This window comes from Zingiber officinale, chromosome 1B, assembly GCF_018446385.1.
Source record: "Zingiber officinale cultivar Zhangliang chromosome 1B, Zo_v1.1, whole genome shotgun sequence".
NCBI lineage: Eukaryota > Viridiplantae > Streptophyta > Magnoliopsida > Zingiberales > Zingiberaceae > Zingiber > Zingiber officinale.
This window is the reverse complement of record NC_055986.1, coordinates 165,137,398-165,209,486: the sequence shown is the minus strand read 5'-3', so window position 1 is coordinate 165,209,486 and position 72,089 is coordinate 165,137,398.

Below are 72,089 nucleotides of genomic sequence, written 5' to 3'. Positions count from 1 at the left end.
CCAGGACGCGTCATTGGCATCATATGCATGATGCATTTATTGCTTGTGTTTGTGTTTGCTGCATTTATATGCTGCATATTGTTTGGATGCCTATGTTTGACATGCATACAGGATTTCCATATCACTCGGACTGTTTGTCCTTATACCCAGGTCCTGGTTAGTACAGTTTCTCTCCTGTTTACTTCAAATGCATTTTTTTATCATTCTTATATCAGGAGATTGTACGCATGATTAGTGTTAGGTGTTATTTCCTTACTTTGTATATCAGTTGTACCTGCTGAGTGTTGGACTCACCCCGCCTCCATTTTTGTTATTTTCAGGTTGATACTGTTAGGAGAGAGTTCCAGTTGCTAGTCCCCTGCTGACCACGAGGGCTTAGTAGTCTTTTGGTTTTTTTCTTTATTAGTCTATGTTCAGACTTATTCTATTTTTGATATTATGGATTTTTGATACTATGGATCTGGTATGAATTTTCTGTGTCGATGGATTTTATTTCGATATGTTTTACTACATGCCTGCCTGGACGGCAGAAGAGGTGAGTAAATCGGATTTGTGCTTTATGGGTGTAGTGGAGTAGTGTTGATTTCGAGTCAGAGTATTATTTTTCCGTTTACTTGTTATATAAACTGCGTGGAATATCTGTGTATTGTATTTTATTTCTACTATTATTCCAGCCGCATGTGGCTGAGGTATGTGGATATGTAGAAAGTTTCAGATTGTCCACCGTACAGGGGAGATGCTGCCGAAATTTCTTCGGACAGGGACTCCTCCGGGGCGTGACAATTTATTTGGTATTAGAGCCAGGTTTGCGAGTCAAACTGGGCATTTTCGGATTTTCGTTATGGTTATGTTTCGGATTTCCGTTTCTGATTTATATGGATTTCCGGCGATTTTCTCATTCGAAATTTTGAGGTCAAATTGGGGACTGGACAGCGACGGAACATCTCCAGACGGCAAATAGGTATGATGTTATTTTATGATTGTTATACTGGTAGTAATATCTGTAATATAACTTAACAGATATGAGGAGATCTACGCGTATTGCGGCGAGACGTGGTGCTGGACGACCACGTACGTGGACCACGGGATCTCTGGATATACAAGAGATGCCTACTGTTGATGAGCCTGTCAGTCAGGGACAGACTCAGCATATTGCGGGCGCGTCGGGCTCTCAGACCCCGATGGCTCCTATAGAGGTACCTACATCGGTTATGCCGAGTGTACCTGTGCCTACTGTAGTTCCGGTACCATCAGGGGTACCATTCGCGTACCCAACATCAGTGGCATCTGTGCCCCCAGTGCCTACAGTAGCAGCAGCTGCTCCACATCCGGTATCACTACCTACTGTACCTCCAGCTACTACCACTTTTGTTCACCCGGCAGTACCACCGACGGCTTATGCTCCAGTTTATACAGCAGCATCGGGAGTTCTTCCTCCGGTTTATTCCGCGGTACCACCTGTAGTACCAGTTCCAGTGGTTCCGCCAGTTCCTGCAGCCGTCCCGACACAGCTCACTGATATTGTCGCAGCACGAGCTAGGATTTCAGTATTAGCAGAGTCGATGAAGACTCGATTCACAATCTTCCGAGGAGAGCTTGATCCAGGTATGGCCCTGTCATGGATAGAGACTATGGAGCAGACTTTCTTCTGCATGGCTTGCTCTGAGTGGGAGAAAGCAGAGCTGGCCGCTTTCCATTTACGGGATGAGGCTAACGCCTGGTGGATTACTCAGCGTTCTATCATCGGCGAGCGGAACGTCACTTGGACCAGGTTCAGAGAGGCTTTTGAGAGCCGTTTCTTTCCACTATCATATCAGATGGCTCGCCGACAGGATTTCATGAGTCTGCGGCATAACAATCGCTCAGTGACAGAATATAATACTGAATTCAACCAGTTGGCTAAGTTTTGTCCAGAGTTAGTTGCGGAGGACAGATCTCGTATGATGCAGTTTATACAGGGACTGGATGGTTATCTACAAGTACATCTTGCCGGTTTTGGGATCGTATCTTACTTAGATGCACTGGATCGAGCTTTGATGATAGATTTAGCTCAGCAGAGAGCATTTCTAGACAGTAAGAGGAAGCATACGGGTCAGGCATCCGGACAGATCCAGCAGACATCGGCGACAGGACAACAGCAGAGTAGTCGCAGTCGGTCAGGTCAGGGTACTTCTGGGGTATCTCGTAGGCCTCAGAAGTCAGGGCGGTCTTCTTCAGGACATTCCCGATTTTCTCAGCAGAACCGACAACCACCTTCCAGCGATACTCATTGTTTCAGATGTGGGTCCAGAGATCACCTTACCCCAGCTTGCTCTCTGGGACAGCCAGTTTGCTTTTATTGGAAACTGTCTGGGCACCAGAGTCGAGATTGTCAGCTGAAGGCTCAGCACACGGCTTCCGGAGGGTCAGGTCAGAGGGGACAGTCTAGTCAGTCAGGGGCATATCGAGGAGGGCAGAAAGCCCAATCTTCACATCGTCAGCAGGGGATAGCTTCACCTGCAGTAGCGGCATTTGGCATGTTTGGACAGGAGTACTCCAGTGCTTCTATAGCACCCCAGAGTTCTGTTCCAGGACCTTATTATCCGACGCAGGGGCAGTATCAGATGCAGCCTCAGCCTCTTGGCCAGTACCAGACTCAGTCCCAGTCATCGGCACAGTATCAGTCACCGTCCTCTCAGTCTCCTCTGGCACATTATCCAGCACCGCCTCAGTGGCAGGCTTCTGCCTAGCCGCAGCAGCCGCTGGCAGCGTTACCACCTCCTCCTCCGCCAGAGACTGGATGTGTTCATGCAATTACCAGAGAGGATGCGCAGCGAGCCGACGGATCCATTTTCCCCGGTACGATTTCCATTTATGCATTTTTCGCTGATATATTGATTGATACTGGTAGCTCGCACTCTTTTATATCCCGTACCTTTATGCGGGAGATTGGTAGATTACCTACTTTTAGACTGCAGCGATTGACCGTCTCCCTACCGTCCGGTGATACTTTAGACGTCACCCAGGAGGTCAGAGGTTGCCCGTTAGACTTTGGCAACATGATACTTACGGTAGATCTTTTTGTATTAGAGATGGTCGAGTTTAATATCATACTTGCCATGGATTGGCTGTCAGTATATCATGCTACCGTTGATTGCCAGACGAGGGTGGTCACCTTCCGGCCTCCGAACCAACCCTCGTGGAGTTTCACTAGCATCAGAGACGACGACATCTCGATTATTTCGGCGATCCAGGCGCAGAAGCTGCTGTCTCACGGCTGTCATGGTTTCCTATTATCTTTGATTAGTACTGAAGACAGCAGTAGTTCGCAGCTCTCCGAAGTTCCTGTGGTCCATGAGTACCCGGATGTGTTTCCAGAGGAGCTACCTGGTTTGCCTCCCAGAAGGCCAGTGGAGTTCGCTATTGAGTTAATTCCGGGAATCGCGCCGACATCGAAAGCTCCTTATCGTATGGCACCAAAAGAGTTGAACGAGCTGAAGGTTCAACTCCAGGAGCTTTTAAACAGGGGATTCATTCGCCCTAGTGTTTCTCCATGGGGTTCACCGGTATTATTTGTCAAGAAAAAGGACGACACTTTGAGGTTATGTATTGACTACAGACAGCTGAATGCAGTGACCGTCAGAAATAAATATCCTTTACCACGGATCGAGGATTTGTTTGATCAGCTCAGAGGTACATCAGTGTATTCTAAGATTGATCTGCGATCCGGATATCATCAGTTGAGAGTCAGAGATTCTGATATCCAGAAGACAGCTTTCCGTACCAGATACGGTCATTATGAGTTTTTGGTAATGCCATTTGGGCTTACCAATGCTCCAGCGGTGTTTATGGACTTGATGAACCGCATCTTTCTGGAGTATCTGGATCAGTTTGTTATCGTTTTCATTGATGACATATTGGTCTACTCGCATTCCGATGAGGAGTATGCACAGCATCTTCGTATAGTCTTGGAGACTCTTAGACGACATCAGCTGTACGCGAAGTTCAGCAAGTGTGCATTCTGGTTATCCTCAGTCGGTTTTCTGGGACACGTGGTTTCTAGCAGAGGTATTTCAGTTGATCCTCAGAAGATCGAGGCTGTCACCAGTTGGGAGCAGCCGAAGTCAGTTCAGGAGATCCACAGTTTTCTGGGATTGGCCGGATATTACCGACGTTTGTCGAGGGTTTCTCGCGTATTGCTATGCCACTGACATGCCTTACCAGGAAAGGCGTGAAGTTCATGTGGTCCGAGGATTGTGAGACCAGCTTTCAGGAGCTGAAGCGGAGATTAGTGTCGGCTCCAGATTTGGTTTTACCTTCTGGAGAGGACGGATTTGTACTCTACACCGACGCTTCTCTACAGGGTTTGGGTGCTGTTTTGATGCAGCACGACAGAGTAGTCTCTTATGCTTCTCGTCAGCTGAAGGAGCATGAGAAGAACTACCCAGTTCATGACCTGGAGTTAGCCGCCATCATATATGCTTTGAAGATTTGGCGTCATCATTTATACGATATTACATTTGAGATTCTCACTAATCATAAGAGTCTCAAATATATTTTCACTCAGAAGGAGCTTAATCTCCGACAGAGGAGATGGATGGAGTTCCTGAAGGACTACGATTGTGTTGGAGTGTATACTAAAAGCCTAGCTTTTGGTATAAACATTTATCTAGAAATAAGAATCACATTGGTCGAATGTCTACATTTATGATAAATGTAGTTGTTCAATTAATTTATATTGTAGATGACATGGTGTGTGGTGTCACACACAGAAGATCATGTTATCAGTAGCTTATAAATTATAAACAGTAGCTCACGACCATGATGGAAAGGAACAAACCATTGGAAGGTTGTAGTGTAATTAGGTATTAGTTTATCTTGACTATATAATTACACTAGTACACTCAGAGTGTATTGAGTAGGACCATTTGAGGTCGTTTCTTTTATACTGACTTTATAAAGAAACAAAGACCTCGGTTATTATGGAAGTGTGTGCTCTTAATCCTAATGTAATAACAAGCACATATATTTGATATCTATTTCTTTAATTTATCAATGGGTGAGATTTAGTTCGTTGAATCAATAAACCCGATAAGTTGGGAAATGATATCACTTATAGTGTGTGTTGTTGATTATAGAAGGAAACTGTGTCCTAGAGATACTAGGTTGATAATGTCCTCAAGAGGAGCTCATAAAGATTGTCATGTTAAACCCTGCAGGTGGACTTAGTCCGACATGATAATAAGGTTGAGTGGTACTACTCTTGGACTTAGATATCAATTAAATGAGTTGTCAGTAACTCACTTAATTAGTGGACATTTGATATCTTAAACACAGGGAGACTAACACACTCATAATAAGAAGGAGCCCAAAAATGTAATTTGGGATTGGTGCGGTAGTTCAATGATAATTCTCTAGTGGAATGAATTATCATTGATAAAATTAAGTTGTGTGTTCGGGGCGAACACGGGATGCTTAATTTTATCGGGAGACCAAAATTAATTCCTCCTCTCGGTCCCTATCGTAGCCTCTTATTTGTAGAAGTTTTATACCCACCTATACCCACCTTCTATACCCACTAATAAGGGGTCGGCCAAGCTAGCTTGGGAACCAAGCTAGGGCCGGCCTAGGTATATTATTGGGTGGCCGGCCCTAGCTTGAACCCAAGCTAGTGGGGCCGGCCAAATTAAATTAAAAAGGGATTTTAATTTTAGTTTTTATTATGTGGAAGAAATAATTTTTTAAAGAGAATTAAAATTAAAATATCTCTCTTGTAAAAGATCTACAAAAGATTAAAGAAAGAGATTAGATCTCTTTCCTTATTTGTAGATTGATGAGTTATTTTATTTTCTCTTTAAAAATTATCCACATGTTGATAAAATTAAAATTATAGAAATTTCCTTTATCAACCATGAAGAGATTTTTAAAGAGAAATTTTATTTTTAAAATTTCCGGAAACAAATTAGGAAGTTTTAATTTGTTGATTAAAACTTGTCTAATTTATTTCCTCTAGAAGTGGCCGACCATTAGAGATTAAATTGGGAAATTTTATTTAATTTTTCTCAATTAAATCATGTCAAGGAAATTAAGGAAATTTTATTGTAATTAAATTTCCTAATTTGCCTAGGCCAAGGAATATAAAAGAAGGGGTGAGGGTGCCTTCACAAGACACAACATCTATTATTTCTCTCCCTCTTTTGTTCCTTGGTGTGGCCGGCCAACCTCTCCCTCTCTTCCTCTTGTGGTGGCCGAACCCTACCCTTCTATTGGAGCTCTTGTGGTGGCCGGATACTACTCGGAGAAGAAGAAGAAGAAGGAGAGAAAGCTAGCATCTCTTGGAGCTTGGTTAGTATTTTGTTTTTCTTCCTTGGTGAAGCTTCCTAGCTTCTTTGTTGGCCGAACCTAGCTAGGAGGAGAAGAAGGCGATTAGTGGTTTCTCATCTCGGAAGATCGTTGCCCACACAACGTCCGAGGTTAGAAGAGGAATACGGTAGAAGATCAAGAGGTTTTTCTACAAGGTATAACTAGTAAATTTTATTTCCGCATCATGCTAGTTATTTATGGAAATAATACCAAATACAAGAGGCTTACATTCTAGAATTTCGAATATGTTTTTTCGAAGTTGTGTTCTTTTGTTTCTTTCTTTTCCTTGTGATTTGATTGTTCTCTTTGGTTAACCTAAAGTTATTTTAGGAAATTAAATATTAGCTTTCTATTAAAGGTTTTGTCTAGTCGGTGGTGGTTGCTCCCATATCCAAGAAGGCCATGTGCCTCGCCACGTCAGTACTGGGAACCTTTTATGAAAATTAATATTTAATGGAATTAATAACTTAAGGAGACTTGGGTCGAACGTGTTAAGTTCCGCAGGAGATCCAAGTCAAAACCTAAAAGAACAAATAGATTAAGTTTTGGATCAAACGTGTTAAGTTCCGCAGGCGATCTAAAATTTAATTTAAAAGAACACATGGTAGCTAGGAAAAGGTTCAGACCTTTGTACAAAATTTTTGTACAGTGGAACCTATAGGTTTTCCGAGTAGCAACCAACACGATTGTACCATTAGCTACCATCCGGGGAAAGCTAATGTGGTTGCAGATGCACTCAGCAAGAAGTCCAGAGGGACTTTGGCTTGCCACCGAGTTTCAGTTACAGACTTGGTTCAGGGTTTCTCCGAGTTAGACCTTGAGGAGCAGGGACCGACAGAGCAGGGTATTCTGGTTACCATGGTTGCTCAGTCGTCAATCAGGACGAGGATCCGAGAGGCCCAGGCTGGTGATCAACATTTGCAGTTCATTAGCAGTCAGATAGCTTCTGGGCAGCAGACCGAGTTCACACGAGGCGAGGAGGGTATTATATACTTCCGAGGTAGATTATGCGTACCTCAGTCTCATCCGGTCTTATAGGAGCTACTTCAGGAGGCTCACCGCTCTCGATTTGCGATCCATCCAGGCGGGACCCGTATGTATCGAGACTTAAGGTGTTTCTACTGGTGGAACGGCATGAAGAAAGACATCGCGGATTTCGTAGCTAGATGTCTTGTCTGTCAGCAGGTGAAGGCTGAGCACCAGAGACCTGCAGGATTACTTCAGCGGATTCCTATTCCTGAGTGGAAGTGGGATCACATTACCATGGACTTTGTGGTAGGGTTGCCGGGGACACGACGAGGCCATGACGTGATTTGGGTAATCGTTGATCGATTAACCAAATCCGCGCACTTCTTAGTGATCCGGAGGACTGATTCCCTGGATCGATTAGCAGATCTGTATTCCCGAGAGATCATCCGACTACATGGTGTTCCGTTGAATATCATTTGGGATAGAGATCCACGGTTTACGTCTCGTTTCTGGCAGAGTCTGCAGCAGGCCTTGGGCACACAACTCCGTTTTAGTACAGCTTTCCACCACAGACAGATGGACAGTTAGAGCGGACCATTCAGACTTTAGAGGATCTGCTGAGGTCATGTGTTATGGATTTCGGAGGCAGTTGGGAGGACCATCTGCCGTTAGTAGAGTTTGCTTACAACAACAGCTTTCATTCGGCTATCCAGATGGCACCGTTTGAGGCGTTGTATGGTAGACCTTGTCGGACACCCGTCCTCTGGGATGAGGTTGGAGAGGCCCAGTTGTTGGGACCTCATAGAGTTCAGCAGGATGCAGAGTTGGTCCGTACTATCAGACGGAGGATGTCAGAAGCGCAGGACCGCCAGAAGAGTTACGCTGATCGGAGACGCAGACCACTAGAGTTCTCTATTGGCGACCATGTATTTTTGCGAGTTTCACCCATGAAAGGGGTGAAGAGATTTGGCCTTAGAGGTAAGCTGGCACCGCGGTATATTGGCCCTTTTGAGATCTTGGAGAGGATCGGAGCGGTAGCTTACCGACTGGCACTACCACCGTCCCTATCAGGCGTGCACGATGTATTCCACGTATCTATGCTGAGGATATACGTACCTGACCCGACACATGTGCTGGCAGATATCCCAGTTCCAGTTCAGCCTGACGTTACTTATGAGAAGATTCCGGTACGGATTCTAGACCGGAAAGAGCGTCAATTGCGGAACAAGACTATCCGGCTGGTTAAAGTCGGATGGCAGCATCATTCGGACGAGGAGGCTACTTGGGAGCTCGAGGATACGATCCGAGCTCGATATCCCCATCTTTTTACTTGAGGTATGTGATTTAGTTTACTGTTCAGCATTTATACTTTCTGTCTATTGTTAGTACTTGCTGATGGTAGATAACGAAATTTGGGGACCAAATTTTTATTAGTGGGGGAGAATGTAAAATACTAAAAATAGGCGAATATTAATCAGGGAATTTTCCAGAATTTTTTGAAATTTTTCAGAAATTTTTCAGAGCTCGTATGGACAAGTTTACGGGGATTAAACGGGGTCCCGGGAAAGCCTGTTTAGGCTACCCCATTTAACGAGGAAAAGTTTTCTTTTCCTTTTTATTTCTTTTTCTTCTTTTCTTATTTGCTTTTCTCCTTTTCCGTGCGCGTGGCCGACGCCCTCACCCGCGCCTTCTCTTCTTCCTTGCCCTAACCGCCGGCGGTGGTTGCTCCTTTCCGAGTGTACAAAACGGAAGGCCGACTCTTCTCTTCTTCATTTCCTTCATCGCGCCGCCGCCACCTTACTCTCGATTCCGCGGGTTGTGCCCTAGCCGATGCCTTCATCCCTTCACCAACGCGGATCCAGCCGAGCCCTAGCGCCGGCTGCCACCACTGTGCCTTGCCGACCCCGCCATCCTTGTGCTCTAACGCTGGCGACGCTTGGGCGAGAATCGGTCATCGCGACTCCTCCTCCTCTTTGGGCTCGCGACACAGCCGATACCTTGCTTCTGCCCTAGCCTCCAGCCGCGTGCCCTATTTGATCTTGGAGGTAAGTTTGGTCGGAATTAGGTTATTGTTTGACAGTAATCTCTACTCTTGATCTTGATCCTCTCCTTGCTGCTACTCTAGGTCACGGATTGGTGAGGTTTTTATACTTTGTGGGGTGTTTCTGATTTCTGGCAGCAACCCCATCCTGTCGCATTTTGATTCCAGCAGTGATCCCAGCCGTGAGGTGAAGTTTTATGCTGTGGGTTAGCAGTCAAGGCTGTAATTATGATCGTGAGGTGCATTAGAACTTGCTGTGGGGTTGTGCTGTGGTTGGACAGTCACTCCATTCAGGGGCTATTGGTTCTTGTAACGACTGTGAGTTTGAGGTAAGGATTAGGGTTTTGAATTCCGTTGTAGACGATTGCTACTTGTGTTAGGATTAAATGTTAACTCGGATTCATGTGTAAGTTTTAATTGAAATCGAATAGTGGAATGGTTAGGGTTAATGGACCTAATCCTAATTGATTTTGAGTTCAATTTAATTAGGGTTCTTGAAGGAAAATAGTTTGGTTTAACTATTTGAGTTATAATTAAACTTAGCTAAATTGTACGATTTATTGCAGGACATTGACGCGAGACGAGTATCTCGGAGTCAGATTTGGACCCTTTTATCTGAGGCGGGTACTTTTGACTTATGTCATTTGATATTCATAGTAGTGAATATAACAAGTTGCATTAATTATGTTCTTATTTGTTCCGGTTAATCACTACCCGATACTTGTTACATGATTGATTGATTTGCTTATTTTGCATCTCATGTATTCCTTACCTGTTGATACATGCTTATAGGGGTAGGGATATACCATGCTTCACCATGTTCAGGACCTAGGTTTTATACCTTCTGTGTACCTTTGATTTGATTTGATTCGTTGACCTATGATGCACTTGTATATATACATGGTTTAGCTCAGGATATTTTGTGGTTAGTGTCATGCACCATTTGCATGATTGCATACTGTGCGATAGTCCGCTCCATTATTGTTGAGCACATCGTCAGTTACATGGATCTGCACACACCACCACTCATGGTTAGTGGTCGATTCAGGCAGTGTGTTGCTTGTCGGTGCTCCTCTGGTCCGCTCATGGGTAGCGTGATGCAATGTGTTAGCCAGGATTCCTCCCGTCATCGTGTACCGGGAGTTGAGAGCATTGCGCCCCCATTTATGATTTGGGGTAGGAGGATAGGTGTACTCGCAAAGCATCCCGTCCACTCGGTCACTTATCGGGAGTAGTGACGACGAGTGCACGGTTGTCACCCTACCCACTCGGCCTCACTAGTGTGTGAGATGATCGACTGGCGTCAGGGGTGACCAGGACGCGTCATTGGCATCATATGCATGATGCATTTATTGCTTGTGTTTGTGTTTGCTGCATTTATATGCTGCATATTGTTTGGATGCCTATGTTTGACATGCATACAGGATTTCCATATCACTCGGACTGTTTGTCCTTATACCCAGGTCCTGGTTAGTACAGTTTCTCTCCTGTTTACTTCAAATGCATTTTTTTATCATTCTTATATCAGGAGACTGTACGCATGATTCGTGCTAGGTGTTATTTCCTTACTTTGTATATCAGTTGTACCTGCTGAGTTTTGGACTCACCCCGCCTCCATTATTGTTATTTTCAGGTTGATGCTGTTAGGAGAGAGTTCCAGTTGCTAGTCCCCTGCTGACCACGAGGGCTTAGTAGTCTTTTGGTTTTTTTCATTATTAGTCTATGTTCAGACTTATTCTGTTTTTGATACTATGGATTTTTGATACTATGGATCTGGTATGAATTTTCTGTGTCGATGGATTTTATTTCGATATGTTTTACTACATGCCTGCCTAGATGGCAGAAGAGGTGAGTAAATCGGATTTGTGCTTTATGGGTGTAGTGGAGTAGTGTTGATTTCGAGTCAGAGTATTATTTTTCCGTTTACTTGTTATATAAACTGCGTGGAATGTCTGTGTATTGTATTTTATTTCTACTATTATTCCAGCCGCATGTGGCTGAGGTATGTGGATATGTAGAAAGTTTCAGATTGTCCACCGTACAGGGGAGATGCTGCCGAAATTTCTTCGGACAGGGACTCCTCCGGGGCGTGACAATTTATTTGGTATAAGAGCCAGGTTTGCGAGTCAAACTGGGCATTTTCGGATTTTCGTTATGGTTATGTTTCGGATTTCCGTTTCGGATTTATATGGATTTCCGGCGATTTTCTCATTAGAAATTTTGAGGTCAAATTGGGGACTGGACAGCGACGGAACATCTCCAGACGGCAAATAGGTATGATGTTATTTTATGATTGTTATACTGGTAGTAATATCTGTAATATAACTTAACAGATATGAGGAGATCTACGCGTATTGCGGCGAGACGTGGTGCTGGACGACCACGTACGAGGACCACGGGATCTCTGGATATACCAGAGATGCCTACTGTTGATGAGCCTATCAGTCAGGGACAGACTCAGCATATTGCGGGCGCGTCGGGCTCTCAGACCCCGATGGCTCCTATAGAGGTACCTACCTCAGTTATGCCGAGTGTACCTGTGCCTACTGTAGTTCCGGTACCATCAGGGGTACCATTGGCGTACCCGACATCATTGGCATCTGTGCCCCCAATGCCTACAGTAGCAACAGCTGCTCCACAACCGGTATCACTACCTACTGTACCTCCAGCTACTACCACTTTTGTTCACCCGGCAGTACCACCGACGGCTTATGCTCCAGTTTATACAGCAGCACCGGGAGTTCTTCCTCCGGTTTAATTTATTCCGCGGTACCACCTGTAGTACCAGTTCCAGTGGTTCCGCTAGTTCCTGCAGCCGTCCCGACACAGCTCACTGATATTGTCGCAGCACGAGCTAGGATTCCAGTATTAGCAGAGTCGATGAAGACTCGATTCACACTCTTCCGAGGAGAGCTTGATCCAGGTATGGCCCTGTCATGGATAGAGACTATGGAGCAGACTTTCTTCTGCATGGCTTACTCCGAGTGGGAGAAAGCAGAGCTGGCCGCTTTCCATTTACGGGATGAGGCTAACGCCTGGTGGATTACTTAGCGTTCTATCATCGGCGAGCGGAACGTCACTTGGACCAGGTTCAGAGAGGCTTTTGAGAGCCGTTTCTTTCCACTATCATATCAGATGGCTCACCGACAGGATTTCATGAGTTTGCGGCAGAACAATCGCTCAGTGACAGAATATAATACTGAATTCAACCAGTTGGCTAAGTTTTGTCCAGAGTTAGTTGCGGAGGACAGATCTCGTATGATGCAGTTTATACAGGGACTGGATGGTTATCTACAAGTACAACTTGCCGGTTTAGGGATCGTATCTTACTCAGATGCACTGGATCGAGCTTTGATGATAGAGTTAGCTCAGCAGAGAGCATTTCCAGACAGGAAGAGGAAGCAAACGGGTCAGGCATCCGGACAGATCCAGCAGACACCGCAGTGACAACATCGAGTAGTCGCGATCGGTCGTCGATACTGGGTATCTCGAGGCCTCGAGGTCGTGGCGGTCTTCTTGACGCTCCCGATTTTCTCAAGAATCGGCAACCACCTTCCAATGATACTCACTGTTTCAGATGTGGGTCCAGAGATCACCTTACCTTGCTCTGGGATAGCCGTTGCTTTTATTGCAAACCGCCTGGGCACCGAGTTGAGATTGTGTCAAGGCTCAAGACACGGCCTCCGGAGGGTCAGTCGAGGGGACCTTGTCACTGGGCATATCGAGGAGGGCGTAAAGCCCAATCTTCACATCGTCGCGAGGATAGCTTCACCGCAGAGCGATTTGGCATGTTTGGACAGAGTACTCAGGCTTCTATAGCACCCGCAGTTCTGCGTGACCTTATTATCCGACGCAGGGCGACGATGCGCCTCACCACTAGGCCAAGACTGCACTCGGTCCGTCCTGCTCGCGGCCGCCCTGGGCGCCGCCATCGCGTTTCCCGACCGGACCCGCGAGGCCGCCGCGCACCTCGTCGCGGCCGTGACCGGGCTGTTCATGCGATGCGCAGCGAGCCGACGGATCCATTTTCCGCGGTACGATTTCCATTTATGCATTTTCCGCTGATATATTGATTGATACTGGTAGCTCGCACTCTTTTATATCCCGTACCTTTATGCGGGAGATTGGTAGATTACCTACTTTTAGACTGCAGCGATTGACCGTCTCCCTACCGTCCCGTGATACTTTAGACGTCACCCAGGAGGTCAGAGGTTGCCCGTTAGACTTTGGCAACATGATACTTACGGTAGATCTTTCAGTATTAGAGATGGTCGAGTTTGATATCATACTTGACATGGATTGGCTGTCAGTATATCATGCTACCGTTGATTGCCATACGAGGGTGGTCACCTTCCGGCCTCTGAACCAACCCTCGTGGAGTTTCACTGGCATCAGAGACAACGGCATCTCGATTATTTCGGCGATCCAGGCGTAGAAGCTGCTGTCTCACGGCTGTCATGGTTTCCTATTATCTTTGATTAGTACTGAAGACAGCAGTAGTTCGCAGCTCTCCGAAGTTCCTGTGGTCCGTGAGTACCCGGATGTGTTTCCAGAGGAGCTACCTGGTTTGCCTCCCAGAAGGCCAGTGGAGTTCGCTATTGAGTTGATTCCGGGAATCGCGCCGACATCGAAAGCTCCTTATCGTATGGCACCAAAAGAGTTGAACGAGCTGAAGGTTCAACTCCAGGAGCTTTTAAATAGGGGATTCATTCGCCCTAGTGTTTCTCCATGGGGTTCACCGGTATTATTTGTCAAGAAAAAGGACGGCACTATGAGGTTATGTATTGACTACAGATAGCTGAATGCAGTGACCGTCAGAAATAAATATCCTTTACCACGGATCGAGGATTTGTTTGATCAGCTCAGAGGTACATCAGTGTATTCTAAGATTGATCTGCGATCCGGATATCATCAGTTGAGGGTCAGAGATTCAAATATCCAGAAGACAGCTTTCCGTACGAGATACGGTCATTATGAGTTTTTGTTAATGTCATTTGGGCTTACCAATGCTCCAGCGGTGTTTATGGACTTGATGAACCGCATCTTTCTGGAGTATCTGGATCAGTTTGTTATCGTTTTCATTGATGACATATTGGTCTACTCGCATTCCGAGGAGGAGTATGCACAGCATCTTCGTATAGTCTTGGAGACTCTTAGACGACATCAGCTGTACGCGAAGTTCAGCAAGTGTGCATTCTGGTTATCCTCAGTCGGTTTTCTGGGACACGTGGTTTCTAGCAGAGGTATTTCAGTTGATCCTCAGAAGATCGAGGCTGTCACCAGTTGGGAGCAGCCGAAGTCAGTTCAGGAGATCCACAGTTTTCTGGGATTGGCCGGATATTACCGACGTTTGTCGAGGGTTTCTCGCGTATTGCTATGCCGCTGACACGCCTTACCAGGAAAGGCGTGAAGTTCATGTGGTCCGAGGATTGTGAGACCAGCTTTCAGGAGCTGAAGCGGAGATTAGTGTCGGCTCCAGTTTTGGTTTTACCTTCTGGAGAGGACGGATTTGTACTCTACACCGACGCTTCTCTACAGGGTTTGGGTGTTGTTTTGATGCATCACGGCAGAGTAGTCTCTTATGCTTCTCGTCAGCTGAAGGAGCATGAGAAGAACTACCCAGTTCATGACCTGGAGTTAGCCGCCATCATATATGCTTTGAAGATTTGGCGTCATCATTTATACGGTATTACATTTGAGATTCTCACTAATCATAAGAGTCTCAAATATATTTTCACTCAGAAGGAGCTTAATCTCCGACAGAGGAGATGGATGGAGTTCCTGAAGGACTACGATTGTACCATTAGCTACCATCCGGGGAAAGCTAATGTGGTTGCAGATGCACTCAGCAAGAAGTCCAGAGGGACTTTGGCTTGCCACCGAGTTTCAGTTACAGACTTGGTTCAGGATTTCTCCGAGTTAGACCTTGAGGAGCAGGGACCGACAGAGCAGGGTATTCTGGTTACCATGGTTGCTCAGTCGTCGATCAGGACGAGGATCCGAGAGGCCCAGGCTGGTGATCAACATTTGCAGTTCATTAGCAATCAGATAGCTTCTGGGCAGCAGACCGAGTTCACACGAGGCGAGGAGGGTATTATATACTTCCGAGGTAGATTATGCGTACCTCAGTCTCATCCGGCCTTACAGGAGCTACTTCAAGAGGCTCACCGCTCTCGATTTGCGATCCATCCAGGCGGGACCCGTATGTATCGAGACTTAAGGCGTTTCTACTGGTGGAACGGCATGAAAAAAGACATCGTGGATTTCGTAGCTAGATGTCTTGTCTGTCAGCAGGTGAAGGCTGAGCACCAGAGACCTGCAGGATTACTTCAGCGGATTCCTATTCCTGAGTGGAAGTGGGATCACATTACCATGGACTTTGTGGTTGGGTTGCCGAGGACACGACGAGGCCATGACGTGATTTGGGTAATCGTTGATCGATTAACCAAATCCGCGCACTTCTTAGTGATCCGGAGGACTGATTCCCTGGATCGATTAGCAGATCTGTATTCCCGAGAGATCATCCGACTACATGGTGTTCCGTTGAGTATCATTTCGGATAGAGATCCACGGTTTACGTCTCATTTCTGGCAGAGTCTGCAGCAGGCCTTGGGCACACAACTCCATTTTAGTACAGCTTTCCACCATAGACAGATGGACAGTTAGAGCGGACCATTTAGACTTTAGAGGATCTGCTGAGGTCATGTGTTATGGATTTCGGAGGCAGTTGGGAGGACCATCTGCCGTTAGTAGAGTTTGCTTACAACAACAGCTTTCATTCGGCTATCCAGATGGCACCGTTTGAGGCGTTGTATGGTAGACCTTGTCGGACACCCGTCCTCTGGGATGAGGTTGGAGAGGCCCAGTTGTTGGGACCTCATAGAGTTCAGCAGGATGCAGAGTTGGGACCAGGAAGCGCAGGACCGCCAGAAGAGTTACGCTGATCGGAGACGCAGACCACTAGAGTTCTCTGTTGGCGACCATGTATTTTTGCGAGTTTCACCCATGAAAGGGGTGAAGAGATTTAGCCTCAGAGGTAAGCTGGCACCGCGGTATATTGGCCCTTTTGAGATCTTGGAGAGGATCGGAGCGGTAGCTTACCGACTGGCACTACCACCGTCCCTGTCAGGCGTGCACGATGTATTCCATGTATCTATGCTTAGGAGATACGTACCTGACCCGACACATGTGCTGGCAGATATCCCAGTTCCAGTTCAGCCTGACGTTACTTATGAGAAAATTTCGGTACGGATTCTAGACCGGAAAGAGCGTCAATTGCGGAACAAGACTATCCGGCTGGTTAAAGTCGGATGGCAGCATCATTCGGACGAGGAGACTACTTGGGAGCTCGAGGATACGATCCGAGCTCGATATCCCCATCTTTTTACTTGAGGTATGTGATTCAGTTTACTGTTCAGCATTTATACTTTCTGTCTATTGTTAGTACTTGCTGATGGTAGATAACGAAATTTGGGGACCAAATTTTTATTAGTGGGGGAGAATGTAAAATACTAAAAATAGGCGAATATTAATCAGGGAATTTTCCAGAATTTTTGGAAATTTTTCAGAAATTTTTCGGAGCTCGTATGGACGAGTTTACGGGGTTTAAACGGGGTCCCGGGAAAGCCTGTTTAGGCTACCCCATTTAACGAGGAAAAGTTTTCTTTTCCTTTTTATTTCTTTTTCTTCTTTTCTTATTTGCTTTTCTCCTTTTCCGTGCGCGTGGCCGACGCCCTCACCCGCGCCTTCTCTTCTTCCTTGCCCTAACCGCCGGCGGTGGTTGCTCCTTTCCAAGTGTACAAAACGGAAGGCCGACTCTTCTCTTCTTCATTTCCTTCATCGCCCCGCCGCCACCTTACTCTCAATTCCGCGGGTTGTGCCCTAGCCGACGCCTTCTTCCCTTCACCGACGCGGATCCAGCCGAGCCCTAGCATCGGCTGCCACCACTGTGCCTTGCCGACCCCGCCATCCTTGTGCTCTAACGCTGGCGACGCTTGGGCGAGAATCGGTCATCGCGACTCCTCCTCCTCTTTGGGCTCGCGACACAGCCGATTCCTTGCTTCTGCCCTAGCCTCCAGCCGCGTGCCCTATTTGATCTTGGAGGTAAGTTTGGTCGGAATTAGGTTATTGTTTGACAGTAATCTCTACTCTTGATCTTGATCCTCTCCTTGCTGCTACTCTAGGTCACGGATTAGTGAGGTTTTTGTGCTTTGTGGGGTTATTCTGATTTCAGGCAGCAACCCCATCCTGTCGCATTTTGATTCCAGCAGTGATCCCAGTCGTGAGGTGAAGTTTTATGCTGTGGGTTAGCAGTCAAGGCTGTAATTATGATCGTGAGGTGCATTAGAACTTGCTGTGGGGTTGTGCTGTGGTTGGACAGTCACTCCATTCAGGGGCTATTGGTTCTTGTAACGACTGTGAGTTTGAGGTAAGGATTAGGGTTTTGAATTCCATTGTAGGCGATTGCTACTTGTGTTAGGATTAAATGTTAACTCGGATTCATGTGTAAGTTTTAATTGAAATCGAATAGTGGAATGGTTAGGGTTAATGGACCTAATCCTAATTGATTTTGAATTCAATTTAATTAGGGTTCTTGAAGGAAAATAGTTTGGTTTAACTATTTGAATTATAATTAAACTTAGCTAAATTATACGATTTATTGCAGGACATTAACGCGAGACGAGTATCTCGGAGTCAGATTTGGACCCTTTTATCGGAGGCGGGTACTTTTGACTTATGTCATTTGATATTCATAGTAGTGAATATAACAAGTTGCATTAATTATGTTCTTATTTGTTCCGGTTAATCACTACCTGATACTTGTTACATGATTGATTGATTTGCTTATTTTGCATCTCATGTATTCCTTACCTGTTGATACATGCTTATAGGGGTAGTGATATACCATGCTTCACCATGTTCAGGACCTAGGTTTTATACCTTCTGTGTACCTTTGATTTGATTTGATTCGTTGACCTATGATGCACTTGTATATATACATGGTTTAGCTCAGGATATTTTGTGGTTAGTGACATGCACCATTTGCATGATTGCATACTGTGCGATAGTCCACTCCATTATTGTTGAGCACATCATCAGTTACATGGATTTGCACACACCACCACTCATGGGTTAGTGGTCGATTCAGGCAGTGTGTGTTGCAGCAGGGACTTTGCTTGGCTCCGTTGGTCCGCTCATGGGTAGCGTGATGCAATGTGTTAGCCGGCAGGGATTCCTCCCCGTCATCGTGTACCGGGAGTTGAGAGCATTGCGCTCCCCCATTTATGATTTGGGGTAGGAGGATAGGTGTACTCCGACAGCATCCCGTCCACTCGGTCACTCATCAGGAGTAGTGACGACAGAGTGCACGGTTGTCACAAGCCTACCCACTCGGCCTCACTAGTGTGTGTGAGATGATCGACTGGCGTCAGGGGTGACCAGGACGCATCATTGGCATCATATTCATGATGCATTTATTGCTTGTGTTTGTGTTTGCTGCATTTATATGCTGCATATTGTTTGGATGTCTATGTTTGACATGCATACAGGATTTCCATATCACTCGGACTGTTTGTCCTTATACTCAGGTCCTGGTTAGTACAGTTTCTCTCCTGTTTACTTCAAATGCATTTTTTTATCATTCTTATATCAGGAGACTGTACGCATGATTAGTGCTTGGTGTTATTTCCTTACTTTTTATATCAGTTGTACCTGCTGAGTGTTGGACTCACCCCGCCTCCATTGTTGTTATTTTCAGGTTGTTGCTGTTAGGAGAGAGTTCCAGTTGCTAGTCCCCTGCTGACCACGAGGGCTTAGTAGTCTTTTGGTTTTTTCCTTTATTAGTCTATGTTCAGACTTATTCTATTTTTGATACTATGGATTTTTGATACTATGGATCTAGTATGAATTTTCTGTGTCGATGGATTTTATTTCGATATGTTTTACTACATGCCTGCCTGGACGGCAGAAGAGGTGAGTAAATCGGATTTGTGCTTTATGGGTGTAGTGGATTAGGGTTGATTTCGAGTCAGAGTATTGTTTTTCCGTTTACTTGTTATATAAACTGCGTGGAATGTCTGTGTATTATATTTTATTTCTGCTATTATTCCAGTCGCATGTGGCTGAGATATGTGGATATGTAGAAAGTTTCAGATTGTCCGCCGTACAGGGGAGATGCTGCCGAAATTTCTTCGGACAGGGACTCCTCCGGGGCGTGACAACAATTGTTCTGAAGTTTGATCGTCTCGTTAAAACTCCGATCCGAGCGCAAATTTGGTTCAAATTCATCCCAGTCCAAGAACCTTTGATGCCTATAAAATAACAATCAAATATTAGCATCAAATAAAGTCGTAATACAATAATTTGCAATTAAGCCCAAAATCGATACAATGCATAAAATATGATGTAAATATGGGTTTCATCTATGCAAGCTACATCAAACCATAATTGTATGAATGAAAATAATACAGTAAAATCATGGTTATCAGGCGCCAAAACTTAATCCTTTTTAAATCTGACAAGATGAAGCGCTGGTGCTCTGGTGGATGAAGATGGCGAAGAAGATGTGTTTTGAGAAGCTAAAGAAACTTCGGTACAATGGATCTCCGGCGAGACTCCGAGGGATGATTAGGAAGGATGATGAAGAAGGTTCTAGTGTTGTAAATCTGAAGAATGAAACCTCCAATGAAGTAGATTTGAAGAGGATGAAATCCGGCGAAGTAGATCTGATGAAGAAGAACTCCGGCAAAGCAGATTTGCTGGAGAGAACCTCGCCTGCGCACCATAAGATCCGCCAACAAAGCATTAGTGATCTAAGACCGGGATGGGAATTCCTGGCCAGGCCCTCCGACGCTCAAATCAGTTCTCTCATTGGAAGATGAAGCAAAAGGAAGAAGAACAGTAAAACTGAAATGGAATTAGGGTTTGAGTGATGATGTTCACCTTGCCTTACTAACGGAGAGAATTCCCCTTTTTATACCACCTCATAGAACCTCCGCAGTCATGAGGTGGATCCCGGTTCGTTATAATTTGTTAGGAGATGATGTCATCTGCAAAAATAGTTCAAGGAATCTTTTTTGTACCCCAGATGTACCTTCTTTTTCATTTAGTTTATCTGCAGAAGTCTCTAAAAAATATTTCCCGCCAAATGAAATAGGTTGTCTTATGACCACATATTGTTTACCTATCATTAATATAACAGATGTATTTGTATATTGAGAATATTTTCTATTAAGCTAATTTTGGTCAAGTATATGTAAAGGAGGTAACAAGGTTGTTTATGCTCAGCCGGATTTGGCCAGGTCGATCTTATACTAACAGCCTTAGAAAGGTGCGCATCTATATGCCCACCCGAGATTCTATTACTGAACATATTATTCCTATGCTCGATCGGATATTTCCAAGCCGAGCTCGTTCTGATAACCTTAGTAATTTATATGTCTGCTCGCCCGCCCGAGACTATATTACCGAGCGGGTTATGTTCATGCTCGTTTGGTCTTCTACTACCGAGTGTGTTAAATTTATATTGCGTTTATGCTCGACCGGGCTTTACCTACCGAATCATGTTGACCCTTATAATACGTAATCAAGCTTCGCTTGGTCAGTTATATGATAGAGATTGCTTAAGAATGCATACCTTTAAGCTCAGTCGGGCTTTGCCTGTTGAGTATCCCTAGGTTCATTGACACTGTTGCGTTAGTCTAATTAGTACTTTATGCTCGGTCGAACCTCGACTATCGAGTGTATCTGAACGCACTAGTCCTTTGTCTGTTTTAGTTCAATAGGGCTTGCATTCTCGGTTGAGCTTATATTCTCGGTCGGAATTGCATGCTTGACCGAGACTCTCCTGTCAGGCGTACATGTGTATGCTAATATTTCACCTATTTTGGTTCGTCCGGTACTCCATGCTCGACTGAGCTTTGCCTGTCGAGCATATCTACTTGCGTCATGCCCTTAATCGATTTTAGCTCGGTCGGTCCTACATTCTCGACCAGGATTTACTTACCAAGCGTATCTATCTCACTCGAGCCTCCCTACTTCTTCTTTCTTCTCCTTATATCTCTTTTCACCTTATTATACATGATCCGCTCCTTATAACCCGTATCACCCTGCAAATTATTTTATGGGTGACCATGGGCGTATACGTGGGTTGGTGACACAGCATAAACTTGAATTTTTTTGATGTGATCCTTTGTGCAGACTTATTTTTATAAGTACCCTGTGGCAGTTTTGATGTGATCAACCAAGTCAAGTTAGGTCCTATTATATTTTAATGTCATGCATCTGAGTGTGCAGGAACTTAGGAGTATAGGAGGTCGAGCGAAAGATGCATCTAGCAAGAAAGATGGCACGAGAGAGAGAGTCAACGGGCTCGGTGCGTCCGAGGGACGAAGCGCTGCGGAAGAGTATACTAATGGACAAGAAGGAGGCGCACGACATTTCCGAGAGATAAGAAGCCAGAGTGGAAGGTTGCTCGAGAAGGCCAGAAAATGAGTTCGGGTGAGCCCTATTCCGGATGGATGAAATCACCCAAGCGAGTGGAGTACATTGGCGGACGAGAAGGAAGCGTGCAGTCATTTCTGAGGGACGAGAAGTCAGAACAAAAGGTTGCTGGAGAATGCTAGAAAATGGGTATGGGTGAGCCCTATTCTAGATGGCCAAAATCACCCAAGCGAGGAAAGCCGAAGCGAGAACCCAAATCAAAAAGTCAATATGCTGTTGACTTTGGTCCGAGCGCCCTGACCTGGTCCAAGCGCCCGAACCCCCAGGGCCAGCCATGGTGCTCTGGGCTCGCGCCCCAGCTGGGGCTGGTTCAACTCGGTCCGAGTGCTTGGACCTGGTCCTGGCGCCCGGATCAACACTATAAATACAACCCTGATTTTAGTAGTTGAACAACAATACTTATAAATGATTTCTTTGTATGTTCTTCTATTGTGTGAGTTGTCAACGCAGTAAGAAGCTTCTCCGTCGAAAGGAGATTTTGATAACGAGCTTTCAACATCTTGGATTAGCAATCCCCTGATTACAAACCAAGTAAACCTATCTGTGCCTCTCTCTTTGAATTAGTTTATTAATTCTTTTTGTACAAGTGTTATTTTAATCAAGTTATAAAGTGTGAGAAAGGTTTTTTTTTCAGGCAATTTGTTAGTACCCTAAGGTAATTTTGATGTGATCAACTAAGTCAGGTTAGGTCATGTTGGTATTTAACCTCTGTGTCTAAGTGTGTAGGAACTTAGGAGCACAGAAAGTGGAGTGAAAGACGCAGCTAGCGAGAAAGATGACACGGGAGAGAGTCGACGGGCTCGGTGCGCCCGAGGGACAAGATGCTGCAGAAGAGTAGGGTTGGAAAAAATCTTGAAAATCCCGACCCTTCCCGAATCCCATCCCATTTCCGACCCGAAAATATCCCGACCCGACATTTTCTCGACCCGAACGTTTGGGATTATTCCTGTCCCGATCACTATTGGGAAAGGGATCGGGAATTTTTTTTCTCCAAATGGGAATCCCGTCCCGACCCGATTATATTATAATATTATTTTTATATTAAAAATATTATTTTTTATATTATTTTTTTTATATTTTAAGCATCTAACCATTATGTTTTTTTTGTCTCTCCATTTTTCTCATACTTCATCATAATTTTGTTTCTAAATAATTTATTGGCAATGTGTGAAGAAGATAGTCAGTTAGTTTATTTTAGCATATGAAAACTAATAAAATGATATAAAGAATAATTTTTGTGATCTTTTTTCTGTAGGTTGAATCCAAGCATTTCTAAGGACTAAGGTCACCATATCATCAATTCATTATTGATACAATGACTGACATGATAATTTTTATTTTTGAATTTTCTTGTATTAGGTATAAAGTATAAACTAAGTAGTAGTTTTAGTTTTATTTTTTTGATTAGTTTTAATATATTTATGATGTCCTAGGAAGATATTTTAGTTTTTAATGGTTATGTACCACGAAATCATTTTAATTTATTTATATTGTACTAAAAAATTATTTGAATCTCCATAGATTTTTTTTTAAAAAAAATATTTTTCAGGATATTCGTACGGGTCCCTACCCGATCCCGAATATTCGGGCCCCGACACTTTTCGGGTACGGGATCGGGAGGGAAAAAAAATCCCAATTTTTATCGGGACGGGTATTGGGTAAGGGGGTTACGGGACGGGTCCCGACCCGATCCCACCCCTACAGAAGGGTACGCGGGCAGATGAGGAGGCGCGCGACATTTCCGAGGGACGAGAAACTGGAGCAGAAGATTGCTCGAAGGCCGGAAGTTGGGTTCGAGTGAACCCTATTTGCGATGGCCGAGACCACCCAAGTGAGCCAAGCCGAGGTGGAAGACCCAGACCAATGCATGCAGAACTGAAGCTGAAGACCAGGATTAAAAGTCAACAAAATGTTGACTTTTTGGTCTAGGGCGCCCTGAGCTAGTACGGGGGCGCTTGGACCTATCTGGGGCACCCGGACTTAGTCTATCTGCCCGAACTCTGGGTGCCCGGAACCCTTCCGGGCGCTCGAAACTAAATTTTATGCGAAACATGACGTGGCATGTTGCGTTGTAATGGGGATAAAGTTTTATCCACTAAAGGCACCTTGAACCCTTCCAGGCGCCCCAACCAGGGTTATAAATATAGCCCTGGTCCCAATAGTTCAAAACAACACTGGTAAACAATTTTAGTTTGTTCTACTACTTGTTTGTGAGCCATCAGCGCTGTAAGAGGCTTCTCTGCCTGAAGGAGACTGTTTACTGTGTTTTCAACTTCCTTAGATTAATAACCTCCCTAGTTGTAATCAAGTAATCCCTTCGTGCCTCTACTCTTAGTTTACTTCTTAAACTTATTTTATGCAAGTGTTAGTTTAAAGTTTGAGAAAGGTTTATTTTTCTTTATAGGGCTATTCCCCCCCCCCCCCCCCCCCCCTCTAGCCATCCGCCAAGGGACCTACAATTGGTATCAGAGCGAGTTCACTTCAGGAGGACTAACCGTCGAACGAAGCATATGAGATGGCCGAACCAAGCATCTAGCCACTGAAATTCGAGGGGGAATTCGCGAGCTGAAAGAAAAAAATAGAGGTATTTTTTAAAACATATTTTGAATTATTAATCATTATGAAATATGGTTTTGTAGCCCCGAAAGACAAAGAAGAATATCAGTGGACGAAGAATGAGCAAGCCGACTTCGTGTCAAATGGCAAAGAAGAGTTTCATCTGCTTAGTGTTTTACCACCTCAAGAAGTCAACTGTATCGGAGCCTACGAGTCAACCAAGGAGCTCTGGGAGAAATTCCTGGAACTACATGAAGGGACCTCAGAGGCAAAACTAGTGAGATGGAATCTGCTCCAGAACTAGATCAGCAACCTCCAATTAGAAGAAGGCGAAACCATCGCACACCTCCACTCAAGAATCAAGGAGTTCATCACCGAACTTATGAATCTCGGAGAAAAGGTAACCAACCGAGATTCACTAAGGTACACACTTAACGCATTTCCTAGGACTCCGAAATGGTCGACCTTAGTAGATGAGTATTTCATCTTTAAGGATTTAGAGGTAAGCATTTTAGAAGAACTTTTTTCAACTTTTGAAATTCATGAGTCAAGATGTGCAAGTCTAAGGAAGGAATCAAGGCAAAACATTACCTTAAAAGCTAAAATGGACGAACCAGATTCTGAGACATCACTTGACGATGAAGAAACGATGTTAATGGTAAGGATATTTAAAAAATTATTTAAATCCAATAAGTTTAATCAAGTGCAGGGTAAGAGAAGAAAAAGAAAGGTCAAATGCTACCACTACAATGAAGAAGGGCACGTAAAGGACAACTGCTCAAAACTAAAAAGCAAGGAAAAGAATAAGGACACAAGCACGACAAGAGACCAACCCAGAAAAGGCACAAGAACCTAAAAGTGATGTGGGACGAAACCTCATCAGAATCAGAAATCGAGACCTACGTCGAAATCGCGCTAATAACATGTCACCAAGAAGAAGAGGACGCAACAAGCTCTTCCACAATGAGCATCGAGAGCATTGATGAAGGGAGAGCAACATCAGAAGAGAGCAGCTCTACAGGAGGAGTCTCAGATGATGAAATCGACAAGGTAAGTCGGGTATGATCCTCACTACCTGATAAGTTATTTAAATTTATAAAGTTTCTGATTAAAACGTCTTATAAATTAGAAATTGAGAATAAGAAATTACAAGAAGATTTCGACAAACTCAAAAAGGAAAAATGATGAACTAAAAGGAATTTTAGCAACATCTTGTCGACTAGAAGATTTCGATGAAATAAAAATGGAAAATGAAAAACTGAAAGCAGAAATAGAAGAATTAAAAAATCATGCATGCTTGCATAGTCAAAATGTTAGAAAATGCAATTGATTAAATTGGCACTTTAAATACCATAAGGGATAAATTATGAAAATATCACAGAAATATATTCCTAAGAAATTCTTGATTAATCCTTGTTGACCTCCGCAAGTGTACGGAAATGTCGCAAGTAATAATAAAAGATATCGAATCCACATGGACTGGAATAAGCACTAAAGATGTCTCAAAGCGAGTTAGCTAAATAACTAATCAATTGATTTACAAAGTCTAAGCGTAACTATGAAATGTAAACAAAGAAATGAAAAAATAAGAAACAAGAATAAGGGCAATGATAAAGGTATGTTCTAGGAGTTTTGGTTTCTTTGTAATGTTATTCAATGTAATGATCTACCAAATCTTATTTCTCAATTGTCCATCATCTGTAGAAGGTTGTCGGTTCCCTCTTGCAATAGACAACCGGCCTAGGACTGAAATATATCTAAATTCGATCAATTAGGAATGAACCCTATGTTTTCCTTACACGGGCTTGCCTGTCACGTGCGTCCCTCAGAAAATCAACATAGAAATCCACTACTTCTCAACCTCATTAAGATATAAAGATTAATACATCCAATCTATCCTACCCTCTTGAAATACCTAATTTCTCTCTCAAGATTACCTCTCAAACGTCCTTACACGGGCATGTTCCTGTCACGAATGTCCCTCGAAAAATCGAATGAGAAGCAATCCATACAAGATCCACAAGATATTCAAACATTCAATCAAGTATGGTAATTAAGCCCTAATCACAACAATCCACACAAGAAAGAATAGATACAAAACAAAACAAAATCATAGAAATAGGAATCTTGGCAAATCCACAAGAGTTTACATCAAATATTCATTACAAATACTCCCTCCATCCTAGAATAAGAGATCTAATCCATGGAACAAGGAAAGAATCCAAAAGAAGAAGAAAAGATAAACATCTTGATCCCCAAATCCAAGAAAGAAAGGGAAGAAAAGCTTATCTACGATGAAGAACCGTCTTTGGATCCAATCCTCGCTCCCCGGAGTCGAAACGTTGAAGATCCGCCCTTAGAATTGCCAAAATCCTTCCAAGAAGGTGGAGGAATGCCCAAATCTTCAATTTCCCCCAAAAGGGAGAAGATCCACCTTCAAATCTTGAAGAAACCTTTATATAGAGGTGAGGTTCAGGCGTCACACGGCCCCAAGGCACGGTCGTGTGAGGTTCACACGACCAGAGCCATTCCCTTCTCTGCCAACCTTACACGACAGTGTGTGGTACACGGTCGTGGCTTGCTTCTGCCAATGCTCCCCTTGCACGGTCGTGTAGATCTACACGGCCTGCACTGGCTCCGCCTCTGGAAACCTGGCACGGCCGTGTGGTGTACACAGCCAGGGCCCTCTTGCTCACTGGAAATCCTGTACGGTCGTGTGATGTACATGGCCAGGGCCTTCATGGTCTCTGGAAATCTCACATGGTCGTGTGGTGTACACGGTCAGGGCTCCATCTGGCTGCAAATCTTTACACGATCGTGTGAGGTTCACACGGTCGTGGCAACTTCCATCTCTGCTGCATCCACATGGCCAAGGAACTCCACACGGCCTGGGCAACCCCCATGGCAGGGTCGTGTGAGGTACAAGAATGGTGCCTTCCTCCTTTGCTTCGCTTGTGGATTTGTCCTTAAACACGAAACCTTCACCAATTTCGACTCCATGGTACAGAAAATGCACAAAAGCATATCTCCGAACAAAATGAGTAAATATGCTAAAAGGAAAGCTGGAAGTATAAAAATATGTAGACAAAGCATGTGCAAAATATGTGAATGTGTGTCAAACCATGCTAAACAAGTGTACACAATCTACGTACATCAATCCTGTAGAAAGGAATCTATTTTAGGTTCTAAAATCATATTTAGATTGACTGTTTTTTTGGACTTAGGGTTTGCAGAAAGAAAATTAAATGTTTAATTTTTTTTAAATGATTTTATCTAGAAGTGGTTGTTGTTCCAATAACCAAGAAGGCCTAGTGTCTCGCCACAGCCTGGAAGTCAATTACTGAAATAAATATTTAATTGACTAACTGTAAAACATTTAATTATTTTAACTAATGGTTTAAATTATTTATCAAAATTTATATTAGAAAAATTTTATCGTTAAAATTCATTTAACAAAAATCATATTTGTTAAAGTTATTTTAGCAAATTTATTTTTCTATATCTAAATAATTCTTTGAAAAAATTTTTTAACCGTTAGAAAATTTTCTATGAATTAGTTATCCAAATGTAAATTTTTAAAAAAAATTCTGATTTTCCTTAGACTTTAATTTTATCTTTTCCAAAGTCATTTTAAAAGTACCCTATTTAATGTGATCAAAGGGGGAGAAGGGAAGATTAAGTCTAGGGGAGACTATTTTAATCTTTTGCACATTATTGAGTTATAAATTTATTACCTTATTATTATTCTTTATGTTTGTTTACTTTAACTTAACTTGGGTTGTTCACATCAAAAAGGGAGAGATTGTTAGTACCCCAAGGTAGTTTTGATGTGATCAACCAAGACAGGTTAGGCCCTATTGGTATTTAACCTCTATGTCTAAGTGTGCAGAAACTTATGAGCACAGAAAGTTGAGCGAAAGATACAACTATCGAGAAGGACAGCACGGGAGAGAGTCGATAGGCTCAGTGCGTCTGAGGGATAAGATGCTACAGAAGAGTATGTGGGTGGACGAGAAGGAGGCACGCGACGTTTCCGAGGGACGAGAAGCCGAAATGGAAGATTGTTCGAAGGCCAGAAGTTGGGTTCGAGTGAGCCCTATTCCGGATAGTCGAGATCACCCAAGTGAGCATAGCCAAAGCGGAAGGCCCGGACCAATGCGAGCGAAACCAAAGCGGAAGACTGGGACCGAAAGTCAACAAAATGCTGACTTTTTGGTCCGGGGCGCCCCTAGCTAGTCTGGGGCGCCTGGAACCCTTCTGAGCGCTCGAAACTGAATTTTATCCAAAACGTGGCGTGGTACGTTGCGTTATGATGGGGATAAAGCTTTATCCCCGTAGAGGTTCCTGAAACTCTTCCAGGTGCTCTGACTAGGGCTATAAATACAACCTTGATCCCAATGGTTCAAAACAATACTTGTAAACGCTTCTAGTTTGTTCTACTACTTGTTTGTGGGCCATCAACACTGTAAGAGGCTTCTCTGCCTGAAGGAGACTGTTTATTGAGTTTCAACTTCCTTAGATTAACAACCTCCCCAATTTAACCAAATAACCCCTTCATACCTCTACTCTTAGTTTACATCTTAAACTTATTTTATGTAGGTGGTAGTTTAATAAAGCTATAAAGTTCGAGGAAGATTCATTTTTCTTTACAGGGCTATTTATCCCCCTCTAGCCGGCCGCCAAGGGATCTACACAATTCACCCCCCCCTCTTGCCGGCTGTAAGGGACCTACAAGTGGTATCAGCGCGAGGTCACTTCAGAAGGATTAACCGCCTACCGAAGCACAAAAGATGGTCGGACTAAGCATCTATCCACCTAAGTTCAAAGGGGAGTTCATGATTTAGAAAATAAAGATAGAGGTATTCTTCAAGATAGACTTTGATCTATTACTAATATTGAAATATGATTTTGTAGCACCAAAGGACAAAGAAGAATATCAATGGACCAAGAAGGAGCAAGCAGACTTCATTGCAAATGGATGAGCCGAATTCTATCTACTGAGCATGCTACCACCGCAAGAAGTCAACAGAATCAGTACCTACAAATCAGCAAAGGAACTAAGAAATTCCTGGAACTACACGAAGGTACGTCTGAAGCCAAACTCGCGAGACGAGACATGTTTCGGAACTAGATCTGCAACCTTTGGTTAGAAGAAGGAGAAACCGTCGCACACCTGCACTCCAGAATCAAGGAACTCATCACCGGACTCACGAATCTCAGAAAAAAGATAACCAACTGAGATTCACTAAGGTACGTGCTTAACGCATTTCCTAGGACTCTTGAATGGTCAGCCCTAGTAGATGCTTCTTTCATCTCTAGGGCCTTAGAGGTAAGTGATTTAGAGGAGTTATTTTCGACATTTGAAATTCATGAAACTAGAAATACAAATCTAAAAGCAATGATGAAGCAGAATATTGCCCTAAAGGCAAAAATGGAGGAACCAGAATCTGAATCTTCTCTCAATGATGATGAAGCGGCATTCATGGTAAGGAAGCTGAAAAGTTTTATTAAAACTAATAAGTTTAATCAAGTGCAGGGTAAAAGAAGGAAAAGAAAGGTAAAATGCTACCATTGCAATGAAGGACACGTAAAAAATAACTGTCCAAAATTAAAGAACAAGAAGCTGATCCAAACAAAGCATAGAAACCTAAAAGCGGCGTGGGATGAAACGTCATCAGAGTCAGAGATTGAAGCTCACGCCGGACATGCGCTGATAGCAAGTCACCAAGAAGCAGAAGCCAAAGCAAGCTTATCCGTAATGTGCATCGAGAGCATCGATGAAGGGGGAGTATCGTCAGAAGGAAGCAGTACTACAAGGGGAACTTCAGATCAAGAGATCGATGAGATAAGTCAGGTACGAACTCTATCCCCTGATAAGTTATTTAAGTTTATAAAAATCTTCTCTAAAACTTCTTGTAAATTAGAAATTGAGAATAAAAACTTATTAAAAGAAAATAATGTTTTAAAAGGAACCCTAGCGAGATCTTGTCAATTGGAAGATTTTGACAAACTAAAATTGGAAAATAAAAATTTAAAAGAACAAATACAAAATTTGAAAAATTATGTATGTTCAACTTTTATTCCTTCAAATTTTAAAAATAATTCAGGACTTAAGTGGTATTTTAGATATCATAAGGGCCAAGTTAAAAAGTTATTATCAAAATATATCCCTAGAAAATTTTTAAGTAATCCAATAGGAAGGAACCTATATTGGGCTCCAAAACTATGCTTAAATTAAATTTTTATGTATGTTGTACTTGTAATTGATTTAATTTTTGCTATCTGCTTAGAATTATCTAAATTGTTTTGCATAATTTCCATTAAAAATTAATTAGAATTTAATTTTTTCCATGAAAGAGGATTTCATTACACATCTTTAGAAAAAAATTTAAAATTTTTTGACCGTTGAATCATTTTTATATTTTTTTTCCAATTTAAGTATAATCCACAAAGAAATTTTTGCAAATTCTATTTTGTCTGTGAACTCTAATCATGTTAGCGAGTAAATAAAAAATTTTCAAATTTTTTTGACTGGTATTATTTTTCTATGGTTTTTTTCAAAAAAAAAAAACATATTATAAATATTAGAAACTCAATTTTTCATTTAGTTTTTGAATTTTTGTAAAAATACTTTCTCTACAACATTTTTAGAAATTTTTGCATGATTTTTTAGACTGGAAAATATTTTAAAATATATTTTTTAAAAAATTTAACGTTTTGTAAAAGATAAATTATTACTGCTTAAATCAAATCTATAAATTTCATGAAAAAAATTTTCACAGCCTTGATTATGTCGATTTTACCGCTATAAAAATTTCAGAATTTTTTCATAATTAAAAATATTTTTTCCAAAATTAGTTTATAAATTGTAAAAAATCCATATTTTTTAAAATTTAAACTTCATAAGTTTCTTGATAATAGTCACTGTATTTTTATCCCTTAGACACTAATTCAAATTTATTTCAAGTTATTAGCATAGCTTACCCTATTTTTAATGTGATCAAAGGGGGGAATAGAAATTAAGTCTTGGGGGAGGGTACATTTTTTCTTAAAATGCAAAATATGTACTTGTCATTTTTACTCTTATTTATTTTTAATTTATCCTAACTTAACTTTGGTTGCTCACATCAAAAAGGGGAAGATTGTAAGTACTCCATGGTAGTTTTGATATGATCAACCAAGTCAAGTTAGATCCTGTTATATTTTGATGTCCTGTGTCTGAGTGTGTAGGAACTTAGGAGCATAGGAGGTCGAGAGAAAGGCACATCTAGTGAGAAGGACGGTACGAGAGAGAGTTGACAGGCTTGGTGCGTCCGAGGGACGAGGCTCTGCGGAAGAATACATTGGCGGACGAGAAGGAGGCGCGCGGTATTTTTGAGGGACGAGAAGCCAGAGTGGAAGGTTGCTTGAGAAGGCTAGAAAATGGGTTCGAATGAGCCCTATTCTAGATGGACGAATCACCCAAGCGAGCGGAGTATGTTGGCGGATGAGAAGGAAGCGCGTGGTCGTTTCTGAGGGACGAGAAGCTAGAGTGAAAGGTTGCTCGAGAAGATCGGAAAATGAGTTTGAGTCTGTAGGACCGTAAATATGCTACAGGGGGGGTGAATAGCATTTTTTGAAAATTACAAATTAAAACAAGTTACGCAGCAGAAAAGGGAAACAAAAGACAATGCTAACAAAGCCAAGTTTTATTTGGTTCGGAGCTTGAGACGACTCCTACTCCAAGGTCCGCGATCATCTATCGCTTTCGTTGGGTAATCACTATCAATTCGAATAAGGTGTTACAAGTATTGAGTACAAGAACTGAAATCGTTACTGACAAATAGAAAGGAAATAAGAATCTCTCGTTCTTCAAACTTCGGAGAAGCCTTTCATTGTCGTCGGAGCTTTTTCGGAGTAGCACGCAAGAGAGAAACTTGTAGCAGTTGTTGTTCTGAAGCTGCTGGTCATAGGGCTTTATATAGGCCCATTCTGGGTACCTGAACCCCTTTGGACGCCTGGACCGTTGTTGACGTGGCGAGCTCTTGTTGAAACTTCATCCGTGAAGTTTATCTACTTCCGGGCGCCTGGACCGTTGATGTGGGTTCGTCCAGTCATCGCGCTCCAACTCAGCTTCGAGATGAGTTTTCGGATCTGGGCGCTTAGACCAACTTTGGGCGCCGGACAGCTTGGGTGCTTGCGGCACTAGCCCAGGCGAGCTGGTCCGAGTGCCCGGACTCTTCCTTTTTCAGCCTTATTCCCTGCAAAAAATAATTAGTCATAGGCAACAAAAATAAGTATATCCTGTAAAACAAAGTTAGCCCAATATAGTAAAATAGAAGTAATTAGATCTTATCTCCTCGAGATCAAGATCTAGTCAAGGTCTCAACTTAGGTTTCATAAATGGACCTAAGTTGAACTGATGCCTACAGTTCCCTCAACCGAGAACACATCCTCACTGGATCTCTCCTCCAATTATTACCTCCACTTACCAACTGCAACCATTTGACTTGCCTTTAACCCACCAGGTCTTCCCGCCAGTTGTCAGGTCTACAAACTCAACTGAAGTTCGGCCAATCATCAGGTCTCGCGGACCCAACCAAACTTCCCACCAGATATCGTGCCCCGCAAACTTATATGGACTTCGCACCAGCTATCAGGTCCGGTGGACCTAGCTGGATTTCAGCATGGTGTCAGGTCCTTCAGACCAGTCAACTCCTGCACACTTGGTAGAAAGGTTAGACAAACATCACATCTAACTTTAACCTATTTGTCATACATCAAAATTAGATTATTAGTACAACCTGCACCAACAGGGTGAGCCCTATTCTGGATGGCCGAAATCACCTAAGCAAGCTAAGCCGGAGCGAGAGTCCGGACTAAAAAGTCAACATGGTTGTTGACTTTGGTCCGGGCACCAGGGCACCCCGGGCTCTCACCCTGGTTGGGGATGGTTCAGCCCAGTCCGAGCACCCGGACCACAAAGCTTATCTTTTGTTGAGCTGTCGCAATCCATTGCATTGTGGATAAAATTTTATCCGCCCCTAAACGCTCGGAACCCTTCTAGGTGCCCGGAACCCTTCCATGCGTCCGAATCAGCGCTATAAATACAACCCTGATTTCAGTAGTTGAACAATAACACTTGTAAATGATTCCTTTATCTGTTCTTCTACTGTATAAGCTGTCAACACTGTAAGAGGCTTCTCCGCCTGAAGGAGATTTTGATAGTGAGCTTTCAACGTCTTGGATTAGCAATTCCTTGATTGTAAACCAAGTAAATCTCTCTGTGCCTCTCTTTGAATTAGTTTGTTAATTCTTTTTTATACAAGTGTTATTTTAATCAAGCTATAAAGTACAAGAAAGGTTCATTTTTATTTTCAAGAAATTCACCCTCCTCTTGTCGGCTGTAAGGGACCTACAATTTTTGCTTTCTATTCCTTCTCTTCCCTCTCTTCCCTAAAACGAAAACCCTAAACCCTCTTTGCCACTCATCCGCTCCTCTGTTCCTCCACTTCCTGTTGGATCGAGATGCACTAGAGGGGGGGATGAATAGCGCTCATGACTTTCACTTTTCATATTCGAAATGATCAAGTAAATGCAGCGGAAATTTAAATAAAACACACAGAGAGAAGACGCCGAGATTTACTTGGTTCAGATACTAGGGCAACTTCTACTTCAAGGCACATGCTCGTTGAGCGTTTACTTTAGGTAACAACTATAATTTCAAAAAATTGTACAATCAGGTGTTACAATTTAAATGCACTAAAAAATTATACCAATAATAGGAATTTGAAATTTGCAGCTCCGGGTCATCGGGGTCGTGTTATGGATCAGCTGGAACGTCTCTTTAGCAGTAAACAGTTGTACGATCGCTTGGAACTTGATATCATCTAGCTGTTGGTCGAGACCTCCTGATAAAGGTCATTGAGGGCACCTTCAACACCCTTAAGGGCGCCTCCATCAGCGGCAAATTCACAACGAGGATGAGCTTTGACTCCTTCGCAGCCTATCCTCTTGAAGACGCCTCCATCTCCCTTGAGGGCGCCTCCAATGTCATCCGAGGCGCCTCAGCACTCCTTGAGGGTGCCTCCAGCTTCGCTGCGCACACTCCTTCTGCCTTGCACCCGAGGCGCCTCCAAGCTCCAGGAGGGCGCCTCGGGTACTGTTCATCCAAGGCAAAGTTTGCTCCTTTATCCCTGTAAGATATATTAGTCCCAAAAATACCCTGCAATACAAAGTTAGCACATAATAATGAATATAAAAAGATGTTTGACAATCATCGGACTGTCCGATTTTGACTTAGGATTTCTGACCGAAAATCCTAGGTCGAACCGACGCCTATTGTTCCCTCAGCGAGGAACGTGCCCTCACCTACTCCACTCAGGAGAGTATACCTATTGCCAGTCCGGTCCTCCAGACCGATTGGACTTTTGCTCAGTGCTCGAGTCTTCAGGTCTTTCCGTTGGACGTCCGTTCTACGACCCGTCCAGACTTTCGCCTGGTTCGCGACACCAAGACTTTTCACCTCGAGTCCCTGACTCTAGAACTTTTGCTCGAAGACCTCAACTTGCCAAGTCTTTCTGCCTAGAGTTGCCACCCCCTAGGATTTTTCTGCCTGCCTAACTGCAGCTAGGACTTTTGCCTAAGATACCTTAGGACTTTTCCTGTAAGTTCATTCAACACATTAGATAACAAATAGCCTTAACTTCGAATCCTTTGCCATTATCAAAAATCGAGTTCGATCGTCGGATGCTTCATGCACCAATAATCTCCCCCTTTTTGATTATAGTAACCGTAATTCAAAGTTAAGTAAAAATAATGCTATAAAAGAATTTTCAAGAACAAATGCAAGCATAACTGAAAATAACAGTACAGGCATAAATGCAAGCATAAATGAATTTAAATGCAAAGCTCCCCTTAATAAAAGCTAAAAGCTTTAATTAAAGCTCTTCTTTTTAGAATTTTCATACTCTCCCCCTTAGCTATATATCAAAAAAATCAGGAAAAAAAGGGTATAAAAATAGATAAGTTGAGAATTTGATCATAGGCCTTAGGTTAAGAATGTAGCTAAAAAAGTACATAGCTAATAGCTGTTTTAAAACTTAGTTTTTCATAAGGTTTTGATAAAACTTAGCTTTTAAAAAAAAATTAAAACTTAGCTTTTAAAAAAAATTTAGACTTGGTATTAAAAATTTAATCTTAAAAAAAATTAGACTTGGCTGTAAAAATTTAGTCTTAAAAAAATTTTAGTTTAAAAATGTATTCTACACTTAGCTTTTAGAATAATCTTTCTTGTAGACTTTTTAGCCAAAAAAAAACCTTTATTAAAGGTTATGTAGGGAGCTTAGGTTTTAAAAATAATCTAATTTTTGAGAAAATATTTAGATTTAAAGCCTTTTTCTTAAAAAAAATCAGAAACTAATTTTGGAAAGAAGTTTTTAGTTAAGGAATAGTTTGTTGGCTTTGAAAGGAACTTAGCAGAAAACTTTAGTTTTAAAATAGAACAAAAATGTTAATAAAGATTAAAAAAATTTAGAGAAAAAATAGTTTTACTTAGTTAAATTTGAAAAATACTTTAAATAGTATCACCTTGTAAAACTTTAGCTGAGGCCACTTTCATTTAGAAAAAAAAATAAGAAGAAAAAAATTTAGGTCACTTTTCCAAAAAGTTCTAAAGTCCAAGCATGAGTAATTAACAAAATTAAAACTAAATTCTCTTATCCAAATGTTTAACCATTAGCTACTAGCTATTTACCTAAGAGGTAATAGCTTTCACTTGGTTAGTCAAGTTAAGTCAGTGATCTAGTTAGATTTGACTAAGTCAGGATAACTTAACTTGATTAATATAAATTGGTATTTATTTCCCAGACTTATGTCGATGCACAGACATAAGCATTCTTAAGTACAGGCAGTACTCTATGCATCTCACACCATTCTAAGTGTTTTCAAACACAAGCAAGTTAGACCTAGTGTGCTTATGAGATGCTTTGGCTAAAACTAGGGGTACATGATTTCTGGGGGTAAATTCCTAGGCTAAGTCCAAATTTTTGAAAACTAACAAAAATTAGAATTTTGAAAAATATTTTTCCTAGAATTTAAAAAAAACAGTAAGCAGAAATAAAAGGTAAGTTCTACTCTACCAAGCACATTCCTATTTGTCTTCTAAGTGCACTGAACTCAAGTTCAGGTAAGGGCTTTGTGAATATGTCAACTAGGTTTGATTTGGACTCAACATAGTTAAGCACAACATCACCCTTAACTACGTGATCCCTTATAAAGTGGTGCTTTGCTTCTATATGTTTAATCCTTGAGTGGTGAATTGGGTTCTTGGTTAGATTAATTGAACTTATGTTATCAATTGAAATTTTTATATTTTGATATTCTAGTTGATAGTCTTTTAGGGTATGCATCATCCATAATAATTGAGATGCACATTCACCTAGGGCTATGTACTCAGCTTCAGTAGTGGATAAAGCAACACAGTGTTACTTTCTGCTTGACTAACTTACTAAGCACTACCTAGAAATTGACAGCTGCCACTTGTGCTCTTTCTATCTAATTTGCACCCGGCGTAGTCTGAGTCAGAATAGTCAATCAGGTCAAAGGTGCAAGACCTAGGGTACCAGAGTCCTATATTTAGAGTTCCCTTAATGTACCTAAGTATTCTTTTGACATTTGTTATGTGTGACTCTTTTGCACAAGATTGGTATTTTTCACACATATCTACTACAAAAAGAATATCCGGTCGACTTGCAGTTACGTACAATAGACTCCCTATCACACTTCGAGAGTATTTCAAGTCTACTGATTTTCCTTCTAGGTCTGAGTCAATTTTAATGTTAGTAGCCATTGGTATATTAATATTTTTTGAATTTTCCATTCCAAATTTCCTAATTAATTCCTTAGCATATTTTATTTGGAAAATATAAATTCCATCTTTAGTTTGTTTAATTTGTAAACCTAGGAAAAAGTTAAGTTCTCCTACTAGACTCATTTCAAATTTATTTTCCATTAATTTGGTAAATTCTTTTAAAAATTTTATGTTAGTTGAGCCAAAAATTATATTATCTACGTAAATTTGGGCTATAAAAATATCTTTTTCTAAGGTTTTTACAAATAGGGTTAGATCTATTTGACCTTGGTTAAACCCTTTAGATATAAGATAATTTGATAGGTGTTATACCAAGCCTTAGGTGCTTGTTTTAGTCCATATAGGATCTTTTTTAACCTAAAAACATGGTTTGGATGTTCTAGATCCTCAAATCCTGGAGGTTGACTTACATATACCTCTTCTTTGATAAATCCATTTAAGAAGGCAGATTTTACATCCATTTGATATAGCTTGAATCCTTTATGTGCTGCATAGGTCAGCAGCATCCTAATAGATTCAAGTCTGACTCTAGGGACATAGGTCTCATCATAGTCTAGCTCTTCTACTTGGCTGTGTTGGTTGCTACTCGGAAAGCCTATAGGTTCCACTGTACAAAAATTTTGTACAAAGATCTGAACATTTTCCTAGCTACCATGTGTTCTTTTAAATTAAATTTTGGATCTCCTGCGGAACTTAACACGTTTGATCCAAAACTTAATCTATTTGTTCTTTTAGGTTTTGACTTGGATCTCCTGCGGAACTTAACACGTTTGACCCAAGTCTCCTTAAGTTATTAATTCCATTAAATATTAATTTCCATAAAAGGTTCCCAGTACTGACGTGGCGAGGCACATGGCCTTCTTGGATATGGGAGCAACCACCACCGACTAGACAAAACCTTTAATAGAAAGCTAATATTTAATTTCCTAAAATAACTTTAGGTTAACCAAAGAGAACAATCAAATCATAAGGAAAAGAAAGAAACAAAAGAACACAACTTCGAAAAAAAACATATTCGAAATACTAGAACGTAAGCCTCTTGTATTTGGTATTATTTCCATAAATAACTAGCATGATGCGGAAATAAAAATTACTAGTTATACCTTGTAGAAAAAAACCTCTTGATCTTCTACCGTATTCCTCTTCTAACCTCGGACGTTGTGTGGGCAACGATCTTCCAAGATGAGAAACCACCAACCACCTTCTTCTCCTCCAAGCAAGGTTCGGCCACAAAAGAAAAGCTTCACCAAGGAGAAAAACCAAAATACTAACCAAGCTCCAAGAGATGCTAGCTTTCTCTCCTTCTTCTTCTTCTTCTTCTTCTCCGAGTAGTATCCGGCCACCACAAGAACTCCAAGGGAGAGGGAGAGGTTCGGCCACCACAAGAGGAAGAGAAGGAGATGATGGCCGGCCACACCAAGGAACAAAAAAAAGGAGAGGAATAATAGATGTTGTGTCTTGTGAAGGCACCCTCACCTCTTCTTTTATATTCCTTGGCCTAGGTAAATTAGGAAATTTAATTACAATAAATTTTCCTTAATTTCCTTGACATGATTTAATTGAGAAAAATAAAATAATATTTCCCAAATTAAACAATGATGGTCGGCCAAAACAATAGGAAGCAAATTGGACAAGTTTCAATCAACAATTAAAACTTTCCTTATTTGTTTCCGGAAATTTTTAAAAATAAAATTTCTCTTAAAAATCTCTTCATGGTTAATAAAAGGAAATATCTATAATTTTAATTTTATTAACATGTGAATAATTTTAAAGAGAAAATAAAACATCTCTCCAATCTACAAATAAGGAAAGAGATCTAATCTCTTTCTTTAATCTTTTGTAAATCTTTTACAAGAGAGATATTTTAATTTTAATTCTCTTTTAAATTAAATCTTCCACATAATAATAAACATTAAAATTAAATTTTCTTTTTAATTAATTATGGCCGGCCCTACTAGCTTGGGTTCAAGCTAGGGCCGGCCACCTTAAACCCAAGCTTAGGCCGGCCCTAGCTTGGTTCCCAAGCTAGCTTGGCCGGCCCCCTTTAGGTGGGTATAGAAGGTGGGTATATGTGGGTATAGTACTCTATAAATAAGAGGCTACGATAGGGACCGAGAGGAGGAATTGGTTTTGGTCTCCGATAAAATTAAGCATCCCATGTTCGCCCGAACACACAACTTAATTTTATCAATGATAATTCATTCCACTAGAGAACTATCATTGAACTACCGCACCAATCCCAAATTACATTTTGGGCTCCTTCTTATTATGAGTGTGTTAGTCTCCCCGTGTTTAAGATATCGAATGTCCACTAATTAAGTGAGTTACCGACAACTCATTTAATTAATATCTAAGTCCAAGAGTAGTACCACTCAACTTTATTATCATGTCGGACTAAGTCCACCGCAGGGTTTAACATGACAATCTTTATGAGCTCCTCTTGAGGACATTATCAACCTAGTATCACTAGGACACAGTTTCCTTCTATAATCAACAACACACACTATGAGTGATACCATTTCCCAATTTATCGGGTTTATTGATTCATCGAACTAAATCTCACCCATTGATAAATTAAAGAAATAAATATCAAACATATGTGCTTGTTATTATATTAGGATTAAGAGCACACACTTCCATAATAACTGAGGTCTTTATTCCTTTATAAAGTCAGTATAAAAGGAACGACCTCAAATGGTCCTACTCAATACACTCTGAGTGTACTAGTGTAATTATATAGTCAAGATAAACTAATACCTAATTACACTACGACTTTCTAATGGTTTGTTCCTTTCCATTCTGGTCGTGAGCTACTGTTTATAATTTATAAGGTACTGATAACATCATCTTCTGTATGTGACACCACATACTATGTTATCTACAATATAAATTAAATGAACAACTACAAACAAATGTAGATAATTAGACCAAATGTGATTCTTTATTCATAATGAATGTTTACAAAGCTTAGGCTTTCAGTATACATTCCAACAGGCTGAACCCTTTAGCTACTAATCTTGCCTTGTTTCTAATTATTTCGCCCTGATCATCTAATTTGTTCCTAAAAATTCACTTACTGTCAATTATGGTTTTGTTAATGGGTTTAGGTACTAGTTCCCAGACCTGGTTTCTTTCAAATTGGGCTAATTACTCTTGCATTGCTAATGTCCAGTCTGGGTATGGTAGGGCTTCGTCTATAGTTTTGGGTTCAATTTTGAAAATAAGGGCTATTTGACTTAGGTTTCTATAATATGACCTAGTTCTGACTCTTAGAGTTGGGTCACCCAAAATTTAGTCGGATGGGTGATATGTACTTGCTCTTGTTGGTATTATATTTAGGTCAGTAACTGGTTCTTGTAATTCACTAGGTTTAAGTTAAATTCCTTCATCATCTTCTATATTTCTTGAGTTAATATTTTCTGTATTAATATTTTCATTTATTACATTGGGTAAGTTATTTTCTTCATCAAAAATTACATTGGTTGATTCTTCAACTTTTAGGGTGTTTTTGTTATAAACTTTATATGCCCTACTAGTTGTTAAGTATCCTAAAAATATTCTTGGGATTGTTTTTGACGTAAATTTTCCTAAGTAATCTTTGGTGTTTAGAATGAACACTTTACATCCAAACACCTTTAAATAGTTTAAGTTGGGTATTTTATTATAATATATTTCATAAGGTGTTTTATTTTGAAATTCATTAATTAAAATTCTATTTTTATATAGCAGGCGGTATTAATTGCTTCATGCCAGAATTGATTAGATAGATTGTATTCATTCAACATGGTTCTAGCCGCTTCTTGTAGGGTTCTATTTTTACGTTCAACTAGACCATTTTGTTGGAAAGTCCTAGGGCATGAATATTCGTGTTTATACCCATTAATTTCACAAAATTCAATAAACTTATGGTTTTCAAATTCTTCCCCATGGTCACTTCTAATTCTTTTTATTTGAGTATCTTTTTCATTTTCTATTAATTTACAAAAGATTTTAAAAACTTCGAAGGTTTCATCTTTAGTTTTTTAGGAATTTTACCCAAGTGAATCTTGAGTAGTCATCGATTATTACTAAACAATATTGGTTTTTGCTTAGTGACTTGGCCCCATGTGAATTAAACAAGTCTAGGTGAAGGAGCTCAAGTATCGAAGTTGTTCTATTCAGGTTGTTTAACTTATGGTTTGACTTGGTTTGTTTACCCTGTTGACAAGCATTACAGATTGAGTTTTCAGTATATTTTAATTTGGGCAAACCTCTAACTAAATCATTTTGACTTATTTTTTAAATAAGTCTATTGTGAGTATGACTCAGTCTCCTGTGCCACAACTCAATTTCCTCTTGTTGTGTCAATAGACACTCTAGTGAGGAGCTTGGTAGGTCTATTGTATAGATGTTCTTTTTCCTAATTCCCTTAAGCGTGATTTCAGGATTTTTAGTATTCCTAATTATGCACTCAGTTTTTGAGAATTTGACTAAATATCCTGAGTCACACAATTGGCTAATACTAAGTAAATTAAAACTGAATTGTTCAACCAATAAGACTTTTTGAATGTAAAAATCAAATCGGAATTTAACTGAATATTACCTATTCCGATTACCTTAAGGGTCCCGTCATTGCTTAATGCAACAGACCCTAGGTTCTTGAGTTTTAGCTTAGTGAATTTCAATTTATCTCCAGTTATGTGTCTGGAGCATCCACTATCTAGCGTCCATTGATCCATATTTTTATGTTCCTACATAAAATATTTGATTTGGGTCATTTACTTAATGGATCCAGAAGATAGTTTGACTGAAATCAATTCCTTAATATTCCATCTCACCCAGCCTAGATGATCAAACACGGTATTCTTATGGGTGATTATAAGATGGTTTATTGAGTTATATTTAATTAAGTTGATTAATTTGATTAAGTTAATTTATTAGTTAAGTTACTTGATTGGTTTAAATTAAAAATTAATTAGGTTTAGTTAAATTGATTAAGTTAAATTAATTTGGTCAAGTTAGTTAATTAAGTTAAATTAATTAATTAAGATTAATTAAGTTGTTAAGTAATTAAGTTATGTTTAATTTATTAGATAGATTTAATTAAGTTACTAAGTTTGTTTAATTAAGTAATTAAGTTGATTGAATTCGTTAGGTTTAAATAGGTTGATTAAGTTAGTTAATTAAGTTAAATTAGGTTTAATTAAGTTTATTAAATTAAATTACGAGTTAAATTGTATTAGGTTAAATTCAACTAAGTTCAACCTAGATCCATCTCACCCGATTCTAAGTTATCAATCAGGGAACCTTATGTATTTTTGTGAGATGGTTATCTTTAATTTAGATTATGTCTAAGAATTAATTTACATTTGAGTTAGACTTAGGTTTTCCAATTAGTCAATTAAATACATATTTCAAGGATTGGCTCTCAAGCTATGGCGAGGCACTAGGCCTTCTTGGGTATGGGATCATCCACCACTTCTAGACAGAGTCTTTCAAAGAAATTATATATTTAATTTTCTTTTTAAAACTCCTAGGATTAACAATTCAGTTGTAAATTAGGCCTAGGTCCTTAATCTAGCCTAATCTAAGCATGCATAAAAATAAAACAGAAAATAACAATCATCAAGCAATTCTATTTATTTATTAAAACAGTTTTTCTATTGGCTCCCCCTGGATCATAGCCTCGATATGGTCTATTAAGGTAATGGACTTGATCCTTGGGAACCCAATATTTACCAAGTCCAACTTGATTGACTAAGTTGGACTTAGGTACCCATGCTTGGACTACCTTTCTATTTGGTCTGTTAACTAGTGATAGATATGAACAGTATTTTCTTTTGTTCTAAATCCTAGTCCGGATCGATTGTATACGACCTTCTGTTTTCCAAAAATCAAGTCAAGATTCTTGGAACCCAGTGCAAACCATTCCAATGCAATCTTCAAATCCTTGACTTGAGTTTTCAACCTGGAATTCTCTTCCTCAAGCTTTGAGACTTGAGTTGAGGTTCCAGTCTTAATCGGGTCAGTCAAGGATTCGGAGATAGCCACTTCTTTAAGGATTGTTACCTCCTTCAGAAGTAATTTGATCCGAATGTTAGATTTTGCTAATTTATGCATCAGATAATTAACTAAGTTGTATAACCGAGAAGTACTTACAGAGGGGTTAGGCCCTTCGGAAACAGATACGGATCCGTGGCTTCTCTGGACTCAGCTTCCGATTCGTCCTCGCTTCCGGATTCGTTGACTTGGTCCCGGGTCGTCATTGCAAGGAAACTCGTCTGTTCGAGTTCTTCGTCGTCAGACTCTTCTGAAGAAGACTCGTCCCAAGTCGCCTTCAGAGCTTTCTTCTTTCTCTGCTTCTTCGCATCCTTCTGATTCGGACAATTTGCTTTGATATGTCCCTTTTGATTACAACCATAGCAGATTACTTCAAACTTCATCTTTGAGCTTGGTTGGGCCTCCTTGGACTAGATCACCTTCTTGATGTCCTTCTTGTTGAAGCTCTTCTTCTTTTTGTAGAGTTTTCTCACCAAGTTGACGAGTTCGGTCGTGAGCTCATCGTCGTCATCTTCTGAATTTGGTTCTTCTTTAGACTCCGGTTCGGTTCTGCGTCTTGCTTTTGGTTCGCGTGCTCTGCTTATACCTACAATCAAAGCTATACCCTTCTCGATCGATCGAGCGTTAACTTGTTCATGTAATTCAAATTCAGCAAACAACTCGTCTAATTTAATTGAAGAGAGATCCTTGGACACCTTGTACACATCTACCATTGATGCCCACAAGGTATTCCTCAGAAAAACATTTAGGGAATACCTGATTATGTCTCTATTTTCTACCTTTTGTCCGATTACATGGAGACCGTTGAGAAGGTCTTGGATGTGTGCATGCAGTTGGCTCACCGTTTCACCTTCCTGCAACTTTATATTATATAATTTATTAAGAATGAGATCCCTCTTACTTACCTTGGTGTCAAATGTTCCTTCATGTAATTCAATCAGTTTCTCCCATAGTTCTTTGGCGCTCGAGAATGGGCCGACGCGGTTCAACTCCTCTTTCGTCAGTCCACATTGGAGGGTACAGGTCGCCTTGGCGTTGGCTTCTACTTTCTTTATCAGAGTTGCGCCCCAGTTCTCATATGATATTGGCTTGCCGGCGCCGTCAGTTGGGAGTTCCAGGCTAGTTTTGATGATCATCCATACTTCAAAGTGTGTTTGAAGGTACGACTCCATTGGCCTTTCCAGTAGCCGAAGTCTTCTCCGGTGAAGAGCGAAGGTCGGGTTGTACTATAGCCTTCTTGAAGAGCCATAGAAACTTGCACAAGGAAAAATAAAAAGAGACTTATCCCAGGACTTGAGCCTGGATTAGTAGTGCGGGTTAAAAGAAAAAACTAACACGCGATCTCGAGTAGTGTTGCACCAACTTCGAGAAAAATTCGATTACGAAAAAAATTGGAGGGCGACAAGAATACCGATTTCGATTGACTCTAAAAAATTGAAAATCACCACGAAAAATAGGCTTCACTGGTGGTTACACCAAATTGAAGCGACCCCACTCTGATACCAATTGTTGGATCGAGATGCGCTAGAGGGGGTGAATAGTACTCGTGGCTTTCACTTTTCATATTCGAAACGATCAAGTAAATGCAGCAGAAATTTAAATAAAACACACAAAGAGAAGACGCCAAGATTTACTTGGTTCTGAGCCAAGGGTGACTTCTACTCCAAGGCTTATGCTCGTTGAGCGTTTACTTTGGGCAACAACTATAATTTCATAAAATCGTACAATCAGGTATTACAATTTAAATGCACTAAAAAATTATACCGACAACAGGAATTTGAAATTCGCAGCTCTAAGTCGTCGGGGTCGTGTTATGGCTCAGCCGGAACATCTCTTTACAGCAAACAGTTGTACGATCACTTGGAACTTGATATCATCTAGCTGCTAGTCGAGACCTCCTGATAAAGGTCGTTGAGGGCGCCTTCAACACCCTTGAGGGTGCCTCCATCAGCGGCAAATTCGTAGCGAGGATGAGCTTTGACTCCTTCGCAGCCTATCCTCTTGAAGGCACCTCCATCTCCCTTGAGGGTGCCTCCAATGTCGTCCGAGGCGCCTCAGCACTCCTTGAGGGCGCCTCCAGCTTCGCTACGCGCACTCCTTCTGCCTTACACCCGAGGCGCCTCTAAGCTCCATGGAGGGCGCCTCGGGTACTGTTCATCTGAGGTAAAGTTTGATCTTTTGTCCCTGCAAGATATGTTAGTCTCAAAAATACTCTGCAATACAAAGTTAGCACATAATAATGAATATAAAAAGATGTTTGACAGTCACCGGACTGTCCGATTCTGACTTCAGATTTTCGACCGGAAATCCTAGGTCGAATCGACGCCTACTTTTCCCTTAGCGGGGAACGCGTCCTCACCTACTCCACTCAGGAGAGTATACAGCGCCCGAGTCTTCGGGTCTTTCCGTTGGACGTCCGTTCCACGACCCGCCCAGAATTTCACCTGGTTCGCGATACCAGGACTTTTCACCTAGAGTCCCTAACTCTAGGACTTTTGCTCGAAGACCTCGACTTGCCAAGTCTTTCCGCCTAGGGTTACCACCCCCCAGGACCTAGGGTTACTACCCCCTAGGGTTTCCTACATGCCTAACCATAGCTAGGACTTTTGCCTAAGATACCTTAGGACTTTTCCTGCAAGCTCATTCAACACATTAGATAACAAATAACTTTAACTTTGAATCCTTTGTCATTATCAAAACTCGGGTTCGATCGTCGGATGCTTCCCTCACAAACACTTCCAACCCTAGATATAGGTCATCATGTTTAACTCTCAGCTCGCGCCAAGTGAATTAGGATTTTCACTCACAACTATACTAGTCATCTCTCTCCTCTACTTTTTCTACTCGTGTTTCAAAATCCACATTCCATATCGACCTTATGAACTCCAATTGCTAGATTTTAGGGTTTCAACACAAACGTTGATATGGTTTTCTTTCAAAATCAGGACCAACGCGTTATTGGTCTTTCAAAACCAGTATCACATTAGTGGTTTTCTTTCAAAACTAACATCACGTTGCGAGCACCAAGTTGGTTTTGGTTTTGAAAGAGCAACACCAATGTGGTGTTGATCTTTCAAAACCATCACCAACTTGGTGATCACGTTGCCAGCACCAAGTTGGTACTGATTTTGAAATATCAGTACCATGTTGGTGTTAGTTTTGAAAGAAAATCATGTCAACATTTGTGTTGGAACCCTAAAACCCCGCAATTGGAGTTCATAAGGTCGATATGGAACATGGATTCTAAAACACGAGTAAAAAAGGGAGAGGAGAGAGATGACCGGTATAGTTGTGAGAGAAAATCCTAACTCACTTGGCACAAACTGAGAGTTGAACAAGATAACCTACAGCTAGGGTTGGAAGTAGAGGAAGAGAGGAGCAGATGAGCGGCGAAGAGGGTTTGGAGCTTTCGTTTTAAGGAAGAGAGGGAAGCGAAAGAAGAGAAAGAATAAAAATAAACCCGCGCGAAGGGAGAGTGAACATAAAAAAAAAATCAAGTTCATGTCATGTCACTAGCCCACATGAGTTGTCGTCCATGTTCGTCCATATAAAGACGTACAGGATATCAAAATTGTATATATATATTTTAAATTTGTACACATGTTTTATTAGAAAATTTTAACAGTATGTACTGCCTCTGTTTAATTATTGTAATTTTTATTTTTGGTAAAAATAAAATAAAATCTATGTTATCCTTTAGTTACAGTAAATCTCGTCGTATTAATAAAAAAAATAATTAAAATGCCTTTCAATTAATATATTTTAAATCTGGCTAGCTGGGTCTCATCATATACAAATTTTCCCCTGACTTAGAAAAATTAGAAAATTAGAAAGTGTCGCGTGACGGACGGTCAAAAAAACTCAGTATTCCATTAGTTGTTCATCCTATTTAAACAAAAATCTATAAATTTATCATAGAAGATTAAACTATAAGTATCTAAATGATAATTTGAATCCTCTACTGGTATGCATCAAAGCCCGTGGGCACCTTTCATTTAATATATAATCATATAAGATGAGGAACTTAGCACAACAGGAGGTGCATGGTTTTATGGTCGAGAGGTCTAGGGTTTAATTTTCGAGATGTCATTACCTGGAGTTAACATCTCGGTCATATACTTTCAACTATGTATCTACTTTTACTTCTTTTTATATCCATAAGATCGATTTTAAAGAAACCACTAATATGACGATTCCACATTTATATAAGTGATGAGGAGCACATCATTACATTATCTTTATTTTATGTTTTTTTTGTAAAGTTTGTACACATATTTTATTAGAAAGTTTTATCAGTATGGTACCTGCCTTCGTTTAAATATAGCAATTTTTATTTTTGGTAAAAAAATAAAATCTATATTATTCTTTAGTTACAGTTGATCTCGTCGTATTAATAAAAATTTAATTAAAATTCCTTTCATTTAATAGATAATTGATGTGCATTTTAGGGCATCCATATATCTATCATCTCATAAAAAATATGAAGTACACTGTCACATACTCATTATAACAACTTATCTCTTTTACTCATATTCCTTTTAACGTTAATACTCATTATTTATGATCTTATCGTCCACTCAATTATCTTAAAATTATATCATATTAAATAAATATATTTAAAATATATTTTAAAATATTTAAAATATTATTATTTTTTTAATAATAATCTTACTTTTGAAAAATAATTTTACTATTTTTTCAAAAAATATATATATTTATTAAATAAAATAAAATTTTCCATTATTAATTTTAAATTTTAAATTTTTTTAATAAATAAAATAAAAAAACACGTGGGGTGGGCGACTGGCCCACCCAGCCGCCCACCCCATGTTACTTGAACGCGTTCAAGCGGAGGGGTGTTATAATACCCCTCCATAACACTGATTAACATCATTCGATGTTATTAACAGGTGGAATAATGAGTGTTACAGATGCTCTTAGTAAAGAAAACATTTGAAATTTTATATGCTTTAAATTTTATTTATTAATTATCCAAAATGCTTCGTTTATTTTTTAAATAAATGATATTTTATAATTAGTACATAATTATTTCTAAGATTTGTGAGTGAATGATATAGACATATCTCAAATAAGTTCTATCTATATATAAGAGGATTTTAAGGTTATAGCAAATAAGAAACCTTCGAAGGAGTTTTTTTGTTTTGGGGGGACAAAATTGCCCGCACCCAAAGTTGGGAATTGCCTTAAAGGCGCCCAAGTTTTGAAAATGCTCAAAAGGCACACTCTTCATTTTAACCCTTTGGATAAATCTCCGACTTTTTTGTTTCTCTCTAACTTCTCTTTTTTATCGTCTTTCCTTTTCTCTCCTTTTTTTTCATTCTTGCAATAACTATTATAATGTTAATTTTTAAAAATCAATATCATAACTTAATGGTGATACTTAATGGTGATGGTTTACACTATTACAGGTCTAGTTTGATTCAAATCAAACTTAATATGAGCCTAATTTTTAGAAAACCATGACCGCATATTAGTTGAATTTTTGCATAATATTATAGCACATCTTGAGAGTGTTAGTATTAGTCCAGTATCAATTATGAGATAATTGTAAAAGATTCTTGTTGTATCATATTTCATTATCAATAAAAGGCAAAGTTGGTTATTATATTTATTTCAATTCAGTGCCGATTGAATAAGTATAATAAGCAGCATATTAATTGGTTGAATTAATAGTGAGATATTGTAGATATACATAGAACATTACTCTTAACTATTCCTAGTCAAGTATTAATATACAAAGACAATATTAATGCGTTGAAACTAGCATGTAGGTCAACGGATGACTTAATCTCACAAGTCATGGATATGAGATATCAGGTTGACACATGGGTATATATTAGAGAATATATACTGAATGACCCACCATGAAAATGTTTCATAGATCGTTATATTAGTGTCATAAACATTCTCATGTGGCTATTGGTATGAATAGTCCTTAGACCTGGTCACTACGGTTCCCTACATAAGGAGTTGTATACTTTGGTATCGGCAAACGTTATCTGTAACAAGGTGGACAATAAAGTCGATCACTGGGTATGTAATGAATTATACGGAGGGATGTGAGTGATGTAGACGGGATCTATTCCTTCCATATGACGGAAGCGATATCTGTGGGCCCCTTGATTAGTAGGATACAAGAAAGCATGGTCATGCGCAAATGAGTCAATATGAGATATTGCGCTTATTTGATTGAGTGTGTCTACTTAGATATCAAGAAACACAAAGGTTGATAAGAGGATGACATGGTCTATGCCTCCTTGATCAATCTAGATATCATGGATAGAGGGATCAAGTCATACAAGATAATAGTCACGGACAGGTATAGGTTGGATCTCGACTTTCTCTTCGCTTGGGTAGCAATGATGTATTGCTAGATGTCACTCATTACTTATGTATCTAAATGTTGATTTGGGTGCATTGTTGACGTTACGAGAACTTATTCGGTCACACACAAAGAATAAGTATATATGGAGATGGGTTCATTGGATTAAGTCTAATCCGAATTGGATTTATTGAGTAAGACTCAAATGGATCTAATTGTTGAATTAAGTCTAATTCAAACTAGACTCATTGAGTCAATTCGAATAAATGAAATGGTGATTCATTGAATTCGAAATTGCATGAGAATCAATGAGTTAGACTCATTGGGTGAACTCGAGTTCACCAACGATTTAAATGGTCAAAATTTAACCATTGGATTGAATGGTTAATTTTGAGCCATTGGATTGGAAGATGAAAGGGCAAAACCCTTTGGTATTCATGAGATGGATATATATATCATTTTGGATGATATTTTTCATTAGATGAGAATGTGAAAAACCTTTTGTCTTCTTCTTCTTCCTCCTTCCCTCTCTTGGCCGAAATCACCATTGTGGTAGCAAGCACAACCTTGAGTGATTTCCATCTCCATCTTGTGAGTTTGTGAGACAAATGAAAGCAAGGCTTGTTCGTGTGGATACCATAGAGGCACGAACGTGTGATCATGCTGAGATCCGAGCCGTCGGGAGATCGTGTGCACACATCAAGGGTATAATCCTATCATGTAACTTAGTATAGATTATTTTTACCAATGTTTCTTCCCTTCGCATGGATCTGCTGGATAGAGGATCTAGTTAATTTTCGCTGCGCTTTTCGCGTATTTAGCGCGCTAGATCCCAACAGAGAGGCCTAATAAGCAACGGAGAGAATTGTTGGACTCCTTTCAACTTTATAAAGTCATAGGATTTGAAATTGATCCAATCGAACATATCTAGGTACATCATTGGGGTTTGGTATCTCCAGAGGTGTTACAATGTTATGCTAACTTTCAACCAGAATGTGTCCTGATTTTTAAGAAATCAGACTCGCGTTGGGCCTAATCTGAATCATACTAGGCTCGTGGTAGTACAGACTCTAATCCTCTATGCCTTGTCTTATTCAAATCAAGCCCAATGTGGGCTTGATTTTCTAGAGACCAAGACCACATAATAGCAAACTTTTTGCATAATATTGTAGTACCTCCTAAGAGACTGCAATAAGTAATGAAGGGTATCGTTACAGAGTCAGAAACTCATAGGACCTTAAATGAGTCCAATCAAACCTATCTAAGTCTATCAGTAGGTGGATCTGCTGATAGACCTAGACATGTTCGATTAGACTTATTTCAAGTCTTATAAATTTCTGAGTCTGTAAGGAGTATAGCGATGTCCTCTATTGCTTATTAGGCTTCTCCAAAGGTGCTACCATGTAATACAAAATGTCAGTTAGTATGTGATCTTGGTTTCTAGGAAACTAGGTCAACGTTGGGCTTAATCTAAATTAAACCAGCCCCGTGGTAGCGTAAATTATCATCATTAAGCTGCGATGTTTATTTCTAAAAATCAGCATCATAATAATTATTACATGCATATAAAAGAGAGAGAAGAGAGGATAGAAAAGAGAAGTTGCATGTATAGAAAAGAGGAAAGAGAAGAGAGAGAAAATTAAATTTTACAAAGGAATAAAATAAGAAAAAGGTGCACCTTTTAGACATTTTCAAATCTTGAGGTGCCTTTTGGTCCATTCCCAAGCAATTCATGAAGAAATTAACAGTTATAATTAAATTAAGAAAACTAATTATAAATATTTAAATGTTAATTTTAGAGGACTAAATTAAAATACATCAAATTTTAAATAAAATTTAGCTATTATGATTTACCTTTTAGCATTTTCAAACCTTGGGTGCATTTGGTTAATTCCCAAGCAATTTATGAGGAAATTAATTGTTATAATTAAATCAAAAAAAATAATTATAAATTTTTAAATGTTAATTTTAGAGGACTAAATTAAAATACATCAAATTTTAAATAAAATTTAGCTATTATGATTAATTTTAAAAGTAAAATTGAAACTATAAATACCGTCGTTAAACAAATCGCTATTATGATTAATTTTAAAAGTAAAATTGAAACTATAAATACCGTCGTTAAACAAATCGATGTGTAACGAGACAGGGTGGGCCAACCCAGGTTGGGAATCCACAACTCAACCCAAGAGTTTAAAAAAATAAAAATATATACAGAGAAGATTTAAAATTTTTAAGTTTGGATTACGAATACAGATTAATTCTACGAGCCCCTTGAATTTTTCATTTTAATTTTAAATTTTAGAGAAAATTTTAGTTTTTTCTCAATCTATGAACCAACCCAAGTCCGTTACAAATCAAATGAGTTGATCTATTTGGATCCAAATGAATTGATAAAATTTCAACTAACCCACATAAATTTTATATACTAGTGATCGTGCACACGTCGCGTGTGTAATATAATACATTGAAATCACATTGATCATTTATAATGAAATTATATTAATTAAAGTATTTTAGCAGAGTCATTAGGGTAAAGTACCTGACTTTTGAAAATATAAATTATTTGAGTCTTTAAAAATCTGAATTGTTTGGATTTTCGAGTGTCACCCTTACGTTCAGAATCAAGAATTAATTATTTGGGTAATATTCGTCAGACCCATGCAATAGTGTAATAATAGGTGACGCTAGAGAATCCCAGCAACAAACTAAAACTACTATAGAAACTACTGTACCGGGCTTCCTTATGAAAAAAAATTAATTTAATTTAATATTATACTTATCTTAGTAAAAAAACTAAGAAAAATATATTTTTTAACATTGTTGACCTAAAATATTTATAGAAGCTTCTTTGATCATAGTGTTGTCAATTCTAAGATGCGGGACTAAAGAGAACTATATTTTTTTATATAAAACAACTAGAAAAAATTAATGATGAGAAAAATTCATAATAATACGTCGTAGCTGAGCCTCGAACTCTAGATCACTAGTTGTTTCGCTTGTGGAATTATTAATAAATCTTGAAATTATTTTTAGTGTGAATAGAAAAAATGATATTAATGTAAATTCATTTTAGGCTTCACCAAAGTTAGTTAGTAAAGGGGGGAGATTTTTAATAAAGTTATATATATATATATAAATTTATAATTTTGAAATAATAATTTCATATAAAAATATTTTAAACATTTGTCAGATAAAAATCCAAAGTTTATTTTTAATTAATTAGCTTTTAATAAACATTGAAAATTAAATTCCGAATTCAATGAAATTTAGTGAATTATGACTAACTAAAATTTTAGACATTATAAATAAATGGCCAATAACTTTAGAAAAAATAGTTTTCATCACTAGAATTGAATATCCAATTAAAATTAAATCGAATTGAATTAATTAAAATTGAATAAATCAAATTTTTTTTTAAATAATTGAAATTTTTTAATAAAAATATATAGAATAAACTGAATTGATAAAATATTGATTAATTTAGATAAAAATTAAATTAATCATAAATTTTTAATAATAATTTAATCGAAATAGAAATTTTTTAACATGGAAGATTTACTAGTTTATTTTTTTTTTGTCAATTTATTTGATTTAATTGAATGAGAATTTTAAAATTAAACTGAATTAATTGAATAAATTATTTTAAAAAAATAAAATAAAATACCAAAATAACCTAATTGAAATTTTAAATTCTATCTATTCGATGATTTATTTAATTTAACAATTTCTACTCCGCCTTATCCATAAAACAAAATACCTCTGTTTTCTTCTATTATCGTCTAACACAGTGAACCCTCACTATAACTTAGAGATTTGGTATTCAATCTCTTCTACTTTTATTGAAAGGCATAATTTCAATAAAATCAATTAGTTTAATTTTGTTTTCGTTTTGATGCCCACTCTCTCTACCCCTGTAAACAGATAAACTGAGCGTAATACCTTTATACGAGTTTGAATCCGACAAAAAAAAAAAAAAAAAAAAAAAGTATGGCCAAAGCTTTCTCTTCTCTGTTAGTGTCCCACAGGTAGCTTGAGGAGCCCCCAAATGTGCTGAAAGGGTATTTTTCCCCCACTTGACATCGCATAAATCTAGGAAGTGTATTGTCCTGTCAAACGACTCAGTATTATAAATGATTCGAACACCGCAGATATATGATATGTTCTACGATAGATTCAAACATCTTGTTACATGAGAACTTATCCTACCTAAGAGATTCAAATATCTATGGGAGATTCTAATAGGTGGCAAAAGGTGAATATATTTACCCCCAGCATCCCCATCAATTCGTCCCAGGATCAACACGGAGAAGGTAAATCACGGACGACTACTAACCTTTAGAATAGTGACTAGCACATAAGGGAGGCATTTACCTCGGCTTTGCTGAGATTCGAACCCCAGATCTCATGGTGACAATACCTCATATGCTAACCACTAGATCATATCGAGGGGACGAAATTCGAACATCCAAGTTGATATGGGAGGTAGTTAGCGGGGTTTGCGTGATTAAAAAAGTTAATAATCCTGCTAAGTAGTCAAGGTCAAATGTAAAGAGGAGCAACTCCCAACTTAGCTCCAGGCGGTCCCGAGTCCGTGACTCAAGCTCCAAGCAACCCTCGACTCTCAACTTGATTCTTGACTCTCGACTCCCAACTACAGCCAACTCTCAACTCAAGATCGCCTCAATTAACCAAAACAACTCCAACACCAATCGTTGGTAATCAAAGCGAAATATCCTGAATTAATAGATATATTTTCTACCATTCCCCATAACAATACAAGTCTGAAAGTCTTACAATTCCTTCTTTACCGTCCCTTCCAAATATCGTATTCCTCATCATCATATGGACATATCGAAAAATTGAGTTAATGATACTACTACCATTAGAAACATGTGGATTAAAGCAAGACTGCCCACCAATTTGCTCCCATAAATTTGAATTTTCAAAAGCATGTAGGATTATATAAGCTCAATCCCTAGGTAAATAATCATAGCATATATTAAAATTCTCAAGACTTCATTCGTAGTCATCATTAAATAAACAAAATTTTAATTTTCCTCCTCCTTGAACATTATCAACAGTGATGGAGCTTGAAATTTCCAAGACGATACGAGGATAAGTTGGGTACCTCAAGGCCATTACGCTAGTCCAACTTATTCTATCAAGCAACTAATCAATATCATTCCCAAACCCCAATACTTCTAAGGTTTCTCGGTCCATAAACCTAGTGCTCAAAATGGAACGTTTAGATAAAGAATGATAACGATGCAATTGTTCGTCATTAGAGAAAGTAATGCCGAAGTTGTTCGATATACCTTTGAAGCGTGCATTCTCCTCGTTTGAGACAACCAACAATTCTTTTCCTTTCCTTTGACGAGAGCTCCTTTCGACGAAGTTTGACATCACGGATGACAAGAAAGGTAGACTTGAGTGAGATGAACATGGGGAAGGGGTGGTAGCACCTTGGGGAGTTGGAGGAAGGAAGGGGAAGAGAGGAGGTATGAGGAAGGGGGTGAAGGTGGTGGCACGGGTGTGCAAGCCTCCGCACACTCGTGACCTAAATAGGAGGGATTTTGGGTTGGACCGTGTAGGGTTACACGCCCCCCACTTGGTGACACTGCATGGTCGTGCCAATTGGCACGACCCCCTCTCTTCTCCCCTCGGCCAAGGTCTCACGGCCATGCCGATTGGCACGGCCCATGCCTTCTTCTTCTCTGCATTGATCGCACGGTCGTGCCAATTGGCACGACCTGTGTCTCTTTCTCTTCGGGCTTTCCTGCACGGCCGTGCCAATTGGCACGGCCGGGGTCTTTCTCTTCTCTGTAAAGGTCACACGGTCGTGCAAGGTTGCACGGCCCGTGGCCTTTGTCCCTCTGTCGACTTCGCACGATAGTGTAGGGTCACACGGCCGACTCCTTTAAGCACACGGTGACTCGTCTTTCGTCAATTTGGTTCCTCTAACGCCTCCACGCCTATGAAACGCTCACAGCTAGCTCGTGGAGGCTATGCACATCCTGAAAACAAATACCCAAAAATAAAGAAATAATAAAAGTACTCAACTTGAACTTTACTAGAAAAATAAAACGATAAACGGAATGATGAACTAAAATGAAAACTCTTTGGGTTGCCTCCCAAGAAGCGCTTGTTTTAGGTCTTTAGCTCGACCCCGTTTTAACTCATTCAGGTGGGCGCGGATCCGAGAAGTATATCCGCATATCTTCCTCTACCGGTACATCGTGGAGGTATTTTTTTAAACGCTGCCCATTTACTTTAAATTCTCCACGCTCCTCGCTCCAAATGTCAACAACTCCGAACGGATAAACCTTTTTGATTTGGAATGGTCCTGTCCATCTCGATTTTAACTTTCTAGGAAAGAGCTTCAATCTTGAATTAAACAACAACACTGAGTCTCCTTCCTTGAATTCTCTCTGCATGATATGTTGATCATGTCATCTCTTTATTCTCTCTTCGTAGGATTTGGCATGTTCGTAGGCATCCATCCTCAACTCATCAAGCTCATTTAATTGGAGTTTCCTTTTATCTCCTGCTAACTTCAGGTCCATGTTAAGCTATTTTATTGCCCAGTAAGTCTTGTGTTCTAATTCTACTGGAAGATGACACGGCTTCCCATACACAAGTCGAAATGGGGTCATACCGATTAGAGTCTTGAAAGTAGTATGGTATGCCCATAAAGCATCATCCAATTTCAATGACCAGTCTTTGCAGGAATTGGACACTGTCTTTTCTAATATTGCTTTGATCTCCTGGTTGGAAATCTCAGCTTGTCCATTGGTTTGGGGATGATAGGGTGTCGCTACTTTGTGGCTAACTCCGTATTTCTTTAGCAAATTTTCAAACTGTCTTACAATGAAGTGTGAACCCTCGTCGCTAATAACTGCCCTAGGCACACCGAACCGTCGAAAAATCACCTTTTAAAACAATTTAATTACTATTTTTGCGTCACTGGCAGGAGAAGCTATGGCTTCTACCCATTTCGATGCATAGTCCACTGCCACTAAAATATAATTGTTTCCACATGATGAAGGAAAGGGTCCCATAAAATCTACTCTCCATACATCGAACAGTTCCACTTCGAGGATGCAATTCATTGGCATCTCATTTCTCCTAGTGATGTTCCCGGTCTTTTGACATTGGTCGCAGGACTGCACAAAATTTTTCGTGTCTTTAAATAGACTCGACCAAAACAATCCTGCTTGTAAAATCTTTGCAGCTATTTTTGATACTTCCAAATGTCCACTATAAAATGATGAGTGACAGTGAAATAAAATGTCCTTGATCTCGTCTTCCGGCATACACCTTCGGTAGATTGTATCTCCGCATTTCCTAAAAAGCAGTGGTTCATCCCATATGTAATGTTTGACGTCTGAGAAAAACTTCTTCTTCTACTGCCAGGTGAATTTTAGGGGAAGTACTCCACTTGCAAGATAGTTAACAAAATCCGCATACCAAGGAACTCTCTCAGAATTTACTGCCAACAGATGCTCATCAGGGAAAACATCATTTATGGGAGAATCAAAATCCACATCTTTCTGCCCATTTGGCCATACTCAGGATAGATGATCTGCCACAACATTTTCAGCCCCTTTCTTGTCTCTAATTTCCATATTAAATTCCTGAAGAAGCAAGATTCACCTAATCAAACGGGGTTTGACATCTTTCTTATTAACCAAATATCTTATGGCAGCATGATCAGAATACACTATCACTTTTGAGCCCACTAGATAGGACCTGAACTTGTCGATTGCAAACACTATGGACAACAATTCCTTTTCAGTGGTAGAATAGTTCATTTGGGTTGCATCCAATGTCTTGCTCGCATAGTGGATTGCATGCAGTACTTTGTTCTTTCTTTGTCCTAAAACTGCACCCACTACAAAGTCACTAGCGTCGCACATGATTTCGAATGGGAGTTCCCAGTCTGGAGCTTGAATTACGGGAGCTGAGATGAGAGCACTCTTGATTTTCTTAAACGCCTCATTGCAGTCATCATCAAAAGAGAATTCAGCATCTTTAATCAACAGGTTGGTTAGTGGCTTGGAAATTTTTGAGAAATCCTTGATGAAACGCCTGTAAAATTCAGCATACCCTAGAAAGCTCCTAACCCCTTTTACGTTAAGAGGTGGAGGTAGTTTCTCAATTATCCCTATTTTGGATTTATCTACCTCAATTCCTTGTTCTGAAATCTTATGTCCTAAAACAATTACCTCTTTGACCATAAAGTGACATTTCTCTCAGTTCAGAACTAAGTTCACATCTTCACATCTTTGGAGAACTTTAGAAAGATTCAGAAGACAGGAGTCGAAGTCATTCCCATAGACTGAGAAATCGTCCATGAATACCTCCATAATCTTTTCTGTGAAATATGAAAATATTGTCATCATACATCGCTGAAATGTAGTTGATGCGTTGCAGAGTCCAAACGGCAATCGTCGATAAGCATAGGTACCAAAAGGGCACGTGAAGGTGGTCTTTTCTTGATCCAGGGGATGTATTGGAATTTGAAAGAAGCCAGAGTATCCATCTAGATAGCAAAAATAGGAATGTTTTGTCAGTCTTTCTAACATCTCATCAATGAATGGTAAGGGAAAATGATCTTTTCTAGTCTCCTTATTTAGCTTCCTGTAATCAATACACATCAGTCATCCTGTAACTGTCCTTGTTGGAATCAATTCATTGTTTTCATTTCTAACCACCGTCATTCCCCCTCTCTTGGGGACCACATGGACCGGACTTACCCACTCACTATCTGATATAGGATAAATGATTCTGGCGTCAAGAAGTTTCAATACTTCTTTCTTCACAACTTCTTTCATATTCGGATTTAATTTTCTTTGATGCTCAATCGAATTTTTATATCCTTCTTCGAGCAGAATTCTGTGCATACAGATCGAAGGGTTGATCCCTTTTATGTCATCAATGGTGTATTTGATTGCTTTTCTGTGTACTCTCAGCTCCTTCATCAATTTCTGTGTCTTCATCTCAGATAAATTTGCATTAATTATTACTGGGAAGGTGGAATCTGGACCAAGGAACTCATATTTAAGGTTAGGCGGTAGAGGTTTTAACTCCACTTGAGGTGGTACAATCTCAGGCAAGGCTGGTTCCTGTTCTAATAACCGTATTTCCTCGTTTACCGCAACTTCTTCTGGCGCTCCCTCAATTTCTTGAGTCATTCTTGTTGATGCAATCGACCTAGGATTAAATAGGGTGATCTTTGTTTTTGATGTGTGTGTCAAAGGGTTTAAGTTAGGCTTTATATTGGTTCTAATATGTACTTAAGTTGTGCAGGACTTGGTAGATTGCACAAGCTTGGAAAGTTTCATGGCTCAAGCTTTTGAAGATTGGTGAAGGATGGTGCATCCGAGGGACCACAAACAAGAGGCAAACGGAGTGAAGGGAAGTGAACCTCAAGGCAATGTGAAGGATGGCACGAAGAATAGCTGCAAGCTTGAGTGCATCTGAGGGACAAAGGCTGAGGAGGAAGACTTCAAGGGCAACTCCGGACACCAGTCGACTGATGCAGTTGACTGGGAGCGAACAAAGTGTCTCTGTTCGCTCAGTCTATAGTCACCAGTCGACTGCTGAAACATGCAGTCGACTGGTGCAGTCGACTGCATGTTTTAGCAGTCGACTGGTATAATACCGTTGGGATGATGACGCACAGGATCTCCACAAATTTGAATAAAACAGTAGTCGTTGTGTGCTACCAGTCGACTGCATGTTTCATCAGTCGACTGATATCGGGAATTTCAGCATACTGTATATAAAGTTGGAAGCTTGGAAAGAACAAACTAACTTATTCAAATTATTGTTTAAGCTTTCCAAGTGATCTCCAAGTCTTACTACTCTTATTCTCTCCTCCCTAAGCTCATCAAAAACTTGTAAAAGGAGGAGATCATCTTGTAAAGGTTTCTCCACCATCACTCTTGGATTAAAAAGGAGAAGATCTTAGTAGAGCTTGATTAGGTGTGTGTGTGCCTTGGATTAGTCACCTCAAGGAGGTGGAGACCAAGTAAATCGAGGAGTTAGCCTTGTTCTCTTATTGTCTTTCAATTTCATTTATTTTCGTGCAGAACTTCCACTAACAAATTGTAGGTGAAAAATCAAAGAAAGGCTATTCACCCCCCCCCCCCCTCTAGCCATACTCAAGGTCCTATCAATTGGTATTAGAGCTTGGTTCGCATCGGAAGAACTAATTGTCAACCGAAGCATCTAGATGGCGTTTCAAGAGGGATATAGCACCGCTAGACCACCCTTCTTCGATGGCAATGACTTTGCATATTGGAAAGGTAGGATGGAATATTACTTAATAAATGATATTGAAAATTGGTTTAGTGTTGTAGATGGATTTGAGAAGCCAAAAGATGCGTCGGGAGCACCTCTTCCAACCAAAGAGTGGACAAAGGAGATGGCAAAGAAGGCCCAAGCAAATGCAAAGGCCACAACAACCCTACAATGTGGACTCTCAAAGGAGCAACTAAGCAAAGTAGGACCATTCGATTCCGCCAAGGAGCTTTGGGAGAAACTCATTGAGTTAAATGAAGGATCAAGCGAATCAAGGAGGGCCAAGAGAGATCTCTTGTTGGGGCAACTTCAAACTTTCACTATGAAGACAAATGAGACCGTGAGTCAAATGCACGGTAGATTCAAGGAGATAGTGAATGGCTTTCATGTAAAAGGTGAGAAAATTGAAAATCAGGACCTAGTAAGGTATGTTCTTCAATCTTTTCCTAGAACTACCTTATGGGCATCAATGGTTGATGCGTATAAAGTTTCTAGAGATCTTTCCTTAGTTAAGCTTGATGAATTATTTTGTGAATTTGAACTTCATGAACAAGCTAATATAGTTTCAAAAGAGAAAGGTATGGCTCTTATTGTAGAAAAGAAGGAAAAGAAAAAGAAGAAAGAAAAGAAGATAGAATCCTCATCATCCGAATCTGAGCAAGAATCATCGGATAGTGATGATGAAATGTCGGCGAGTGAAGTGGCTCACTATGTCAAAAAGATGATGGGAAGATCAAGAAAATTCACAAGAAAGGATGTGAAGAAAATGTTTCAACCCTTAAAAGGTAAAAGTAGTCAAAGTTCAAGTTTTAACACTAATGTCACTTGTTATGGATGTAACAAGAAAGGACACATCAAGCCAAATTGCCCGGAACTAAAGAAGAAAGAAGAAAAGGAGAAGAAGAAGAAGGAGAAAAAGAAGAAGGAAGCCATGGTGGCTCAAGCTACATGGGATACACCAAGCATTGACTCATCGGATGAAGATGAGCTATGCCATGTTACTCGACATATGGAATTTATGGCTTTTGAAGATGACAAAGAAGAGTCAAGTCAAGAAGAAGTGTCAAGTGAAGAGGATTCATCAAATGAAGAGTCATCAAGTGAGGAATCATCATCAAGTGATGATGATGAGGTAAAAGAATCTCCCAAAGTAGAATTTCTCTATAAAACTATTGCTCACCTCAAAAATACTTTTGTCAAATCACAATCTAAGGTAAAAATCTTGAAGGGAAAGCTTAGGACCATTAAAGTTTATGCATGCATGTCTAGTGAGTCAAATATGCTCAAGGAAGAAAATGAGAAATTGAAGAATGATGTGATTGAATTAAGAGCATGTTTAGAAAAATTCACAAATGGATCCAAGTATCTAGATATGATCATTAGAGATCAAAGAGTCGTTTACAACAAAGCCGGAATAGGATATAGACCTAAGGAAAAGGAAGTTGCATATATGTCTATAATCAATGGTACTAGAAATGATGCACTTAGGAACAAAGTTACGAAAAATCTTAAAGTCAAGGTAAAACAAGCTTGGGTGCCTAAGAAATATTTGAATGATATTTCTGAATCTAGTGCATGGGTACCAAAGAGTTGTGTGTTTTATGTTTCTTAGGTAGAGGAGAAGAAGGATGCAAGTATGTGGATTGTGGATAGCAGTTGCTCAAGACATATGACCGGTGATGTGAGCAAGTTCTCTACAATAAATTATATAAAGAAGGGAACGGTATCATTTGGGAATAGTGGAAAGCTCAAGATTATAGGTAAAGGTACAATTGAGGTATCATCTAAAATTACCATTCATAAAGTCCTATTGGTTAAAAGTATGAGGTTTAATTTGCTTAGTATTAGCCAATTATATGATGTCGGATATAATGTGGAGTTTCATCCCGATAAATGTTTAGTTAAGCACAAAAATCTTGAGAATGTTGTGCTAAAAGTATTTATAAAAGTAAATCTTTATTATATTGATCTTTCATATGCTTCTAATCCTCCTATTAAGTGTTTGATATCAAAAGAAGAGGAAGGATGGTTATGGCATAGAAGACTTGGACATATCAACATGAGAAACATAGCCAAGGTAGCAAGATGGAGCTAGTAAAGGGACTACCAAAGATCAAGTACATCAAGGACAAATTGTGTGATGCATGTCAAGAGGGTAAGCAATCAAGGGCAAACTTTAACTAGCACTTCATTGCCATTAGAGTTATTGCATTTAGATCTTTTTGATTATCATAGAGCACCCTCTTTGATAGGTAACAAATATTGTTTGGTGATAGTAGATGATTATTCTATATATACTTGGGTTTATTTCTTGAAACAAAAGGGGGAAACTTTAGAAACAATTATCGGGTTTACCAAGAGGGTAGAAAACGAAAAGAACCTCAAGATTGATAGAATTCGAAGTGATCATGGTGGAGAGTTTGAAAATTTGAACTTTTCTAAATTTTGTTTGTAAAATGGCTATAAGCATGAATTTTCTTGTCCAAGAACACCTCAACAAAATGGTGTAGTGGAGAGAAAAAAATAGGGTCTTACAAGAGGCGGCTAGGACCATGCTTAATGCATACTCATTACCTAGCTATTTGTGTGCCGAAGCGGTTAATACCACATGTTATATTCAAAATCGTGTCTTGATTCATAAGTTTTTAGGTAAAACACCTTTTGAATTATGGAATGGCAAAATCCCTACAATTCACTATTTTAAAGTCTTTGGTTGTAAGGTTTATATTCTTGATACTAAAAATGACTTAGGAAAATTTGAGGCCAAGTCCAATGAGGGAATTTTAGTTGGATACTCATCTACTAGTCGAGGATATAGAGTATACAACAAAAGGACTCAAACGATTGAGGAATCATCCAATGTTGAGTTTGATGAATCCACTAGTACTTGTTGGAGTGTATACTGAAAGCCTAAGCTTTTGTAAACATTTGTTTTGAATAAAGAATCACATTTGGTCAAATTATCTACATTTGTTTGTAGTTGTTCAATTAATTTATATTGTAGATAACATAGCATGTGGTGTCACATGCAGAAGATAATGTTATCAGTACCTTATAAATTATAAACAGTAGCTCACGACCAAAATGGAAAGGAACAAATCATTAGAAGGTCGTAGTGTAATTAGGTATCAGTTTATCTTGACTGTATAATTACACTAGTACACTTAGAGTGTATTGAGTAGAACCATTTGAGGTCGTTTCTTTTATACTGACTTTATAAAGGAACAAAAACCTCAGTTATTATGGAAGTGTGTGCTCTTAATCCTAATATAATAACAAGCATATATATTTGATATTTATTTCTTTAATTTATCAATGGGTGAGATTTAGTTTGATGAATCAATAAGTCCGATAAGTTGGGAAATGATATCACTTATAGTATGTGTTGTTGATTATAGAAGGAAACTGTGTCCTAGATATACTAGGTTGATAATGTCCCCAAGAGGAGCTCATAAGGATTGTCATGTTAAACCCTGCAGGTGGACTTAGTCCGACATGACGATAAGGTTGAGTGGTACTACTCTTGGACTTAGATATTAATTAAATGAGTTGTCAGTAACTCACTTAATTAGTGGACATTCGATATCTTAAACACAGGGAGACTAACACGCTCATAATAAGAAGGAGCCCAAAAATGTAATTTGGGATTGGTGCGGTAGTTCAATAATAGTTCTCTAGTGGAATGAATTATTATTGATAAAATTAAGTTGTGTGTTCGGGGCGAACACGGGATGCTTAATTTTATCGGGAGACCAAAACCAATTCCTCCTCTCGGTCCCTATCGTAGCCTCTTATTTATAGAGTACTATACCCACCAATAGGGGGCCTGCCAAGCTAGCTTGGGAACCAAGCTAGGGCCGGCCTAGGTATAAAATTGGGTGGCCGGCCCTAGCTTGAACCCAAGCTAGTGGGGGCCGGCCAAATTAAATTAAAAAGAAATTTTAATTTTAATTTTTATTATGTGGAAGAAATAATTTATTAGAGAGAATTTAAATTAAAATATCTCTCTTATAAAAGATCTACAAAAGATTAAAGAAAGAGATTAGATCTCTTTCCTTATTTGTAGATTGGTGAGATATTTTATTTTCTCTTTAAAATTATTCACATGTTGATAAAATTAAAATTATAGAAATTTCCTTTTATCAACCATGAAGATATTTTTGAAGAGAAATTTTATTTTTTAAAATTTCCGGAAACAAATTAGGAAGTTTTAATTGTTGATTGAAATTTGTCCAATTTGTTCTTCATGATGTGGCCGGCCACTTGAATTTAATTGGGGAAATTTTATTTTATTTTTCTCAATTAAATCATGTCAATGAAATTAAGGAAATTTTATTGTAATTAAATTTCCTAATTTGCCTAGGCCAAGGAATATAAAAGAAGGGGTGAGGGTGCCTTCATGAGACACAACCTCTATTATTTTCTCTCCCTCTTTTGTTCCTTGGTGTGGCCGGCCATCCTTTCCCTCTCTTCCTCTTGTGGTGGCCGAACCCCTCTCTTTCCTTGGAGCTCTTGTGGTGGCCGGATACTACTTGGAGAAGAAGAAGAAGAAGGAGAGGAAGCTAGCATCTCTTGGAGCTTGGTTGGTGTTTTGATTTTCTTCCTTGGTAAAGCTTCTTTATTGGCCGAACCTAGCTAGGAGGAGAAGAAGGTGGTTGGTGGTTTCTCATCTCGGAAGATCGCTGCCCACACAACGTCCGAGGTTAGAAGAGGAATACGGTAGAAGATCAAGAGGTTTTTCTACAAGGTATAACTAGTAATTTTTCTTTCCGCATCATACTAGTTATTTATGGAAATAATACCAAATACAAGAGGCTTACGTTCTAGAATTTCGAATATGTTTTTCGATGTTGTGTTCTTTTGTTTTTTTTTCTTTTCCTTGTGATTTGATTGTTCTCTTCGGTTAACCTAAAGTTATTTTAGGAAATTAAATATTAGATTTCTATAAAAGGTTTTGTCTAGTCGGTGGTGGTTGCTCCCATATCCAAGAAGGTCATGTGCCTCGCCACGTCAGTACTGGGAACCAATTATGGAAATTAATATTTAATGGAATTAATAACTTAAGGAGACTTGGGTCGAACGTGTTAAGTTCCGCAGGAGATCCAAGTCAAAACCTAAAAGAACAAATAGATTAAGTTTTGGATCAAACGTGTTAAGTTTCGCAGGCGATCCAAAATTTAATTTAAAAGAACACATGGTAGCTAGGAAAAGGTTCAGACCTTTGTACAAAATTTTTATACAGTGGAACCTATAGGTTTTCCGAGTAGCAACCAACAATTGGTATCAGAGCTAGGGTTTTGCCTCTGTGTATTTGGTATTAGGTTAATTATGCACATGTCATACATAATTTAGGCAGGTTAATAGTAGGATGTGCTAAATTTGTGGATGTAGGATCCAACTATTATGGCTTTTAGTTATTATGTGTGTGATTGGACCCTTGGACATGTCAAGGGCATTTATATGTGTGTGCATGATTGTATTAAAATACAGCAGGAGCTGTATTTAGTTTTATTAGGATTTTATTTTTGATCTAGATACATGTACATTCCTTTTATGGAATATAGGATCAAAAATGTAAAATTCTATGTCGCGGATCGAATCTTGCAAAGCGTGGAACCTTCTAAGGACCAGAGGCGCAGCGGAACAAGGAGCAAGATGGATGCGACAGCTAGACCCGGTAGCGGTGGCCAAATATGGCAGCAGCTTGGGATGACAACACACGGAGGACAACTAGAGATAAAAGCCATAATAGTTGAAAATTAGATTTTCTATTTATTGCTTTTATATTGTGCTATGTGTGCATGTTAGTTTACAAGTTTAGTAGGCTAGCATAGTTAAAATTCCTCATTTATAAATAACTAAGTGGGAGAGGGATTTTTAAGTAAATCTCATGGTCTCCATTACTGGTTTGTAAGTGATGCAAACAAGCTTGCGCGTTGGCTCTGAGTGCCTTCCTCCATAACGGATGAGCTTGTTTGCGGATCACTAGAACATACTTCCATTTTTGGATGACTATAGGAAGTTAATTAAGAGCGTGTGATCTTCCCCAACGGAAGGGGCATAATCTTATTAATGGACTTAGTGTCAAGTAATGGTATACACTTAGACACATCTAATAGTATCCTCCCCATCGGAGTCACTGCTATTATTTGTGTGACCAAATAATACCAACTATTAATTTTATTTGTCAAAAGTTAGGTTGACAAGATAATAAAATTAATGGGTTAAACCCCTCCTTTTACAAATGTTGAATTTGTATATGTCCACACTAACGTGGCATACAAAATTCACGGTGTTATGAGGTGTTGGTTAATTTAAAATAGTATTGTTTGAGGAATCAATATTATTCTAAATTTAGAGTTCTGACCAAAAGTTATTTGTGATTCTTAGGATGACTTTCAACCCACTGTCCATCATACTTCAACAAAATAGACTTACTGGACCTAATTACATAGATTGGAAAAGGAACCTGGACATTGTTCTGACTGCTGAAAGCTATAAATTTGTCTTGACTGAACCTTGTCCCGATCCACCCACTGATCAATCTACCCAAGAGGAGATTGAATCTCATAAGAGATGGGTAAAGGCAGATGAGATGGCGGGTGTTACATTTTGGCTTCAATGTCAAATGTATTGCAACATCAGCATCAAGATTTACCAACAGCTTATGATATTATGAACAATCTCAAGGAACTCTTTGGTCATCAGGATAGGGCTTCTAGACAAGAAGCTATGAGAAAGATAATGACAGCCACCATGCAAGAGGGTACTCCTGTAAGGGATCATATCCTAAAGATGATAGCTTATCTGAACGAGATACAGATCCTTGGAGGAGAAATTGATGGGGAAACCCAGATCGATATGATCCTACAAACGCTACCTAGAAGTTTTGAGCGGTCCACTGAACTATAATATGAATAAAAGGAACTATTGACAGAACTTCAAGCAGCAGAAGGATTATTTCGTCACAATTCTCAAATTCACTATGCTGAAAATGGTTCTACTTCTAAACCGAAAGGAAAGAAGAAGAAGAAACAAGCTGGCTCAGCAAAGAAAGTGAATAAATCTCAGAGTACGGGATTTAAAGCTGGAGTGAAGAAGCCCAAGGGCAAGTGCTTCATCTGCAAGCAGGCAGGACATTGGAAGGCGGACTGTCCTCGTAGGAACCAAAACAAAGGTATATCTCATGCTCTAGTTGTTGAAACATGTTTAGCGGTGTTATCTACCAGCACCTGGTGTGTAGATACGGGAGCCACTGATCATGTCTGCAATTCCCTGCAGGGGTTCCAGGAAACCCGACGACTATCTGAAGGAGAGATTACCGTCTACATGGGCAATGCTACTAAGGTGACAGCTATTGCAGTGGAAGACGTCTACTTATCTTTTAGTAGAAATAGAAATTTGATTTTAAGAAATTGTCTTTATGTACCCAGTTTTAGAAAGAATTTAATTTCAGTTTCTAAACTGTTTTTAGATGGATATTCAGTTTCCTTTAGTAACGATGTAGTTATTAAAAGAAATAAAGTGATTATCTGTTCTGGTGTATTAGTTGGCAATTTGTATACTTTAAATCCAATTTCTTCCACAAAGCATAACATGGAAATTTATAACTCATCTTCTAATTCTAATAAGAGAAAAGAACCTTCGGAAATGAACCAAGCATATCTTTGGCATCTAAGGCTTGGTCATATTAACTTAAGTAGGATTCAGAGGCTTATAGCCGATGGACTTTTGAGTTCATTAGAGTTGGAAAATTTTCCAACTTGTGAATCCTGCTTAGAAGGAAAAATGACCAAGAGGCCGTTCAAGGCCAAGGGGTATAGAGCCAAAGAAGTGTTAGAATTGGTTCACTCTGATTTGTGTGGTCCTATGTCTGTCCAAGCAAAAGGAGGTTTTGAATATTTTGTCTCTTTCATAGACGATTATTCAAGATACGGATACATTTACCTAATGCGCCGCAAGTCCGAGTGCTTTGATAAGTTCAAAGAATACAAGGCTGATGTGGAGAAACGATTAGGTAAAAGTATCAAGACACTACGATCTGATCGTGGTGGCGAATACCTCTTAGGGGAGTTTAGGAATTACTTATCAGAGGCTGGGATTCAATCCCAATTGTCTGCACCTGGAACACCCCAACAGAATGGTGTAGCAGAACGAAGGAATAGGACTCTTATGGAAATGGTTAGATCGATGATGAGTTATTCAGAATTACCAAATTCATTTTGGGGATATGCTCTGGAAACAGCAGTATACGTTCTGAACTTAGTACCTTCTAAATCAGTTTCTTCTACTCCCATAGAATTGTGGAATGGGAGAAAACCCAGTCTAAGACATATTTGGATTTGGGGTAGTCCAGCACATGTGCTGAAACCAGATGCTGATAAGTTAGAATCTCGTACAGAAGTTCGCGTGTTTCTAGGATATCCCAAAGGAACGAAAGGTGGTTTATTTTATAGTCCTAAAGATCAGAAGGTCATTGTTAGCACCAATGCCCAATTTTTAGAAGAAGACTATATAATGGATCACAAGCCCAGTAGCAAAGTTGTTTTAGAAGAACTTAGAGAGGACACGTCTACTTCAGTACCAATAGTACAAGATGAAGTACCACAAGAGACTGCAATACGTGTCACACATGATACACAACCACAGACAATGTCTCGTCGTAGTGGGAGGGTTGTAAGGCAACCTGAGAGATTCATGTTTTTGGGAGAGTCTTCGGACTTGATCCCGGGTAAACATGAACCTGATCCACGAACATATGACGAAGCACTCCAAGATATAGATGCAGCATCTTGGCAAAAGGCAATGAATTCTGAAATAGAGTCTATGTACTCTAATAAGGTCTGGGAGCTTGTAGAACCACCTGATGGTGTAAAAGCCGTTGGATGCAAGTGGATCTACAAAAGGAAAAGAGGGACAGAAGGGAAGGTAGAAACCTTCAAAGCTAGGCTTGTTGCGAAAGGGTACACTCAGAAAGAGGGAATCGATTATGAGGAGACATTTTCACCGGTGGCCATGCTTAAGTCTATCCGGATACTCTTATCCATTGCTGCTCATATGGATTATGAGATTTGGCAAATGGATGTCAAGACAGCTTTCCTTAATGAAAGTCTTGAAGAGAACATCCATATGAAGCAACCAGAAGGGTTCATTGAAAAAGGCAAAGAGCATCTAGTGTGCAAGCTCAATCGGTCCATTTATGGACTAAAGTAAGTTTCAAGATCTTGGAACATCCGGTTTAATGAAGTAATCCAGTCATATGGATTTATTCAAAGTCCGGATGAGTCTTGTGTATATAAGAAGTGTAACGAAAACGTGGTGGTATTTATTGTACTATACGTAGATGATATTTTGTTAATTGGCAACAATGTCAAAGTATTATCAGACGTAAGGGTATGGTTGTCCAAACAATTTGATATGAAGGACTTAGGAGATTGTGCACACATTCTTGGGATCAAAGTTATAAGGGATCGTAAGAAAAGAATGTTGTGTTTGTCCCAAGCTTCATATATAGATACAATCCTTGCTCGTTTTAGCATGCAGGATTCCAAGAAAGGTTTCTTACCTTTTAGACATGGAGTAGCTCTATCTAAAGAGATGTCTCCAAAGACATCGAAAGAGATAGAGGACATGAAAGCAGTTCCTTATGCTTCGGCTGTAGGAAGCCTAATGTATGCAATGCTATGTACGAGACCTGATATCTGTTTTGTCATGGGCATGGTCAGCAGATATCAGAGTAACCCTGGACAAGGACATTGGAATGCGGTAAAGCATATATTAAAGTACCTGAGAAGGACTAGAGATTATATGCTAGTTTATCAAGCAGACGATCTGCTCCCTGTGGGTTACATGGATTCAGATTTCCAATCAGATAGGGATAACAGTAAGTCTACATCAAGCTATGTGTTTACTTTAGGAGGTGGAGTCATTTCATGGAGGAGTGTTAAGCAGAAATACGTTTCGGACTCAACCATGGAAGCTGAGTATGTAGCAGCCTCTGAGGCAGCTAAAGAAGCAGTATGGCTCAGGAACTTTCTAATGGACTTAGATGTGATTCCTGGTTTGCCCAAAATCATCACAATTTATTGTGATAATAGCGGTGCAAACTCGAAGGAACCACGAGCTCATAAGGCAAGTAAACATATAGAGCGCAAGTACCACCTGATACGAGATATCGTGAAGCGAGGAGAAGTTGTCATCGCCAAGATTGCATCAGCGGATAACCTGGCAGATCCTTTCACTAAGGTCCTTCCGGCGAAAGCTTTCGATCGGCATGTGGAAGGAATGGGAATCAGATGTATGGTAGAAGATATGGCAGCTTAGTCATTAGTATAAGTGGGAGATTGTTGGAGTGTATACTGAAAGCCTAAACTTTTGTAAACATTTGTTTTGAATAAAGAATCACATTTGGTCAAATTATCTACATTTATTTGTAGTTGTTCAATTAATTTATATTGTAGATAACATAGCATGTGGTGTCACATGCAGAAGATAATGTTATCAGTACCTTATAAATTATAAACAGTAGCTCGCGACCAAAATGGAAAGGAACAAATCATTCGAAGGTCATAGTGTAATTAGGTATCAGTTTATCTTGACTGTATAATTATACTAGTACACTTAGAGTGTATTGAGTAGGACCATTTGAGGTCGTTTCTTTTATACTGACTTTATAAAGGAACAAAAACCTCAGTTATTATGGAAGTGTGTGCTCTTAATCCTAATATAATAACAAGCATATATATTTGATATTTATTTCTTTAATTTATCAATGGGTGAGATTTAGTTTGATGAATCAATAAGCCCGATAAGTTGGGAAATGATATCACTTATAGTGTGTATTGTTGATTATAGAATGAAACTGTGTCCTAGAGATACTAGGTTGATAATGTCCCCAAGAGGAGCTCATAAGGATTGTCATGTTAAACCCTACAGGTGGACTTAGTCCGACATGACGATAAGGTTGAGTGGTACTACTCTTGGACTTAGATATTAATTAAATGAGTTGTCAGTAACTCACTTAATTAGTGGGCATTCGATATCTTAAACACAGGGAGACTAACATGCTCATAATAAGAAGGAGCCCAAAAATGTAATTTGGGATTGGTGCGGTAGTTCAATAATAGTTCTCTAGTGGAATGAATTATTATTGATAAAATTAAGTTGTGTGTTCGGGGCGAACACGGGATGCTTAATTTTATCGGGAGACCAAAACCAATTTCTCCTCTCGGTCCCTATCGTAGCCTCTTATTTATAGAGTACTATACCCACTTATAGCCAGCTTCTATAGCAACCAATAGGGAGCCGGCCTAGAATTAGGGTGGTCGGCCCTAGCTTGAACCCAAGCTAGTGGGGGCCGGCCAAATTAAATTAAAAAGAAATTTTAATTTTAATTTTTATTATGTGGAAGAAATAATTTATTAGAGAGAATTTAAATTAAAATATCTCTCTTATAAAAGATCTACAAAAGATTAAAGAAAGAGATTAGATCTCTTTCCTTATTTGTAGATTGGTGAGATATTTTATTTTCTCTTTAAAATTATTCACATGTTGATAAAATTAAAATTATAGAAATTTCCTTTTATCAACCATGAAGATATTTTTGAAGAGAAATTTTATTTTTTAAAATTTCCGGAAACAAATTAGGAAGTTTTAATTGTTGATTGAAATTTGTCCAATTTGTTCTTCATGATGTGGCCGGCCACTTGAATTTAATTGGGGAAATTTTATTTTATTTTTCTCAATTAAATCATGTCAAGGAAATTAAGGAAATTTTATTGTAATTAAATTTCCTAATTTGCCTAGGCCAAGGAATATAAAAGAAGGGGTGAGGGTGCCTTCATGAGACACAACCTCTATTATTTCTCTCCCTCTTTTGTTCCTTGGTGTGGCCGGCCATCCTTTCCCTCTCTTCCTCTTGTGGTGGCCGAACCCCTCTCTTTCCTTGGAGCTCTTGTGGTGGCCGGATACTACTTGGAGAAGAAGAAGAAGAAGGAGAGGAAGCTAGCATCTCTTGGAGCTTGGTTGGTGTTTTGATTTTCTTCCTTGGTAAAGCTTCTTTATTGGCCGAACCTAGTTAGGAGGAGAAGAAGGTGGTTGGTGGTTTCTCATCTCGGAAGATCGTTGCCCACACAACGTCC